Here is a 69,007-nt window from a genome sequence, read left to right as displayed (position 1 = left end):
CTTAGATTCTGCTAATCGGCCTTCTCTGGGCCCCAATTTCTCAGCTCCAAAGATAGCTGGTTTGGGGGCCTTCACCCAACTCCCCCACTTCTCCTTGAAGGGAGGCAAGTAAGAGCAATAACATTCAACTCTATCAACCGTGAATAGGAGGATGAGGGTAAGCAGAGAGCAGCGCGGTGGAAACTTTGTGGAGGGTGGAACACAGGAAAGGTCCAAGCCATTTCCACCCCAGACCCATCTGCCTTCACTCTGCCAGCTTTTCCAAGCAAACTTAATCGCAGCGTGGTAAATGGCCACTGCCGGCCCAAGACCCGGGCCAAGAGACGAGAGGAGAAAAATCTCAGAAAAGACAATAACTCCTGGTCATCAAGGGTCACCTGAGAAAAATTCCTACACGTTGGATGGAAATCCAAGACAAATCCCTGAACAGAGGGATCCCACTCTGAGCACTGAACATGAGCTCTGGGGTTAAGGCGTCCCTGAGCCACAGAGGCCCCAGGGCACCTGGCTGTGAAACGGCGCTAGCAGCTGGCCTGCCTTTGGATGAAAGGAAGAGCATTAACAGCCTCTGAAATGCAGGTGGAACGCTAGCTGGAGAGAGAGGATCATGCCTGGCTGTCACGCTCACGCGGGCCAGCAGCCGGAAACAGGACTGGACCAGCAGGTGGATCCCGGCGCAGAGGGCTTTAGAATTGAGGCTCAGGAGATGCACCCACATCAATGCAATCAGAGGAAACTGTGTGAGGGGAAACCTTAAAAGCAGTAGGTTATACAGGGCAGGACTGCCAGAGCACGTGTGGGAGGAAGAAGGGACAATTCCACCTTCATGCCTTTGTCCCTGTGACTCCCAAAGGCTGAGTGTCATTCTCTGGAAACACGCGTCAAGGGTTTTTACAGCCAGCTGACAGAGCCACCTCCCGCGCCCAGCGGCACACTTCCCAAGTCCCTCACTGCCCAGCGCCTGCTCTCCGCGTGGACTCAAAGCGTCTTCTCAGAGGCCGCCCGGTCCCCGTGGTCCTGAGGAGCCTCACCACCCTTCCCCTGACCAGCGTCCCACATCACACCCTTCCAGAAGTAAGGCCTCCTGCTGGGGCTGCCCAGCTGCCAACTGGGGCCAGCAGGGGGCCAGATGTCACTTTCCTGTGAAAACCAAGAAAACCAAGAGAGACTGGGAACCGACAAAGACTGCTTCTATTTTCCAAAAATCAGAGCTCGGCCTGTTTTATTCATTGAGCTTGAGAACTGACCTATGAGCATTGCTAACACCTACAGCTGCTCCTGAAGAAGACCCACACGCATCCCCCGACCTGGACTCAGGCACAGGACTTACCCTCAGCGTCCGTCGGCTCTCGGAAGTCAGCTACTGTCTAAAGTAAAAGAAAAAAGAAGTGTTATCCTCCTTTCTCCAGGTACTCCCCAGAGAACCTGTGGGCGGGAAGAACGTAGACCTAGAACCCAGAGAAGTGTTCCTTTGCTTTCATCTCCAGGGAATCTTGGAGGGGCGGTGAGCGGCTCAGGACAGCACAGGGCTGAGAGCGCCCTGGCTCTGCTGTCCGCTGCCTTGGCCCCACCCTTGCTGCTCTGCCACCGGCTCCCAGAACCACTCAAAGCCTGTTTCCTCATCTGTAAAATGGGAGTAATGACACCACCCATGTCGTAAGGTTCCCGATGAGGTGACACACACAAAGCACTGGCACTGCGCCTGGTACAGAGGACACACTCAGACGTTAGATGACGTGCTTAGTAAGAAGCATTTAAGTAAAACCCTTTCCTGGCACCTTCTACACAAGAACAAGAAGTTTTAGAAACTTTCACTGTTTTGCCTGAAGTGCTTTCTCTTCCAACCCACTTCCAGCCAGCCCCAGGCCCATCTTCTCTGCAGAGCCACCTCCCCTCCGGAGTCTCTGAGCCTGGTTCCTATCTCACTATGCAAATTGACGGTAATTAAGCACTGCCTTCTGTGAGCTGAGAGCTATTTCCCTCAGATCTTTTCCTGCAGGAACCCTCCACACACACACACACACACACACACACACACACACACACACACACACGCACACACGTAAGAGCACACCCCGTGATGAGACCCACAGGAGCCCACAGTTGCTGGCGCATAAGCACTTTTCAGAGTTTACAGATGACTTGTTTGTGAAAAGCCATGCCTGTCAGTCAGCTCTAGCCACTGGTCAATAAACAGCAAAATGGAGACACAGGCCAGGGAGCCATCAAATGAACCGAATCCACATTCTGAGAAAACCAGCTGCCTTGGTAGATTATGTCAAGGCTAAAAAGGAACGTTTGGGGCCTTCAAGTCAATGCAATATTCACTGAGCACATACCTTGCATAGGGCACCACGCCAGAAGGCAGAGGCTCTGCTCTCAGAGTGACAAAAAGCAAACTGTTGAGGGCCAGCTAACAGAGGGTAAAAACAGATGCTACATGAGAGGGACCCACACGGGGACACTGAGCTGGACAGCGTGGCACAGACCTGTAACTGAGGATGGAACTGTACCTTTGTGGTTGGGTTGCTGTGCTAATCAATGAGATAATACAGGTAAGGGATTTAGCGAAGTCCCTGCCACTACATACTAAGAGCTCAGTAAAGGTCAGCTTTTATTAATAACAATTAATCACTATTTATCATTATTAATATTAAAAAAGAGAACCCAGGTCCAACTGAATAGATTTGGCAAGACAACACCCGAAAGCCTGAGTCTTAAAGAATAATTTAATTTTGACAAGATGAGGAGAAGGCCTGCAGAGAACAAGGTCACCGGGACCAAGAGTGGCGGAGAGACACTAAGAAGCAAGTTGGGGGGCAACGGTGAACAGTCTCGTACGAGGGCTGAGGTACCAGAGAGCACCTGCAGGGTCAAACGGATGAAGAAGCCCAAGAGGTGGGATCATATCTTTTCGTTTAGTAGGTAAAAGGAAATGTTTTCGGGCCGGCCCGGTGGCACAGCAGTTAAGTTCCCACGTTCCGCTTCTCAGTAGCCTGGGGTTCGCCAATTCGGATCCCGGGTGTGGACTTGGCACCGCTTGGCACGCCATGCTGTGGTAGGCGTCCCAGGTATAAAGTAGAGGAAGATGGGCATGGACGTTAGCTCAGGGCCAGGCTTCCTCAGCAAAAAAAGAAGAGGACTGGCAGTAGTTAGCTCAGGGCTAATCTTCCTCAAAAAAAAAAAGGAAATGCTTTCTTCTTTTCCTCATTTTCCCATCCTCCACCACCAGGCCCTCCTCCTTCGGCAGTGTGCCAAAGGATCCACAGCTGAGACCAGAGGCAGCCATGACAAAGAGGTGAAGGAACGGGCCAGTCAGGCCCAGGTGAGGTTGCAGAGGGAGCAGGCAGATGCCCCACTTCTGCGAAGGAAGTCTCCAGATGAGAAACTAGCCCCCAAACAGGCACACTTTCTGGAAATGGGAAGCAGGGACCCGCTGAAAAGAGGGTAAGACGTTATTGGGAGGCAGCCAAAGAGAAGGCCCACAGTAATCCTCAAGGAAAATGTTTACCTGAGGGAGGCACCCAGCACATCCGGAAGGGTGCTAGAGAGGGAGCTGGGCAGTCTGGGGCCTGCCCAGGCGTCCCCTAGACTTGCTGACATACGACAATCAGCCCCACAGCTCCCAAACTCGACTCCTTTCCTGGTTCCCCACACCATTCCTTCCTCACTGACTTCCACTTTGAGCCATTTTCTACTAATTCATCCAAAAAGTGTCAAGCGCCTACTTGTCCTAGCACTGGGTTAGGGACCGTGAGGACACAGAGAACCTGGACTTGGAATGAGGGTCTACAGTGCAGCCCTGCCACGGTCCCAGAGTCTCCGAGAGCAGTACTAGGACGACAGGCACTTAGCCCAGCACCTGGGGTGGTGGAAGCAAGACAAGGAGAAAGCAAGGAGCAGGCAAGAAAAAGGGCAAGTCGCACGTATTGGCATGTCTAAGGCAGGACGGATCGAACGGGGCCACAGCCACCAGGGCAAACCTCCCTGAGTGGTGATCCCTGGAGGTGAGAACTGGCACAGAGAGGCGTCAATCAAGTTGGAGCAAGCTCTGGTAGAGAGAGAGAAGCAGATAAGGCCGAGAGCAGACTTCGGGGTAAACTGTGGAAACTGTCGATGGCAGCCTAATTCAGCTCAACAAATAGATATTGAGCAACTATCAGGAACCAAGCCCCTTCCGGCAGGGCAGAGGAAACACAGGATGCCGCTCTCAAGTTGCTTAAAAGAACACAAACAGATACAACCCGTAGCTCAGACCTGCTCCTAGGCCCTCAGAGCCCACCCAAGCACCCGGGCACCTCGGGACCCCATCTCACTCCGCCTTACCTGCACTCCGCAAGCGCCCTCGCCTTGTCCCAGCTCCTGAAGAGGCCTCCTGGCAAGTGACCCACCGAACTTCTCACACTCGGCTGGGAAGTGCTATTGCCCCCGCATTCTCCTCCGACCTTCCTCAGCCTTCCTCCTGCAGGTTCTAGTTGCTTAAAACTCACCTCTCCTCCACAACAAAACCTTGGCTGCTCAAATCCAATCACTGCTGCTTCACTGGGGGCTCCAGAGGAATCAAGAGACTCAGAGTCACCTGGTCCACAAAGCCTTCCCCATTCCATCCCTGTCCAGCCCCCAGCCATCCATTTCTCCCTCCCTGGTCTTCGTGTGTGTGCGGTTTTCCCTGATTTGCGGGCCTCTCCTTAATCTCCTCTTCCACGTCCTCCTCGGGGCCACGCTTCGCCCATGCGGGCTCTCTACAGACATCTGGGCATGCTGACCTGCTCCTTAAGTTCTGTTCCTTTTTCTCTCCCCAATCAGTCTGCTGGCTGTTCTAGGACAAGGACTAATCTCAGCGCCCAGGTCTTCTCTCAGGGCCCAGTCTAGGGCTCTGAACATGCTAGGTGTGCAAAGAATGCAATTAAGAGTTCAAGAATTAAGAGGAAGAGTGGGCAAACAGAAAAGCTGTAGCTGCGAGTAAACAGAAATGCTGCGCACATCTACCCCCAGCAGAAGTACCTGCATCACAGGCAGGGGACTGGGAACAAGGGGAAGCCAGGGCTGCTAGTAGCAGCGGGTAAGGGAGCAACAGGGAAGGCACATGGGAAAGACTGGGGAGCCTCTAGTTGTGACCTGGCAAACACGGGCAGCTCTCTGAGCCTCAGTTTTCTCAGCTGCAGAATGGGGACGATGAGCCTGGCCTGCTCTCTCACAAAAACAAGCAGACGTTTAAGAATTTCAAAGCTGCCAGGGACCTAGGGACCTGGCCTCTCCCTCACCATCGCGAGATGAAGAAAGAGCTCCGCAGACGGGAAACAACTCACTCAAAGTACAAAGCAAGTCACGGTGGGCGGAACCTGCACAGCAGGTCCTGGAAGCCGGGGCTCCGACTCTGTGCCCGGAGGGCCCTGCCCGCACCGCCCGCGGCTCCTCACCACCTCCGGGCTGAGCGCACTCTGCAAACTGCTGAAAGCTACAGAAATAACGGGCTGAGCCCAGCCCGCCTCCTCCGAGCGGAGCAGCCTTGGACTAATCGCTGCTTCTGGGAGCCTCCCCTGAAAGTAAGTGGAACCGAGATGCCCCACAATGTGACTAGGAGGATGCTCCGGGAGGCGGAGCGCAGGCACCTGGAATACGGAAAACCCTCGCCTTACACGCCGCGGCTTTCTTCAGAGCTGAGCAACTTCCACTACGTTGGAGAAAACTCGGGCTCCCGATTCTTGACACACTAGGGTTCGAACCCTCAGGGACCTGGCGCGACGCGTCTTAGGGCTCCGTGCATCAGTTTCTCTGTCTGCAAGATGGGCCCGAGAGCAGGAATCAGGCCGGCGGCGGCCCCCAGGGCCGCGGGACGGACGAGGCCCGGCCGCGCCCGCACGCGAAGGATGCTCCGGGGCTGCGGGGCGGGGGCCCCGGGCGAGGGGGCGGGCCCGCGCCGGCCGCCCCGCGGGAGGGGGAGGGGAGGGGAGGGGAGGCGCACGTCACGTCGCGCCGCACACCGCCCGCCGCCGTCTCCTCCAGCCGTCACTCGTGGAGTCCGCGCCGCCTAGGCGCGCGCGACCCTTACATAAGCGTCCCCTGCGGCGGTGCCGGCGCACGCCCACCCGCTCCGACCCGCCGCGGCAAGAGGAAGGTGCACGGCGCCGCCGGCACTCACCTCCTCGCCGCCGCCGCAAGTCGTCGCCACCGCCTCTACCGCCGCTGCCTCCACTGACAGGGAACAGCTGCGGTCTCCGCGCAACCGAACTTGCTGCAGTCTCGGCCCCGCCCTACGGACTTCTTATTGGCTCAGGCAGCCAAACCCCTCCTGTTATTGGGCAGTACCCTCCGTCACTCATCACTCCCCCGCTCAGGTCTCCTCCCTACGCCCGCCTGCCCGTCACGTTTAAGCCTTGGCGCCCCACGTCAGCCCCGCCCCTCGCGTCCCCGGCGGGCCCCCGGATTGGAGACGAGGCTGGCAGAGCCCGCCCCTGGCGCACCACCGCCTTACTCGTTTGTCTTAAGAGCCCCACGTGGGCCGCACGGCTGCAACCGCGGCCCGCAATAGGCGGAAGTGGTCGGGCTCCGGCACGCTGTGATTGGCTATCGGCGGGGGTGGGGCCCTGCGATTCATTCACTGAGCAGCACGTGTCTCCCAAAGCCGCAAGCATAACAGATCGCACCGGGCCTCAGAGATGCGGGCTAGACGGAGCTACACGCGAGCGGATGGAGAAGAGGTCGGAGGAAGAGCGTTTGGCGAAGGGCAGGAGGAAGGAGATGGCGCTTGTGCCACGCGATTTACGTGATTGTGTCCCTTCGCCGCTGTGGGGGTTGTGACGATGAGCAGGAGTCCGTTTCTGTGTGACCTTGGACAAGCATCCTCACCTCTCTGAGCCTCAGTTTCCTGATCGGCAGAGCGAGGCCACTCAGCATCTAGAAGGTTTGGTTGAGCGGAAAGCTTCAGAAGCGGGGCTCTATGCCAACTGGGGGATACGGGAGTGACCAAAACAAATCAAAAGCTCTGCCTTACACTGAGAGAAGACAGAAGATAAACCGGTAAAACGTACTGTACATCAGATGATAATCAGGGCATGGAGAAAAAATAACCTGCTTCCACACAGTTGGGAGGATCAAGGACTATAACAACATCTTGCTGACTAGAAATTGCTTATTGAGCATGGAGAGAGATTACATCTCCTTTCTCTTCTCTGACCCTGTTGTGTCTGTTGTGTTTGCCTCTCCAGCTTCTTTGACCTTCCTTGCATCTATCTGGCTGAACTCCACCCGACCGTCACCTCCCAGAGCTCACATTCTATTAGATGTCCAAGGACTCTTTCTACCTCACTACTTTCTTTATGCAGGAAAGAGTTAAAGTTGAGTGACCTTGGGCAGGTCTCCTCCCTCTCTGGACCGAATTTCCTCATAAAAAGGGTTGGACTTGGTGGAACTGAGTCTGTCGTTCGCTTGTTGTCCCTATTACTCTTCTAGTGCATGCCTAGTTTGTGACTTCTACACGTCCTGCCTGTATCTTGTCTCTCCTGCTGCATACGTGTAAGACATGAATCCCTGTGTCCCTCAGAAAAGGCAAGGCCCTACCCTAGGGCTGGCCATGCTACAGGGGCTGTGACATGTTGGCTCAGTCCTGGCTGGTCCCTGTGAACTCCTGGGTCTGGAGCCAAGGGCAAATGGCTCCACCCAGGTTCAGGTGACTCTTACATCAACATCCCCAGGTGCAGGTCTGAAACAAAAAAAAAATAATTGAGAACTAAGAAATGGTCACTTGCTGTGAACAAAAGAAGTATGGATTTTGAATAGTTAGCTCAAACAGGTAAATTATCTAGTTCATGTTAGATTAGGAAACAAGACACCTCTCCATCCAGGCTCTGTCCTACCTCCAGGATGAGGTCCCCAGGAGGACAAAGTCGGGAGGGGTATGCCACCCCAGACAGAGAAAACTGCTCAGGCAGAAGCCTAGGTGGGGAGTCCAATGTCGCTAGAAAAAGCATTTCTCAGCATGGGCTTCTGTACCGCTAGGGACGGAATCTCTTTGGGACAGGGTGCTAATGGGAAGCACAGATTCCTGAGTCCCACCCCACGGTTCTTATGCATATTAACCACCAACTCAGAGGTCTTGGAATCACCAGCAGAATACCACTGAAGTCCATTTCTGGGGAAAGGGATCCCTTGCATTGCCTTGCTAGTTTCAGAATGTCTCCAATTGTTTCTAATGTGGGTCAGTGCTGAGACCCACTGAGAGGCCTAGAGAAATTATTACCCAGACTTCCCTGGTAAGAACCGCTGGGGCTTTTTAAAAACCAAACAGATTCCTGAACTCCTGACCCCTATAGATGCTGATTCAGTCAGGATCAGTAAATCCGAGGTGTGGCCCAGGAATCTTTTTGTTTACTTATTCTTTTCAACAAGCCTCTACTGATTCTTATGGCCCGGGAGCTTGGGGAAATTTGGCTGAGTTCCTAGGAAGATCTAGCGGAAGATACTGCCGGATAGATAGGCTGAGACCAACCTGTGGAGGGCTGCCCGGGAGTCTAGCTCTGGTGCGTAGGGCGCAGGCAGCAAAGCTTTGTTGGCAGGGAGTGACCTAGGGTGGCTGCAGAGCAGCTCATGGGCCCCTGTATCTGCCTTCTTGCTTCTTAATATGGATCACTTTCTGGAAAGTTCTTGGTTTTGTTTATTTTCTATACCCCCCCATCCTTATATTTGAATATTATCTCTGCAAGAGTGGAATGTGGCACACAATTGATGCTTAATAAATAGCTGACAAACCAAAGAATGGGAATCATCAGCCCACACTTAGGGATTAAGACGACGGAGTGAATAGGACTGCCCCAGAGGCCAAGTGGAGTCCACGAACAGAGAGAGGAGTCCAGAGGCCCCCACACTTAAGGGAAAAGGGAAAGTTAAAGAGAGGGGGGCACTGACTGGTAGGAGGAGAAAATTCTGAGGAGGGAGGTATCAACAGTGCCCTGACCGGGAAGGAGGATGGATGGTGGGAGACAAGGAGACATGCTCACTCCACGGCCATTTCAGCAGCCGTCAATAGAGATGCAGTGAAAAGGAGCTGCTTTCCCGTCCCCAGGCTGCTCCCAAACCAGTGGGGGACGTAAACCTCAAAGTACTCGATTTCAAAACAGTATGGTGCTGTCTAGAGATAATGGCCAGAGCGCTATGGGAGCCCAAGGAGGAGTCCCTTACCCAATGAGAGGGGCCTTGGAGAGCTTCCTGGTGGGGCCAATAGATACATAGATAGATAGAGAGGTGATAGCCAGCTAGCTTATCAGGTGAACTTATTGGTAAAGGGGATTCCACTCCTGGCCCAAGCAAAGGCAAGGAGCATGCTGGTGTCAAGGCACAGAAGAGTGAGTGAGGACTCTTGCCAGCAGTTCAGGAAGCACAGCCTGAGAGGGGCTGTGGGGAAGGCCAGGAGCGGTTCGGACAAGGAGGCTTGGGTCAGCGGAAGCAGCCAGGTGGATGGCGACTCCCAAAGTTTGAGGGGTTTGGGGACCCCTTGAAACCCAGCAGAGAGTTAGCCGTTGATGATTAAGTAGCTAGGAACTAAACGTTTTTCCTTTTTTGAAATTACTGATTGTAGCTTTTAGCTGTTTAACTGGCCCATTGTTAAATGTGCTGTTCAGGCAAGGTGCTGTCTGACTCCACTAGGCTCCTATAGAGACCATCTCCCTGGAGCCTGGGTCACCATGGAAATGGCTGTGTGAGCTGTTCTTCATGAATTAGAACTCCTTGTCCACTTCATGCCGGCTAAGACCACCAACTCATCAACTGGGCCCAGGCAGATGTCAGATAGGCGACTTTCTGATGTCAAGAGGCTAAAAGCTCCATCGTCAGATCATGCTAACGCCGCCATTTTGTGAACATGGGTCCTATGAAGAGGGGTGAAGTCTGACTACGCTTGCGCAGATCATCAATGACTTCACCTCTCCTCACCTCCAGTCACCTCTCTTCACATTCCAGACCACCTTGCCCCCATCCTATAAATATCCTGAGTCCCTGTTTTCGGGGAAGTGAATTTGAGGCAATGCTCTCGCTTCCTCTCGTGGCTGCCTTGTGAGTAAACACCCTCTCTGCTGCAGTCTCGTCATCTCGGTGTTTGGCTTTCTGGGCGGCAGCCAAAAACTAACCTGGTTCAGCAACACCCTCAAACTGTAGCCGTCCCTATGAGCCCCGAAGCAGCTCATCCCTCTGTGTGCATGGTTCAGAAGGCCAGCTTTGCCCTGAGGATCTCACGAGGACAACCCAGATGCCCCAGATCCCCGTCCTGGGATGACAAAAGAAAGTCACCTTTTTTTTTTTTTTGTAATTAAACAAATTCTGGCAGCTGGAGCCTCAAATAGCCTGACCGCTGGTGAGACTCCAGGGTTAAACCCTTAATCATGGGCAGACGCCAGGGCACCTACGCCCACTCGCTGCCTGAAGAACTAACAGAGCCGTTCTTTTCCTGGGCTTGCAGGGTGTCTTCTATTCTGAGCGGCACAGAACCCTCAGGAGGGGGGTGTCAGGACTAGCTCCTCTGCTCCTTTTGAGCCGTGTCCTCCCCCTAGGTCCTCGAGGGGTGCGGTTCACTCCACCCATGCTCTAGGGGTAACTCCCATACCCAACTGCCGGTCACTCATGCCATGCCTTGTGACAATGAGGAAAAGGTGCTCTTCTGAGTGGCATCCTGACGCTAAGGCCCTTCTTGGGGCAGAGTCACACCTCGCAACTGAGCCGACAAAGCCAGGGCTGGATTGCAGTCTCAGCTTGCTCCTTCAGCCAAGATTGTTTGTGCAGTGTGGAAACTGTACAACAGTGTGGGGCCTCCCTGCGCCCTTGCCATGGCCACCCAAGGGCCATTTTTGAGTTGGAGGAAAACTAAATCCCATTGCTTCCCCCACTGTGGTCTCCAGGCTCCGTTAACTCCGTAGCCTCCCAGCCCCAGGGGCCCATCCTGTCTTTTTGGCCTCCTCCTACTCTGGTCATTCAGTCTGGAGAGTTCCACCGGGCCCGTGGAGCTCATCCCATCCTGGGATCTCTACAAGTCAATCAGAGCTTCCACCTGCTCAGGCGGGCCTTGGTCCAGCAGAACGCAGCCCCAGCCCTTCCCCAGATCCGTACCGAGGCCTTTGCCCACAGTTTGAGGCAGAGGAGGGATAAGATTCTCCTCCCCACTCTGAGCCGTAACTCCTCTGGTTCTCCCAGCATCCCTGGGCAGGGATGCTATACCTATTTTGCAGATGTGAACACTGAGGCTCGAAGAAAAGAAATGACTTCTCTCTGGATCACACAGCTGGAGCTGGGCCTCCAGTCTCTTCCCCCTACCCCTTCCACCCACTCCAAGGCTGTGCTCTTTCTGCTCCACTGGCTGCCTTGGGGAAAAAGAGAAGGCGAGAATTTGCAGAATTCAGGTTTCAAAAGAAGGGCTTTGATTTGAAATTTGAGTCCTAAGATTATAGACCTCAGAGGCGGAAGGGCCTGGAGCAATTATGTTTCCAAGATTTCCCACGAGACACAGACTACCTGCGACAGGATCCTACAGACAGCTTCTCAGGCCCCTGCCCAGACCTGTCTGCTCAGCCCCATTTTACAGATGAGGAAATAGGCTCAGACAGGAGAAGGGACAGGCCCGTCGTCAATAATCAGGTCCTGCATATTTGAAAAAAAAACACAAGCACACCTGTGTTACCAGATCCGGGACCCGCTACCTATTGATCTCAACTGCTCTGTCTGTAAACTGAGAATAACTCTCGCCTGAGTCCTCCATACGGGAAGGCCTGAGCACAACGCCTGGCACGGAGCGGGTGCGCAGAACCTGTGATCTTTCATAATCAATAGCGTCATTATTATTTATTGTTCTCTTTGATGTCTCCAAGCGATAAGGTGGCCACAGTCTGGCATCTAACCTGATGGCCTGGCATTCCAGCTTCCTGCAGGGAAATGAGAACCCACACAGTGGTCACATCTGGTGCCATTGTTTTGTAGTAAAAGAACTAGTACCCCAAAATTGTATTATAAGGGCTGCTCCAGCAAAGAGATACATTATCAGCTGAAACATGCACAGACAATTTTAAATCAAATACGTATATCTGCACAGCCCTTCATCTCACTTCTGGTGGGCATCCCATTTTCAAGGAAAATTCTAGCGGCATTAACTATTAAGCTTAGAGTTCTGTCTGATCATCCTCTCGGATGCGGGAAGACCCAGGCCCGACCCACAGGGGCTGGAACACACGTTTGCTGAGGACTCTGCTGGCCTGACTCTGCAGGGATGGATTCAAAGCCCACTACTGACTGTGTGTCTTTGGGCAAGTTGCTTCACCTCTCTGAGCTTCTGCTACTTGATCTGAATAATGGGGCTAAGCCCCAGAGTGGTGTGAGGGTGAAATGCGATCACAGAGGTAAGGCTCCTGGGGCAGAGGGTACAGTCCGTCCCTATTGCCTCCCAAAATCAGTCAGATTCCTCTTCCTGGCCCTGGAGAGTGGGCTCTCGTCTGTCTTTCCAGATTCTTCTCCCATCCTAGGGCAACTCTGTGTATTCCCAGGCTCTGGTCACCCACAGGATCCCGTTCCCGTCTCTACTGCACCAGTCCTCTTTGCCCTCAAGACTGAATTCCAACATTACCTCCTCCAGGGAGTCTGCCCGGCTTTTCCCCATCCCTAAGCCAGATGTGGTCTCCTGTTCTGTTCCGTGCACCCTCAGCACTTGGCGTCTGTTTTAAGGTACTTTCCTTTATGTACATGAGACTCCCTCCTTTTCCAGGGGCAGACATTCTACCATGCTCCCCTCGGCCTCACTCCTAGGCGTCAACAAAACAAGGTCTTGCCCGCTGCATGTAAATGTGGACTAATTTCATTGGCTCGCTAATAGGAAGGAACATCTGGGCAGCCGTCCGTGAATGTGAACCTCACAACAACCTTGAATGGCACCAGCCATTTAAGTCTCAGAACCACCTTAAGAAACAGATACGGCGTGTTTCATTCCAAGGCACATTTTTCCCCCTATTTTAACCTCTCTGAAATGGGGCACATCTTCCAATGAATGGGCAGTGGGTATTCTTTTTAGTGGTGTATAAAGTAGTGCTCTCTTCCCATCGGTTTCATCTTAGATGTGATGAAATAGGGTATTATCCCCGTTTTATAGCTGGGAAGCCAGGCACGTGAGCTTAGGTCACTCACTTAAACCACACAGCTGTCACGTGACAGGGCGTGGCTGAAAACTCAGGCAACGCAATGGGTTCAGACTCCAGGTCTCAAGGCTGAGCAGCCTCCGTGATGACCCCCAACCCTCCTGCCTCCTGGCTTTCATGTCCCGTGGGATCCCTCCCTTGAGTGCAGGCTGGGCCTGGTGATCGCCTTGAAGGAACGGAATATGACAAACCTGATGGGAGGTGGTTTCCAAGATTAAGTTCCCCAAAGACTCTGGCTTCTGCCCACCCACCATCTCTTGCTGTCTCACTTGCTGGCTCCGGCAGAAGCCAGCTGCCATGTGGGGAGCTGCCCTTGAGAGAGGCCCATGTGGCAAGAGCCAACAACCGACAAGAAACCAAGACCCTCAGTCCAACAACCCACAAGGAAGTGAGTCCTGCCAACAACGGTTTGAACGACCTTGAAAGCAGATCCACCCCAGTCAAACCTCAAGAGGACTGTAGCCGCCAACTGGAGCCTGCGAGGGACCCTCGGCCAGAGTCCCCAGCTCAGTGCTGCCTGGGTTCCTGACCTGCAGAAACTGTGAGGTCATACCCAAGTGTTACTTTAAACCCCTAACCTTGGGGATAATTCCTTACATGGCAATAGGCAATTAATAGTCTCCAATATTTAAGACCAAGAGTTTACTGTGCCATGTCCTGCAGATGGATGTGGACATGAAAAAGACGTTATCTTAGCTTCCAAGGGACCCCCCAGTGTGGTGGGGAAAGGCACACGTGTGTGATTGCTGCCACCGTGTATTGGGTGTGCCGGAGAGGGGAGCACCCCCCAACTGGACTGAAGGGTCCAGGCAGGCTTCCAGGGGAGGTGTCACCAAGCAGGGTCTGGAAAGGGAGTAAGAGCTTGCCGGGTGACAAGGCAGAGAGGCAGTGGGGAGGGGAGGAAGAGAACACATTTCCTCTTTGTCCTCCACGGACCTGGGAAATTGTTGTAAGATCTCACGCCTGGCAGGAGGGTATTCAGCAGCTGCGTGCTTGACGCAAGAGCGAGTCATTCACCCAACGGTCTCAGAAGCCTGTGAGTCAGCCAGCGCTTCCCCTGGCTCCGACGCTGGCGACAGTGCAGGTTGGAGCCGACCGTGCTGGGGTGAGGGCGCTGAAGAGCGTGTCACGGTCTTGTTGCGTTTTAACCAGGGTCAGGGTGGGCCTGTGGGTGAGGCATTAGGGTGTGGGCAGGGCTGGAATGAAGAGGCCTGGGTGCAGGTCACAGTCGACCTTTGGGACCAGCCAGCCTGAGGCCCAGGGCCCTTTGTCCCCGTTCTCCTCTTCACATTGGCTCTGCCTTAGCTCCTCTGGCTGGGAGCTGAGCCTGGTGGGTATGAAGAGACCCTTCACCCAAGGAAGGCCTAGCAACTCCCAGAGAGGAAAGAGAGCGAGGCCAGGCTGCAGGGGGGTGGGCGGGAGAAGTCGGGTGAGCCAGACGGGCGCCCTGTGCAGCCACCCAGACACAGAGGAGGCAGAATGGCTGGCTTCCTGTCCTGCCTCTGCCACCAGCCCCGGGGCAGGAGAGGAGAGTGGGTGAAGCAGGGCCGCTAAAGCCAGGCTCACCGGGGCGGGAGTCCCAGCTCTGCCACTTACTGGGCATGCTCTCTGACCAGGTGCTTAATCTCTCTGAGCCTCAGTTTCCTGATCTATAAAATGAGGATAACAATGCCCACCTCAAAGGACTATCATGAGATTTAAAGGAAATACACGGAGGGTTTAGCTCCAGAACCAGTAAAAATGCTCAGAAAACAGCGGTTAAAACAAAAAGGACTGTGGACCCAACGGCTGAGGTCCGTCTCAGCCCTCAAGGTCCACGATACTGCGGATCTGCTGGCCCCGCCCAGGACCTTTCTCTTTAGCCTGTCTTGGGAGAAAGAGCCGCTGCTGGTCGTCTGGCTTTTGAGATGCATCCACAGTCCTGATTTCATTTGGTTTTCACAACAGCTCATTTTACGGATGACAAGACTGACTGCGAGAGAAGGGAAATTGCCCAAGATATCGGACACCACCAACTCACTTTTAATGCTTGGCCCAGCATCGTCGAATTCACTCCTCACAATTACCTGAGCAATTTGTCCCCATTACAGATGAGGAAACCAGGGGGAGAGCCAGCCGGGGCCGCACAGCTGGGAGGGATGGAGCCTCGATTTCCCCAGAGGCAGCTGCTCCTTAGAACCTGAGCTCTTAACTCTATTCTGCGCTGGAAAATGAGAGGCAGAGCCAGGCCTGGAAAAACATCCTAGCCTCCTGACTCCCATCCTGGAGATGTTCTGTTTCTTTTTTTAAATTTCCAACTGTAGTAAAATATACAGAAACATACAATTTACCATCTTAGCCATTTTTGTGTCCAATTCGGTAGTGTTACATACGTTCCCATTGTCGTGCAACCAGTCTGCAGATTTTTTTTTATCTTGCGAAACGCAAGCTTTGTAGCCATTAAACAACTCACCATTCCCCCAGCCCCTGGCGACCGCTGTGCTGCTTTCTGTCTCTGTGAATTTGACTAAAATAAGGTTGGAGCTGTCCTGTTTCTTAAAAGCCCTTCTCTGTTTTGCTGTTGAGCCATCTGTGCTCATTGTCAGCGGAATGAATTTGGAAGCCAGGGCTGCAGGAGTTCAGGGGAGGCCAAGCTCCTCAGGGCTGGGGTGGTCAAGGAAGGCTGCCTGGAGGAGGAGGAGGAGCAAGAGGGCTGCACCCCTTTCCCTAGAAGGCGCCAAGGTGGCGGTGAGGGTGACTCTGGGATGCTCCTGGTGGCCTGCCCTTTGGTTTATGACAGCCACCTCAGCAACTCCAACCTTTGCCCCCAAGTGAGCTCCTGTCAGATGGGTGGAGGCTCCAGGCCATCTCAGAGGGCCAGTGGCTGGCCGGGGAGTTGGAGCAGTCCTGTGCCTGCAGCCTTCAGAACCATGGGGGTAGGGCTACGCAGCCAGTCCTGGCGAGGACCCTGGCCCTCCTATGGCAAGCTCCAGGAGTCCTGGGGGAGGCCCCTGGAGGGCCGACGTCGCCGGGCGCTGAGCCTCAGACGGGGGTGTGAGAAGACTAGGTCCTCAGAGAGAGGCCCAGAAGGGCTGGATGTCCCCGGTCAGGAGTGGCTGCCGGGGAGCCTGGGGGACACGGAGCAGCTGATCCAAGTTCAGCAAAGAGAAAACCAGCGATGCATGAGGCAGTATCAACAGGTTTGGCCAGGGGTTGATGATGAAGGAGACAGGGAGGAGGGGCTCTCCAAGGACGGGGACCAGGGCGGCAACGGCTCAGTGGTAGAAACATCCGGGGCCGTAGACCAAGAAGACAACAGAGCTGTCTGGAGACACAGCTGGAGAGAGAGATTCCAGGCAGCATATTTCAGAGGGCCCTGAAGGCGTCTGGGATTTATGCCATAGGTACTGGGGAGTCACAGATGGTTTTAGAACAGGCAGGTGACACGGTCAGAGCTGTTCTAAGATGATTAATCTGTCAGTGTGTTGCATGGATGGATTTTGCTGGAAGCAAGAAGATGAGCCAGTACAACGTCCCCAGGGTTGTGCTCCCCTCTCCCCTAGAAAAGCGGGGGTCGGGGCCCCCCTTGGTGGGAGCTGCTGGCCCTGGCCCTTCTCCTTCCTCTACTGAGTGGCGCTTCTGTCTCTGGGGTCTACCACCACCTTGTGGCTCCAGGTGGAACAACACCGATGCCCACTACTCCGCTGAGGGACCTGGGCCCTGATCTGCCCCTCTGTCTTCCAGCAGGTAAGGAGAAGGTGGCAGCGCTTTGTCGCCAGCTTCCCCAGCGTGACCCTGAGCTGGCCGGCCTCCCCATAGCCCCCGCTGGGCACCATCAACTAAGGATGCTGGAAGTGGTGGGGGCCCCTCCTGTGCCCAGGGGAGATGGGCATGTCTTCTGACTGATCTCTTTGCGGCCCTTCTGGACTGTGGATGGTGCGGCCTCCTACATGGACTGCTCCGGCCTGCCTACGTGGCCTGCCACCAGCTCACTTGAGGCCCCTGTGGTTGCACCTCGACTCTGGCCCTCTGCTCCAAGGCTCGCTCACAGCAAGGGCCCCAACAGGGCTGCGAAGGAGGGGGCTCAGCTCTGCCTGCTGGTGGTCTCTGCCCTCCAGGCGTGGGGGTCCCTCCTGACATGTATGAAGGTCTTAGAAACCTGCCCAGAAGTGGGAGTGTCAACGCCCCCGGCCCCACGCAAGACCAGTCATAAGCTTCCAGGCTGGAGCTCAGTGAAGCCAGACCTGTGGCTGAGAGGCTCTCACACATCACCCGGTGGCCAGGCCATGCCCCTCTGCCCTTCTGCCAGCAGCTAGTGGTGGGCGTGGCATGGGCCTCCCTCCCGGATGGAGAGCCCCCCTAGGCAAGGACCACGTCTGGGTCTGGGGGGACCTCACTGCTGGCGCTCTGTGGCTGAAAGGCCTGGGCCTGCGTATTGTCACTTCCATCCTCACAGTATCCCGGTGATGGGAGCAGAGGAAGCCTTCCCTCCCCGTGTGACAGAGGGGGAAACTGAGGCCCAGAGTAGGGAAGGGATTATTGTCTTCAGCGTCTCTGGCCCCACCCCCACCCAGTGCCCAACACTGGGGCTGAACACAGGAATAAAGGTTGCTGAGCTGAAGAAAATGATTTGCCTCCTGACTAACTGGCCTAGACACCTCTCCCAACCCCCGTGGGGGCAGGAAGGGCCCAGAGCTTCCCAGAATGGTGGGGCAGGAGCACCAGGAGGCTGGGCCCTTCCTGCCACTTCTCTTGACCTTACTCCCAAGCAGAATTACCCCCTCCTCCTGTGCTGACCTGCAGCCGGCTACTGAGGACCTGGCTCCCCCCAAGCTCTCTAGCCCTTGTGCTCCATCCGTGAGGCAGGGCTCACTCTGAGGCTCAGAGAGCGCAAAGGGTTCGCCCAGGGCCACACAGAGGGGAGGGTCTGACCCCAAAGAGCCTGAGCTCTTTGAGAGACACTGCACTTCATGTGGGGTCGCTGGGCTCTCCTGGCTCATGCAGACCCAAGGTCAAAGGTGAGGGTGCAGCAACAAGCATCCTGGTGCAGGGTCTATTCTGGGCTTGTGGGGCGACCTGGGGTCCAATGGACAGACAGGTCCAACAACTCTGTTTCGCCAGAGCCCAGAACCCTGGCAGGGCCACGGAGGAACAAGAGAGATCCTCAGAAAACTTTGTCCCAGACGGCCGCTGGGATCAGAGCCTGGGACGGCTGGCTTGGAACCTGGACTGTGGGAGCCAACCGGAAGCTTCTAGCCCAATTAGTCACAACCTTTAGATGCCCCCTGCTCAGCACCCTGCTGCAGCAGTCCCTGGGGTGCCTCTGGGGAACACGAGGACTCCAGTGGTTTGGGTCCACTGCTGACAAACCGTCTCGACATCCAGAGGAGGAAACTGAGGCCCAGAATGGGGCAGGACTTCTTGTCATCCCGCAGGTGTCTGCCCTCGCGGCTCATCCTGGCCTGTTTGTCCCCAGGGATTCTCCAGCCCAACTCCTTGCTGTTCTTCTCCTTGTCACGCTCTGTGATCAGATTATCCACTTATGAGCTTGTGACACACAAGATGGAAAGTTCCACAGGGACCTGGCTTGCTCACCACTGGGACCCCAGTCCCTGGCTTGAGGCCTGGCACACAGTTGGTACTCGATAGGATGTTGTTGAGTAAATGAGGGATTGGCTCAAGGTCACTTAGTGAGTTGATAGCTGAGCTGGGCTGTGGGCTCCCACTCAGGCAGAGCATTTCTACCTCAGCCTCATCAGCAACCCCATCCTCAGGGAGCCAGTTACCAGGGCCCTCTGCAGAGGCCTTCACCAAAACACACTCTGATTGGTTGTTTCCAACGATGGCTACAACCACCAGCCCATGGTGCACGCCCTATGGCACCTCCATCAAGAGGGGTATTCTGTCTTCCCTCCCCCTGAATCCGGGTGGGCCCTGTGACCTGCCTTGACCAACAGAATGCGGTGGAAGTAGTGTTCTGGAACGTCTGGGCCTGGGCTTTGAGAGGCTCTGCAGCTTCTGTTTCAGCCCTCCTGGAAGCCAGCTGCCATGTGAAGAAGTGCAAGCGATCCCGTTAGTGGGTTGAAAGGTGGTCCCCAAGCAGATCTGTTCAAGTTCCAATCCCCAGACCCTTGAATTCTACCTTATTTGGCAAAAAGCTCTGTTGGTGTCATCATTAAGGATCTTGGGCTGAGGCGATCATCTTGGAGTATCAGGGGTGCCCTAAATCCAATGACAGGTATCCTTATAAAGGAGACACACAAAGGAGAGGAAACAGGAGAAGGTCATGGGAAAATGGGGCCACCAGCCCCCCAAAGCTGGGAGAGGCAGGAAGGATCCCGCGCTGGAGCCTCCAGAGGGAGTGCGGCCCTACCTCGATTTCAGACTTCTGGCCTCCAGAACCGAAAGAGAACAAATTTCTGGTCACCAAGCCACCAAGTTTGGGAAATTGTTACAGCAGCCCCAGGACACTGGCACAGCATGTCTGCATGATTCTAACTGCAGGCAGAGTGTGGCCAGGTGTTCACCAAACCTGGACATCCCAGCTAGAGGACATTTCCCAGCCTTTCTTGCGGTCAAGTGCGGCTGGGTGGCCGAGCTGTCACCAGTACAATGCAGGCAGAAGTGGCATGTACACCCCTCCAGACCCAGCCATAAAACTTTCCTGCCCAACCCTGCATGCTCCCCTCTTCCCTCACTGACCGGTCTGATGGTCTGATGCAGACAGTTTAATGGGACCCCATCTGAGATGAGGGGATGGCAGCGACACTGAAGCAGAGCCCCCTGCCACCCATTTGGACTGTGACATGAGTGCAAAATAGATCACTGTGTTGAGCTGAATTGGGGGTTGCCCATAGCAGCCACGAGCCTATCCCCTCTCATTTGATGTCAGCAACATGTGGTTCCCTCAGGAGACTGGAAACTCCCAGAAGGCAGGACAATTCTCTTCGTGCTCCCTGGGAACAGCTCGCCTTGGACAGTGCCTGCCCCATTGTGACCGCTCAGGAAATAGTTACTGAGTCACTGAACGCACTGAAGCCAAGACCTGGAGGATGGGCTGAAGGTGACCAGGCTGAGGGAGGGGACAAGTGTTTCAGGTGGAGGGAATGGCCTAGGCAAAGGCCCGGAGGCCACAGAACGTGAAGCATCTGGGAAGTCCAGACCATTTGAATGGTCCAGGACACGCAGATGCCCCTGGTGCAGGCTCTGGGCATACTTGCTATAAATGATCCCCCTCCACACCTCCCTGCCTCTCCCAGGATGTGCCCTCTTCAGGCCTCACCCATCCTGGCTTCGTTAGCACATGAAGATTGCATTCTCATGGGGTGGGAGAGACACTGGGCCTCAGGCCAGGCTTTGTGGCTGCTGTCCACACACTCGCACACTTGAGACCTCAGTTTCCTCAACTGTCACAGAGAGAGGGTAACCTTGCCTTGCCAGCTTTTGGGGTGGGTGAGGTAATAGGCGGAGGCATGGGTACCAACTTCACGGAGCTGCGCCAGAGCCACCGCCCAAGCCGGGTTCCAAGAAGGTGAGAAGGAACAGGGGTCAGGCTGCTTCCAGGGGAGTCAGCTCCTGAGCCAACGAGCAAGCAGACCTCTGAGGACATTGCCAACATCGGGGACACACATGGGGCCATGTGGTCCCTACAGAGGCCTCCCCGATGTGGGTGGTCAGTGTGGCTCATGTAGAGAGAGGACCTGGCCAGGGCAAAAGCCCTGGGCTCTGAGTTTATCCACCCTCAGGCCAGCATCCACCCAAAGGTCACCTAGAGACATCCTTGCTGACTCAGTTTCATGCTTCTCTGCTCTATTTCAGCTTCCCACGAAGGACAGAGCCCCTGGTCCTCTGCCATGCATGGGGTCTCAGAGCCAGGAGCTGGAGGAGCCCGAGACCCTCCAACCACCCCCTACAGCTCCCTTCTCTCTCCTGCTCAACATCCCTGCCACACCCAACCTCTCTGTGCATGTCTCCAGAATGGGGAGCTCACTACTTATCAAGCTCTTATCTTTTGATGCGACCTCTGCCCTCAAGGAGCTCACAGTCCTGCCAGAGAGGGAGACAGACAGACAGACAGACAGACAGATGGCTGGCTGCTCTGCTGTGAAACAGAATGGAGTAAGTGCTCACTGAGGCCGCATGTGAGGCAGATTAAATGGAGGCCCCGATTGCTGAAGCAGTGTGATGCTCTGGGCTTGGCCCAACGTCTTCCCAGCTTCCTGCGGCCACACCAGACGGGAGGAGGCTGTGAGCAGGTGGGAAAAAAATGTCCTGCAGGGGAAATGGGGTCATTCAGCTGCACTAATGGGGCAAGTAAAGAGGCGAGCAGGACATACTGCGTCCCCAAGCACCTCTCAGCACAGGGGGCTGAGAATTCAGGCTGGAAGTGCTCTCAGGTCTGACAGATCCAGGCCGTTTCTGTCACAGATCAGGACACTGAGGCTCCCATGGCAAGCCAGAGGCAAAGCTGGGACTCTGCCCCACAGCTCCTGCCTCCCAGCCCAGAGCTCTCCGCCCACCTGGGTGCCCCAAACTTCTTCCCTCAGGGGGCACCAAACTCATTGCGTTAGCCAGACAGGTGGGCCAGGGTGGGCCCGAGCCTGGGTGGCAAACCTGAGGCCCAGGCTTCTGCCCTGCAACTAACTTTCTGAGTGACCTTGGGTAAGTCATTACCCTCCTCTGGTCTTAATTTTCTCCTCTGCAAAATGGGAATTGTGATCTCTGTCTCCCCCCTGGGCTGAAGTGCAGATGAGGTGGCACGTGTGCACAAGCTTTGCAAACTGTGATGTGCTGTGTCCTGCGAGGGAACACCATCATCGCCCCCTCCTGGTCACCCTCATCATCATGCTGAGAGGAAAGTGCGTAAAAGCTCTGCGGCCACATGCCTGAGTCAGAACCCTGGTTCTGCCCCTCCCTAGCTGGCTGACCTCGGGCAAGTCACTTAACCTCTCTGTGCCTTCGTTTCCTCCTCTGTTCAATAAAAGAATAATGGTCCCTCCTCACAGGGTGTTGCATTACCCGAGTTCACACACATAAAGAACTTAGGGCAGCTAGCCCTCGGTTCTTAGTAGCCAGTTCCAGGATGTTCTCCCTGTGTGACCCTGGGCAGGCCTCCTCTCTGGGCCTTGGCAGCCTCCTCAGGGAAATGGGAGACTAATAATAGCACCTGGTGCGAGGCGTCTCGGGGACGAGCTGAGCCAAGGCGCACACGAGCTGAGCCCAGGGCCAGCCCACGGAAGCGCCCACTCGGTGAGAGCCCCGGGAAGCCTGGCCCTTGGAGCCAGTGTGTCCTCAGCTCACCTAGCCCGGCTGGGCCTTTGCCGGGCGTGGGCATCAGCATCCAGAAAAGTGGGCCCAGCCGCAGACAGATGGCCGCCCTGGGGCCTCCCAGGAGTGGTCTCTCCGTTAGTGCCAGTACAGAAGGGCGTGGGAGGAAGGCCTCTCTCCTCACTGCCGCCCCCCCGCCCCCCACCGTGGCTGTTCCTGAACCCTTCCTGTCCCCTCCCTCCCGCCAGGCCACATTTCCCTTCTCTGAGCTCCAGGCACGAGCAGTCAATCAACCAACACCCAGCAAGGCTGGCTCAGAGACCTGCTTAGGCGAGGACTTCAGGGACCACATGCACAGCCCCTCCAAAGTCTGCCATGGAAATGGACCAGCGCTCTGGGGTCCGGCTCAGGGAGCAGAGGTGCCCGAAGAAGGGCCACCTGAGCTCTTGGAGAGTGGGCAGCAGGAAGGCCTCCCGGGGAGAAGACAGAAGAGCTGCCCATGGTTCACCCCAATGGAAAAGCTGGGGAGGGGGTGCCAGGCGGAGGGAACAGCACATGCAAAGGCATGGAGATGATGAGTACATAGTTGTATATTCTAGTTGTGAGCACCTCTGGTTGTGGCATGTGGGATGTCGCCTCAGCATGGCCTGATGAGCGGTGCCATGTCCATGCCCAGGATCCGAACTGGCAAAACCCTGGGCCGCCGAAGCAAGGCGCAAGAACTCAACCACTCAGCTACAGGACTGGCCCCCCAGCCCCCGTATTTTCTTATTCTCTCCTCTACTAGCATGTCAGCTCCATGAAGTGGAAACTTGGTAAGTTTTGTGTCCTACTGTATCCGCAAGTCCTGGCACATAGCAGGTGCTTAATTCATATGTGTTGAATGAATGAATGAATGAATGAAAGATCCATTGAATTAAGTGTCAGGCTCCGAAAGGTTTGGGGAACTTCATGGAGGGAGACTAACTTGGGTCAGGTAGGGGAATTTGAGAATTTGGGATTCCCTCCCTAATCTTTTGAATTTATTGAAATGTACCTGCCCTGACCCTGATTTCTTAAATGAGCATCATTCATTCACTCAGCAAACCTACACTGACTTCTACTCTGGGTGGGGCCCTGGGAGCCCTGAGCAATCAAGCCCCAATCCTGTGCTCACGAAAAGAAAAGAAAACAAAAATGTACAAGAAAGGAAATGAACGCATAGAACACTAGGTGGCCAGCCGTGAACAGTATTTACATAGTCAAAATACTGTAACAAATGAATATTTATCTAACCAAAAATCACGATGTAACTCCATTAGGAGGGCGAGGAAAGGAGATGGGAGGGCCAGGGATGATAAAGGAAAGCTAAATCCTCATCTTCCATAGCAGGAAGTCAATAGATGATGTTTACATATGAAAAACCAGGAAGTTGCCCTAAAGCATATTATCCAGAAATATGGAGGTAAATCTCAGAGTAAACACTGAACAGAGCTGAAGCTGGCAGCCGCTGGGGGTTGCTGTGGGGGTGGGGTGGGAAAAGGCAAAGGACCACTAGTTTCTAAGTTTAGACGATTTGATTTTTAAAGCTAGGTACATATATTGCTTTTGTGAAAGACGACGCGAGTGGAGCCATATTAAAATAGAGCCATTTCAGAGGAAATGACTTGCAGGTCTTGTTTTCTTTATCTTCCAAATTGGACCAAACCAACATTCCAAAAAGTTAGTAAGGACAAGAATATCCTGTCTGTAAGGACTGACGAAATTGGACTTGGCTGATGACCGAATTGCTAACCAATCTATGAAGTACAAGTCTGGCCTTTTGCCTGATAATCAACTCTCAAGCCAATCTATGAAGCATAAACCTAGCCTCACCTTCTCCGGCACCACTGAGCTCTCCCTTAATACAACTCGCCTCATCTTCCTCCCTTTTATCCATTAAAAACCCTGAGCCCCTCTCCTGTAAACGGGACACTGTTTGGGTTTCTACCTGAATCCGTGCCCCCTAATTTGCAACTCTTTGATCCCAAATAAACGCTTGGCCTCTTAAACTGGTTTCTGTAGGTTGACGATAAAATGAAATGAAAAATAAATTTAATACAGATTTATGAATTATTTATGAGTCGATGACCTCATGGCTGTAAGGATTAGATGTTTTGGAAATTAGTCTTTGAAAGGTCAGCTCAAAAAGCTACACAGGATCGTTGGCAAAGCTGGGGTGTGATCTAGGTGTTAGACAGTGGCATGGTATCACTGTCTCATTTCCTGAATTTGATGGTGTGACACAATAAGAAATGTAGATTTGGTCTCTGTCCCTGGTTCCTGGCACAGAGCTCCTAAAACCCTGGAAATTTCCTGGGTGATGGGGATGGTGGAGCGTCTTTTCTTATTCCTAGTAAGCCCCTTTCAACCAGTCCTGGGTTTTGCTAATGAGCTGATACTTGGAGGATGGGGGGGGCTGGTCACCAGAGGAACCAACCGTGAGATTAGAGGGCTGGAACTTTCTGCCCCATCTCCCAACCTCTGGGCGGTGGGGGGGTGGAGAAAGGCTGGAGATTGAGTTCAATCACCAATGGCCAACACTTTAATCAATCATGCCTATATAATGAAATCACCGTAAAAACCCTAAACAATGGGTTTCAGAGAGCTTCCAGGTTGGTGAACACATCAAGGTGCTGGGAGGGTGGCGCTCATGGAGCGGGCATGGGAGCACCACGCCCCTGACGCCTACTTTGCCCTCTGCATCTCTTCCATTTGGGTGTTCATCTGTATCCTTTATTACATCCTTTACAATAAATCGATAAACGTAAATGTTTCCCTGAGTTCTGTCAGCCTTTCTGGCAAATTAGTGAACTTGAGGAGAGCGTCTGAGAGCCCCCGATTTATAGCTGGTCGGTCACAAGCTGGTGACAACCTGCAACTAATGGTTGGCATCTGAAGAGGGGGCGGTCTTGTGGGACTGAGACCTTAACCTGGGCGGTCTGCACTAACTCTGGGTAGTTGATGTCAGAATTGAATTGTCACACACCTAGCTGGTGTCTGGAGAGTTGAAGAATGGTTTAATGTAAGGGAAAACCCCACACATTTGGTGTCAGAAGTGGTGTGAAAATAGAAACTGTCTCTCCTTTAGATGGTTATAGAAGAGAGTTCTTAGGAGATGCGTGCTGAAGTGTTTAAAGGTGAAGGAGTTGAATGTTTGCAACCTATTCTCAAATGATTTAAATAAATAAATACATGTAAAAGAGTGTGAATGATCAAGTAAACGTGGCAAAAGTTGGTAATTGAAGTGAAGGGTATATGGGAGTTCATTGTACTATCCTTGCAAATTTCCATAGGTTTGAAGTTTTTTCAAAATAAGAATTAAAAAAAATAAAACAACATGATAATATCACAAAAGGAGAGGAAACCAGACAGTATATGAAGCAGTACCACCCATGAAATATTCTTTTTTTTTTTAAAGCTTTTATTTTTTTTCCTTTTTCTCCCCGAAGCCCCCAGGCACATAGTTGTATATTCTTCGTTGTGGGTCCTTCTAGTTGTGGCATGTGGGACGCTGCCTCAGCGTGGTTTGATGAGCAGTGCCATGTCCGCGCCCAGGATTCGAACCAACGAAACACTGGGCCGCCTGCAGCGGAGAGCGCGAACTTAACCACTCGGCCACGGGGCCAGCCTCCATGAAATATTCTTGCCCAAAAAAGTGGAGCCTGCATCTTATCAAGCTTCCAGATCCAAGTGGCAATGTACACAAGCCCTGGGGCACAGAGAAATGTGTTTGACTACCCCGTGGGACTGCAAAATCAGCAAACTTCAGATGGTGGCAATCCCTACAGGACAAACAGCCCAGCTTTTTTTCAACAAATAAATTGCAAAGAAAAAGGCAGAGATGAAGGGGGAAATTCTGGAGTCAAAGAAACCCGACATCTTAACCAATTGCACTGTATTACTCTTATTTGGATGCTAATTCAAACTATATGAAAAAAAGAAGGGGGCCAGCCCATGGCCGAGTGGTTAAGTTCGCACCCTCCACTTTGGCAGTCCAGGGTCTCGCCGGTTCAGACATGGCACCGCTCATCAGGCCACGCTGAGGCAGCGTCCCACATGCCTAGAAGGACCCACAATATACAACTATGTACCGGGGGGCTTTGGAGAGAAGAAGGAAAAATAAAAATAAAATATTTATGGAGTATCTGGAACATTGACCAGATATTTGATGGTATTATGGAATGATTCCTTTTTTAGGAGTGAAAAAGATATTATAGTTACATTAATAAAGGACTCCTTGTCTTTTAGATTATTTTTACCTTTTGTGAATGAAATGATACAATATCTGGGATTTGCGCTGATGGTGACAGAAATGGATGGGAATATGGCCGAGCAAGACCAGCCCTGAGCGGATTGAAAACCGCTGAAGCTGGGTGAGGGAAAGTCGGTGAGGGAGATGTTCTGCCTAATTTTGTGTGTGTTCGAAATTCTCCACAATCAAGAGTCTTTTCTTCCGCAAGTGGTGACTGTGTGGAGACGGGTAACATACCCAAAAAGCTCTGTACCCTGATTCACCTCCCTGGATGTGAGGCTGGGATGCGGGATGCTGGGGACGGCCCTCTTAGATGGCTCACAAAGGGGTTCTGTCTGATGACAAAGACACTGTTGCCCAAGATGTTTGGGAAGACTTTGTTCACAATTGTTTCATCAAACGTGAATAGTGGAGAATGTACCCACATCTGGGATGTGGCTATTAGCTACTCTTGCTGCTGCTACTACTGTTGATGGATGGCGATGCGACCCTGTGGTGCAGGCTTCCCCTCCACCACACAGCGGAGGACGCATGCTGTTCCAATGAAGACTGAGGACCCAGAACCTGACACCAGGAGGAGCAGAAGCCAGGAGGGATGTTTGGAGTTCCAGCCAGCCCTGGCTGAGGTTGGAGGCGACACTTATCTTTGTATATTTGGAAATCTGTGGGCGGTGTTTATTTACTGGGAAGTCTGGGTCCCTTCCCCTGGGGGTGCTAGAAACCACAATGGCCAAAGGACACCAACTGGAGGAGGCTCAGGAGAGGGCAGCTGGGGGTGGGGCTGAGGCCAGGGCAGGACACAGCGGGTGAGGAACAGCTGCAGATTCAGTGGGGTCCGAGGTGGCCTGGCCATGGGAGGGGAGGGCCTGGGCAGAGCCACCGACTTGTTGGGTGGACTCAGACCAACCAGCGTCCCTTTCTGGACCGTGGTTTCTACATCTAAGGGGTTACATTCAGGGTCGGAAAGACCCAGGTGGGAATCTTGACTTTGCCACTTGCCAGCTCTGGCGTGGCTGATCGCGGCAAGATTCTGCTTTCTCGTCTATGAAATAGAGACAAAAAGAGGACCCACGTTATGGGTCGTCCTGAGGAGTCAGTGAGGTGAGTTCAGAAGCTCTTAGTAAGGGGCTTGGTGCATCGGGAGCGCTCGTTACATCGAAGCTGCCAGTGCCACCGCTGTTGTCCTTTAGCTGAAGGTCTTTCCAGATTTAAAGAGACTGAACATGTCAAACTTCCGTATGAAAAGGCACCATGAACACAGTTAACAGACAAGAGATGGGGGAATAAACGAGTCACTTGACAATGGAGAGCCTCAGCCTGCCAAATACTACCTCCCCCACGTGATCACAGTGAACATGAACAGTGACAAATAATAGGACGAAAATGGCACTTTGTGCGGTCTTCCCCTCAAAACCCATGATCCATGTCTAATCAAGAGAAAAACAGACAAATCCCAATTGAGGGACATTCTACAAACTCCTGACCAGTCCCCCTCAAAGCTGCCAAGGGCAGAGAAAGACAAGAAAAGTCTGAAAAGCTGTCACAACGGAAGAAACCTGGGAAGACATGATGACGAGATAAAATGGGGCATCCTGGAGAGGCTCCCGGCACAGAAGAAGGACTTTTGGTAAAAACTAAGGAAATCTGAAAAAGTTTGGACTTTAATTAACAATAATGTGTCAACACTGGTTAATTAATTGTGACAGCTGTACCGTACTAATGGAAGGTGTTAATAATAGAGAAACTTGGCTGTGGTGTACACGGGAACTCTCTGTTTTACCTTTGCAATTTTTCTGTAAATCTAAAACTATCCTAAATTAAAGAATGTATTAAAAAAAGAAATAAAGATGAGACAGCCTGGAGAGAAACTATGCCACAATAAAGAAAAAGTATGAAGGAGCCTCGCAGTACGAATAGTGCCATGATCACAGCCAACTCCGCACAGCACTCCTCATGTGCCGGCCTCTCCCTAAATGTAATTTTCGCAGCTCTGTGAGTTAATTAATTAATGGGAGTTAATTGTTACTCCCATTTTCCAGAGGAGAAAGTTGAGTCACAGAGAGGATAACTCATCTTCCCAAGGTCGCACACTTAGTAAATAGCAGAGCAGGCATGTGAACGCAGGCAAGCTGGCTCTAAACAGCAAAAGTAACAGCAAAATAGGGGCTGGCCTGGTGGCATAGTGGTTAAGTTCACGCACTCCACTTCGGTAACCTGGGGTTCACAGGCCAGGTTCCCGGGTGCAGACCTAGCATTGCTCGTCAAGCCACACTGAGGCGGCATCTCACGTAAAAATAGAGGAAGAGGGCCGGTCCCACAGCACTGGCCGCTGGCCGGGCTTCCCCAGCACTGGCCCCAGGAGGGTGGATTCAGGGGAACAAAGAAGTCTTGCTCAGCTTCGGGTTTCAAATTGGAGTTTTCAAAGCCCACAACAGAAACAACAGCCTCGAGAACAAGCTTCTCCTGGCAGGAGCTTGCTATCGTGGGGCTTTCTCAGGGAGAAGAGGTTTGTTGAGCAATGAAGGGCTGCAGGCCTTGGAGGTCTCATAGCAAAAAGTTTTTCACAACTGCCCGGGAGTGGAAGGGGGTAGCCGCCGTCCCCCGTGTCCGGCAGGTCGGAAGAGAAACTCTAGGGGCCTCAGATGTGCCCCAGCCCCGCATATCCCCCACCGCCCCAGGCCCTAGCCTCCGGGGACAGCTGGGAGGCCTCCAGGCCTCAGGGATAGCTACTTAGCCACGCCTGAGGTCAAACCAGACAGGTGAGAGACCGGCCTCGGCCCTCAGCTGCCACTCCTGCACCCCAGTGAGATAGAAGAGCTTCTGAATGTTTCCTGAGCCCCCTAGGAACCCTAGCTCAGGCCCCGAGGGCCTGGACCTGCGAAGGGAGGACACCACACGCATGTGACCTGTCGCCATGTTGACAGAGGCCTGGTCAGGCCCTGGTCAGCAACAGCCAATGTTGTGCAGAGGCCACCATCCAGGAGCTGAGGGTGATCCTCCTCAGGGGGAGGGCGGAGAAGGTTGTGGGGACCCGGGGCCCCTTTCCTGGTGCTGGAGCCACGCCTAAACGCTCGGATGTGCCCTGGGAGAAGAGGAGGGGCGGGGAGAGAAGCTGGCTTATGACCCACCAGTGGTTGGTGAAATTCAGTGGGTCGACAAAACAGAATAGAATCAAATAAAACAGCATAGGTTAGAACAGAAACTAGGAATAGAATAGAAAATATCAGTGTATCACATCAAGTATTATTTTATGAGACTTTGGCTACATGATTATTGATTAAATATTGCACTGGGTTTCAAAGTGCAGTGAATTTCCTACTGTTAGCCAAAGTCAAAAATATGGGGCAAACTTTCTCAAAGGCTACAAAGTCTAAGTGTAAAGGCTGTAAAGGGTGCCCAGTGCCAAGTTGGCGATATGTGTTACGGATTTTGCTGCCGTTGAGCAGAATTGCGGGCTAGCGAGCTGAGTCCAGTTCTTACAGAGTTAGAGTTACAGTTTTTCATACCAATTTTTATGTTTTAAATCTTAAACTACAGCCATTTGTTTGATTTATGGTACATTGAGGATATAACTGCATAGCTTCTAGAACTTAAAAAAATTTAATGAATATATTTCTTAAAGACGATTGTGACTGCAAATAACAAGCAAAAGGGACCAGCTGAGGGTATCCGGGGTCATTGTTTCTTAAAAGCCATATGATTAAGAACCAAAAAAATGGTTCCCTCGTTTGGTCTAGAAGGAAACAACCCCCTCTCTGTCCCAGCAGATGGTCCTCACTGCACACCTTCTGGGTACGATCAGAAAGGGACCCGGGAGAAGGGGCTCAGAGGTAACAAGCCTAAGCCACACCTTCAAAGAGCATCATATCATTTATTGTGTCCACTCTGTGGCCACCATATGTGAGGCACCAGAGTGAAGATGGTGACAAGAGTCCCTGTCATCATAAAGGGACCAGTGGGCCCAACAGGCACGAAATTGGCCATTGTGGGACTGGATGGGGGAGTTCTAACGGGGTGAGCTATGACATAGGAGGGAACTATGACCCCTCCATGGGAGCAGTGGGAGAAGGGCAGAAATGGCAGGCAGGACGAGCAGGGAGTTCCACGAGCCCTGAAGGTTGCATATGAGTTAGGCAGGAGGGAAAAGCACCCTCCAGGAGGCCGACAAAGTCCCTGAAGGGCATGACTGCTCCCTACCCAGTGAAGACTGGCTGGCCTCACCTCCTCCAGGCCTGGGGGACCGGGGCCCTGGAGGGCTGTGTCCAACAAGGTCAAGGGAAGACTGGGTTGAGCCAAGTTCGGCCCAGGGCGGGCACCCAAGACAAGGAGAGTCATCAATGAGGAAAACCAGAGGTCAACCCCAAGGGACAGTGCCACCTGGCAGATCCAAGGTGTGAGTCTGTGCATAGGATCAAGCAAAGGGGCCAGGATCTGAGGTCCATGCCACAGACTGGATTACGTCTCCCCCAAAATTCATATGTTGAAGCCTTAACCCCCAATGTGACAGTATTTGGAGATAGGGCCTTTGGGGAGTTGATTAAGGTTAAATGAGGTCATAACGGTTGAACCCTAATCCGATAGGACTGGTGTTCTTATAGGAAGAGGAAGAGACACCAGAGAGCTCTCTCCCTCCAGGACACACAGAGGAAAAAGGTGATGTGAGGGCACGGCCAGAAGGCAGCCCTCTACAAGCCAGAAACCGACCCTGCCAGCACCTAGATCTTGGACTTCTCACCTCCATAATTATGAGAAAATCGATGATTGCTGTTTAAGCCACTCAGTCTGTGGGATGTAGTTATGGCAGCCCAAGGAGACGAAGACAGTCAGGTTGGGAAGAAGAGCTCAAGGTGGGGCAAGGAGAGAGGCAGCACTGGCTGCCTGATTTGCAGGGCCCTGTGCAAAATGAAAATGCTGGACTCTTTCTTCAAAAATTACTGAGAATTTCAAGACGGCAATAGCAGAGCATTAAACCACACACGGGCTGTACACCCATGAAGCCGGCCTTGAAGAGAGGTTCAGGATGGAGGCCTTGATCTAAGACAGGGGTCAGGGGTCTGTCTGTCCCGCGTGCTGGGTTCCTCAAGAGGGCTTGTGCACAGAGATAGGCACACACACAACCAATTCAAGCAGCAAGCAGAAGAACGCAACTGAGTTTAAATGGAGTTTCAAAGGAAGTGCAGTAAACACAAGCAAAGAGAGAGAATTCCACAGGAGGAGTGAGCATGAGGAATGAGCACCATTTGGGGGCCATCGGCATCCCTTACTCCTCCCCTCATCCTGGAGGGCAGGCCTGGCAGCCATATTTGTACCACATGACGGCCTCCTGGAGACATGCGACGGGAGCAGGGCTGATCACCTGGTCCAAGCCACCCAATCAGAGCTCTCCTGATAATGTGGCGGAGGTTGGAATTAGAGAAGATGATGTTAACTGGAGAGCAGTGGGTGGCCGATCTCCCCAATCAGGGGCTGCAGAGAAGGAAGAAGGAATCTGAGCCCCAGAGGGGAGCCATTTGGGCTCCTAGCTGCCTCTCCATCATTGAGCCTTGTCCTTTATAGACATCTGGCTATATTGCTGTCCCCAGGGTGTCTTGAAATGCTAAATCTGTTTGGTAAATCCCACTCTTTTATTTCAGCTGGCTTGAGTGGGTTTCCATTACTTGTTGGCAGTTGGAAAAGGCTTCACAGAGGAGGCGGGGAAATGAACTGGGTGGGCCCTGAAGGATGAGCAAGAAAAAGGGAGTGGATGACGTGGGGGGAGAGTGGAGTTTCTGGCGGGGTAGAGGAAGCATGAACACCTGGGGAGGCAGAGTGGGGCCAGGACCTGGCGTGACAGAGAAGCAGGCAAGGCCGAGTAGGAGACGGGAGGGACCACAGCAGGGTTTTAGAACTGCTGCTCTGGCGGCTGGCAGCGTGGAGGGGACAGCCCGGAGGAGTCGGGACAGGAGGCGTGGGAGACAGTGCACCTCATCCCCAAGGGGAGACTGGGGAAGTCCATCCCTGTGTTGAGCCTGTGGGCAGAGGGCCTTTCCAGGGACTGCTCCATGGCCCGTCCCTGGGTTCTGCAGGACCCCAGCAGCCACCCACCCTCAGGGGTCACAGCTGTGTGGGGTGCTATGCTGAGCACTTCCTTCACACTCCTTCAGGTCTGCTAATTTTACACGGAGAGTTCTGGGCTCCCGAGTAGGAGGCAGTAACAAGAAGAAGTGGGAGAAGAAAGCAGATACTGCTTTCTTAAAAGGCTGGATTTGAGCTGGAGGATTTTTCTTCATTTCTGAGGAGGAGCACTTCCTCCCTAATCCTGAGGAAGTCCCCTTCATCTGCTTTTCTCCTCCTTTTAGTCCTTTTACGCATCTGTTCATTCATCAACTCATTACCTATTATTATTACTTGTTACTCATTTGTTTGAGTCCCACCTCTGCCACCTGCTAGTGTTTGTTCTTGGCCCCATTTCTTTTTTTTCGAGTGGAAAATCATTTGATTTATTCTCTCACCAGATAAAAGTAGACACCACACTTAAACACAGTCAAACTGTGAGCATCAAGTAGATGAACTCCCTTATGCGGTCTCATTTATAATTTGTCAGAAACCACTCTTTCTTTAAAAATAACTCTTTTTTTTTTTTTTTGAGGAAGATTAGCCCTGAGCTAACTACTGCCAGTCCTCCTCTTTTTGCTGAGGAAGCCTGGCCCTGAGCTAACATCGTGCCCATCTTCCTCTACTTTATATGTGGGATGCCTACCACAGCATGGTGTGCCAAGTGGTGCCATGTCTGCACCCGGGATCCGAACCGGCGAACCCCAGGCCGCCGAGAAGCGGAACAAGCGAACTTAACTGCTGCGCCACCAGGCCGGCCCCAAAAATAATTCTTTTTTTATCCCAGCTTTTTTGAGATATAACTGACATCTAACATTGTGTAACTTTAAAGTGTACAACGTGTTGTTTCAATATACTGTATGTTGCAAAATGATTACATAGCGTCAGCTGACACCTTCATCATGTCACAGAATTATAGTTCTTTTTTACTGTGAGAATATTTAAGATTGATTCTGGTAGCAGCTTTCAAGTATATAATACAGTATTATTGACTATAATCACCATGTTGTACATTAGATCCCCAGAACTTATTCATTTTATAACTAGAATTTTGTATCCTTTGACCAATAGCTCCCTGTCTCCCCAACACCCCCAGCCACTGAGTGACAACTACCCCTCACTCCCTCTTTCTCTGAGTTTGCCTATCTTAATTCCACATATAAGTAACATCATGCAGTATTTGTCTTTCTCTACCTGACTGATTTCACTTAGGATTGAGTCCTCACGTTTCACCCATGTTATCACAAATGGCAGGATTTCCTTCTTTCCAATGGCTGAATGCTGTTCCACTGTATTGCTTTCCTTATCCTCCAAATTGGACCAAACCACCCACATTCCAAGAGTCAGTAAGGACAAGAATAGCACATTTGTAAGGACGCATAAAACTGGACTTTGCTGATGACCGAATCTTAAGCCAACCTAGGGAGTTCGAACCTAGCCTTACCTCGCCTGGCACCGATGAACTCTTCCTTAATACAACTCACCTCCTCTTCCTTCCTTTTCCCCGTAAAAACCCTGAGTCTCTCTCCTGTAATTGAAGCACATTTGAGTTTCTACTGGAATCTGTGTCTCCTCAATTGCAATTCTTGAGACCCCCCAAGTCAACTTTTTGCTTCAGATATCTACCACATCTTCTTTATCCATTCATCTGTTGACGGACACTTAGATTGTTTCCATATCTTCTTGGCCACAGTTCTTAACCTCTCTATGCCTCAGTTTCTGAATGTGTAAAGTAGGGGCCGATAAAGGAACCTTCACTGCAGGGGTGTCGGGAGGGTTAAACGAGTCAATATATGTAACACATTGAGAACTATGCCTGGCACTCAAGGCCTTCATAAATGTGGGTTCTTGATGTTTTTTTCTTTTTCTTTTCTTTTCTTTTTTTTGGTGTGGAAGATTGGCCCTGAGCTAACATCTATGCCAGTCTTCCTCTATTTTGTATGTGGGTTGCTGCCACAGCATGGCTTGATGAGTAGTGTAGGTCCACACCTGGGATCTGAACCCGTGAACCTTGGGTGGCCGAAGCATAGGGCACCAAACTTTAACCACTACACCAGCAGGCCAGCCCCAGCAGACTTGATTTTTAAATATTGACAAAGCACCTGCTGTATGCTGGCCTGAAGCATCGAGAGATGACTAAGAAATGGCATCTACTCCTCAACCGGCCAGCATCCAGGAGGGACAGGCACAGAAACAAACACCTCCAGGACAGACACTGTACGTGATGTGCTAGCAGAAGGGTCCAGGTACTGTGGGAGAGGAGACTGGTAGTTATGAAGAGCTCACAGGAAAGGGTTTTGAAGGATGAAGAGGAGTTTACATGGAGAGAAGCAGACAGAAGGCCTTCCAGACAAAGGAATTACATTGAGCAAAAGCTTGGAGGCAAGGAAGGGCTTAGTGTGTTGGGGGGATAGTCAGCAGGGCATCGTGGCTGAAGCTTAAAGTGTATGGCCCGAGGGATGATGAGGGCTAGATGAGAGGCTGACGTGATGGTGAGAAAACACAACGAAAATATCTGACCTGTGATTTCTGGCTTGCCCAGACACTTAGAGAAAATATTTTGCCACCTCCCAGGCTAGAAAAAGAAAGAACGGAGTCTTAAGAATTACTCTGAAGAAGGATCTTTACTTAGTCGTTCCTCCCCCGTGGAAGCATCCATGCCAACCCTATCGCGGGCTCCCTCGAGGGGGAGGGTATGGCGTGATTTCTGACATGCTAGGCCCTGAGGGGTGGCCAGGACGGCCTACAGCCAAGAGGGGGTCAGTGTCCAGATAGGAGGCATTGTGATGTAGCTGGAGGTGGGCAGTGCCAAGCCCTACCAGCCCAAGGGTCCCCCGACCCCTTCCTGGGCTCTGTGCCCAACCCTGAGCTCATGCCCCTCCGTCTCGCCAGGACTGTTCCGGCTCTGTGTGAGCTGGCTGCCCAGCATCCTGCTGATGACACCTGCCACCACCGCCAAATGCTCTGTGGCTGCCTCGCATCCTGACACTCTCCCCGGGCATCCTGGGGGAGGGCAGCCCCCCGCCCCTGAGGCTCAGGGCCTGGGGAGGGGTCAGGAGATGCATTCCTGTGGTTCTTTTGTCCTATTTTAATAGGGCCCTGTTGGCAACAGTGCCTACACTTTTTTTGGTCTCACCCCCTGGAACAGACTGAGCCAAGAGAATTCCAGGCCTGGGGAAGTGGGGAAAGAATTGTGGGGCCAGGGCCACTGAAGACTTTCCTAGGACGCAGCTCCTCTCTCTCCTGAAAGCCCCAACCCACAATGTGTCACACAAACTGGGTCCACATTTCACAGTAAAGAGAATTCTTTATCACGCTATGTTGAGGTGCAGCTTATGAGTCGTGCATGATCAAATATTAACTTGGATTTTCTTTTCTTTTCGTATTTTGAAGGCAATAATTTTTTCCAGGTGTCGGATGTGGTAGGCCTTTGCCAAACTGGGTCAGAGGCACTGGGCTGTCTTTGAAGAGCCTCTCGCAGAGGCTGCCACCCCTCACCCTCCGGAGCCTCTTGCTCTCAAACCTCCTGTGAAATCAACATGCTCGTTACATGTGAGGGTCTCTGCCCGCTCTGACCCCTCCTCAGCTCCTTCTTATACATCTCCACATTCCCCAACAGCCTGCTACCATCCCTTGCAGCACCAGCCCAGCCCCAGGGGCCACGGGGGCTGAGTGGTTAAGAGGTCCCAGTCCCAGGCGCGGAGCTGAGCAGCTCTCCCTGCTCCCTGCCAGGCTCCAGGTGCTTGGGGTCCCCGCTGGTCTCCCCTGATCATCCTTGTGCCTCAAACCCACACTGTAGTTCATCACGATGAAGATGAGGTCAAGGTTGGAGATGCCAACGAAGGAGCAGAGAGTGGCCAAGGGGGTGCCAGGGGCAGATAGCCTGGGAAAAGGCAGGGGAGGTGCTGGGCAGCCTAGGGAGCTGGGTGTGGGGGTGGGGTGGGGAGAGAGGGTGCCACATCCCCACCTGCTAACTCATGGCCTGACTCCTGCTCCTGCTCTCTCAGCCTCCGTTTCCCCATCTGCCTTGGAGTACGGCAGAGAGTAAATGAGGTAATGGGGGGCATGAATCCAGCCAGCCAGTTTGGGGTCTGGCAGGGAGCTCAGCCCCTCCCCCACCCCCTTTGCCAGGCTTCATGCTTCTGGGAGGGAGCCCGGAGAAAGGCCAGCTCCCTTCTTCAACTCATTCTTCTTGCTCGCCTCCCACGTCAGCTTGGGGGCCAGGTGACTCCCCCCTTCCTACCCCATACACACTCTGTGCTATAGGAGGTAGTTCTGGAATCATGGGTCCCCACTGTGGACGTCTTGGAAGCCACATTCACTCCCATTCAGCCATTCACAAGAGTCCCACAGCTCCTCCCACCAGCCAGAAGCCAGGACTGCCCCAGAGGAATCTTCCAGTTCTGCCTGCGAGTTCTGGAAAGTTCTCTGTGCTCTGCCTCGGTTATCCATTCCCTTCCATAAACAGGGACCGTGTGCCCCAATATCACCAACTGTTGTGAGGTTACATGGGGTAACGGGCAAGAAGGCACTTTGCACAATGTCAAGTATAAATTCTGTTTCTGTTTTATTACTTAAAAGAAAATCTGCAAGGGGGGGTAATAGCAGCAGCTCGTGTGTGCCGAGGGCTTGCTGTACGCCAGGCACGATAACACTTCTCCAACTTGTGAGGTGAGAATGGCTTCATCCCCATCCTACAGATGAGGGTATTGAGCTCGGGGAAGTGAAGTCACTTTTCTGAAATGGGAATTCAGGTTCACATCTGCCTGACCTCAGGGGTCATGCCCAAGGAGCATCAGGCTGGGTCTCTCCAAAAATGAAAGAGTTGGGCCCACGGTGGGCACAGGCTTCAAGATGCAGGGCAGATAAGCAGCAGCCCGGGGCCTGGACGATGCAGAGCTGCTCACCAGAGCACTGGCCTTGGGGCCCACGTTCCAGTCCTGTCTCCAAAGCCCCCAGCTGTGCAGCCTTGGCTGGCCTTTCCTTCCTCTGGGCCTTAGTTTCTTGATCTGTAAATGGAACTGACTCCGCACACAGTATCCCCATGGGGTGGGGACGGAGCATTCTTTGGGCCAGACCTCAGGCCAGTGCCTCACCTGAGGTGCCCTGGCTCTTCGGGAACTGGTTGCAATTGTCCCGAGGCTGATGAAGAATGAGCAGGTGCCCCGCTGGGAGATGGTGCCAGCAGCCAAGGCCCACAGCCAAGGATGTCCCCACCAGGACAGGCTGGTGAAGAAGATGGTAGGAACTGGTGACGCAGCTGACTCCAGCTACTGGAGCTTGGGGAGTTCACGACAGGCTCAAGAGAGGTAATGATGCAGGGCCTTCACCGACCTGCAGCCACAACCTGGACTCCAAGTTGCACGGGATCTCTTATCTTGGGGAAGGTTCAAGGGTCCAGAGAGCCTCTAGCCAGAGGCAGGTGATTCATATCATCCTCTCTGGGGCCACCACAGCATCACCTGATGGGTGCATCACCTGCCAGGGTGCTCACATCCTGCTAGGGATCCCAGATAGAGTGTGGACCCTCAAAGCAGAGCTCCCTCTGGGAATGGTTTCTCTGCCTTGCAGGGTCTGTAGAGGAGGCTGAAAGTGGGCCGTATCAAGGCCCAGGTAAGGCCTTGGCCCTGACCACGGCCTGTAGTGAATTCCAGCTATCTCAGACCCTCCATCTGCTCTCGGTTCCCTGGTTTCCTCGTTATTGGGACTCCGGATACCATTACACATCGCCTGTCCTCAACACGCGCCCTAGGACCCAAGCACCACCCCCACCTCCCACTAGCACTTCATTCAGTCATTCATTCATTTATTCACAGAACAAACATTTACTGAGTACCTATGGTGTGCCAGGCACTGTCCCAGATGTACCACAAGGAAGAAGACAGGCAAGATCTGTCAAAGTGCAGAGTTAGCAGAGACTCCGGAGCCAGGCTACCTGGCTTCAAATCCTGGTTATGCTGCTTTTCAGCTTTGTGACCATGAGCAAGTTACATGACCTCTCTGAGCCCCAATTACCTCGACTGTAAAACAGCGCTAAGATTAGTATCTCCCCATGGGGTTGGGGTGAGGCCTCAACGCCTTAACACAATGTTAGTAGAGTGCTTGGCACGTAGTAAGTGTGCCATGTGTTTGCAGTTATTAGCCTAGCAGGGGATGCAGAAAATGAAACAAACAAATAAAATAATTGCAGGTTATGGTTGGTGTTTTGAAGGAAATAAACAGCATGCTGTGGGGTAGTCAGGAAGACCTCTCTGTCGAGGTGACTTCTTAAGGGCGAAGTATAGAGGATGGAGGAAACCGTCTCGACCAGACCAGGGAAAGTGCTTTCCAGGCAGAGGAACCAGCAAGTGAGAATCCCTGAGGCGGAAAATGGCTTGGCAGGTGTCAGGAACACCAGAAGGCCCGGAGGCGGGAGATCGGTGAGCGAGGAGGAGGACGGCAGGCCAGGCCAGCGAGGCCAGCAGGGCCTTGTGCACCACAGCACGGAGTTTGGCTTTTCTTCCAGAGCGCTGGGCACGTGTTTTTGTTTTTGTAAGTTGTGTTGCAGTGTATCAAACATGCAGAAATTACACAAATCATAAGTGTGCAATGCCACAAATTTTCACAACGTGAACATACCCCGAGGAACCAGCACAGAGATCAAAACCCGAACATGAGTAGCCCCCCGAAGCCCCCAGAGGCCTCTTCCAGTCACCACCCCCACGGGAACCACCATCCCGACTGCTAACGGCAGAGAGTAGTTTCGCCTGTTTTTTGAACTTTCTATAAACGGAATCACACAGCCTGCGCTCTTTTCTGTCTGGCTGCTTTCCCTCAGCATTATAAGCAAAATCCATGCATCTTGTTGCAGGTGCTGGAAGTTTTGTTTCCTCTCTGCAGCTCTGTAGCTTTGGTACATGCGCTCCGGCTCTCATGTGCTCCGGCTCCTCGCGCCACTGAAGGGTCTGGAACATGAAATTGACAAGATCTCTTTCCAGCTCACTCCAGTTCCTGCATCTACTGGGGTTGACACCAGAACCAGGCTGGCCTCAGCTGCGCCTGTCTGCTGCTGCCAGAGCAGCCGTATCAGACAGCGCAAGTGGGCTGTCCAACCCACCACTCCCTCCCAAACCAGGAACCCTGTCCTTCCTCAGGCCCCGGTGTCCTCACCTGGAAAATGGGCTCAGTCCTACCAAAGCTGTAGTTGTGAAGATTAAGTTAAATGAGAAATGGCAGTGAAAGCCCTGGCCCAGTGCCCATTCCCTCCCCCGCCAAGGGGCGTAATTAATACCCTTTCTCCTTTCTCCTCCAGGTCCAGAAAATCAACGGGAAAACAAGGGCGCTCCCTGTGGATGGGAGTGAAACTGCAGCCCTGGCTCCCCAGGGTCCTGCCTTCTAGGTGAAGGAACCCCGTGGCCACAAGGCCAGCAAAGACCCAGCTCCTACTGAGAGGGCAGTGCCCACAGGTTGATCTCAGCCCCAAAAGCCCAGGGAGTAGATGATCCAGGAACCACTGCTGCCTTTGCACACTCGTTCCCCACCCCTCTTCCCAACCTCAATCCAGATCCTCCAGGAGGCCTCCCCAGGTGCCCACTAAGCCTGCTCTCCTGGTTGCTGTGCCCACAGCACGTGGCACCATCCCCTACACACCCCAGCCCCTCCTAATGCCTGCGTGCCTCCCCGCCAGACTGCGCGGGCAGGGTGGGACCTTTAGCCCTGTTCCCGGAAGACGGAAGATCGCCCACACCTGGCACAGTGCCTACCCTCCAGCCAGGGGCGTCATAAATATCTCCTGAATGATTCATTCATTCTTTTGGGAGAGAAGGCGTGACCTCTAAGTGGTTAAGAATATTGGCTTCGAAGACAGACTTGGGTTCAAGGCTTCTCTCTGACCTTTGGCTCTGTGACCTTGGGAAGCTCATTCACCTGTCTAAGCCTGTTTCCTCATTTAAAAAATGGAGTGACCACGACCCCATTAGGTCATTGTGAGGATTTAGTGAAGTGATGTTGGCCTACAGTACCAGCCCAGTCATGGTGGGAGGGGGTAATCATCCATTCAGAGAAGGGGAACCCTCCCCCTGCTCCGCCTGTTTTCTCAGCGGTTCCTTGAAGTGCGCAGTACCGGGCTCGTTTTACAGAAAAAGAAACTGAGGCCCAGAAAGGAAACAGAATAACCCGGGGTACGGCAGACTGGGGCTAGAACCCGGGCCTTCCGACTCTGCGTCCAGTGCTCTGCCTGCGTCTCGGAGCCTCTGGTGAGCACATCCCCACCCCACCCTCGTCCCCCGGCCTGGGAGTGAGGGGCTGGGGGCGCGGCCTCAGGGAGACCCCCGGACTCCAGGGCGCGCTTGGGGATCCTCGACTCAGACCACGGAAGCGCCGCGCGGCTCCCGGAGCGGAGAGAGCGCTCGGGGTTGTCACTTTAAATTAAAGAGGGAGCGGGCGGGCGGGCGGGCGAGCGCGAGGGAGCGCGCGGCGGGCTCCTGGGAGCGTGCCCGGACTGCGGCGCAGCTCCCGTCGGCCGCCCCGGCCCGGCCGAGCCCCCGGCCCGCGCCGCGCTCCTCCGAGGCGGGTGCTGGGCGACACTGCAGCGGTGGCGCCGCCGGCGACCTCCGGGCTTGACGCCGGTGCGTGCGCGCTGCGGGAGGCCGGCCGGGAACCCGGAGCCGGGAGCCGGAGCCCAAGCCGGAGCCCGAGCGGGAGCGGCGGCCCCTCGGCGGAGCCGGGGTGAGTACGCACCTGGCCGCCCCCCGCACAGCGCCGGGATGGGCGTCCGGCGCGCGGGCGCACGCAGTGCCCTCTCCCCGTGCCGCGGACCCCCGGGCTCCCCGCGCTCTGCGCGTCTGCACACCCGCGCGGAGCGCACACCCGCGCCGCGCTTGCACACGCACGCCCGGCACAGCGCACGCCGGGCGCCCTTCCCCGGCCCGGCCACTCCGCGCACTGCGCATCGCATCGCGTCCCGCACGCCCGCCCCGCGTGTGCACACACGCGGCTCACTCGGCCATTTACACACCTCCCCAGGCGAGTGTGCACGCCCCTCACGTTCACACTCAGCACCCTGACTATCCCAACTCCCCCTGCCCCGCCTCACACCCCCTCGCGGCTTCGGGGTCAGCCCCCTACACTCTGATCCTCATATACCCTGGGGGTTCCCACGGTAGGGGTGCTGGGTCTTCAGGAAATGCCCCGGTCCTGAGAGGCATGTCGCACCCCAGCTCCAGGAGGCTCTGCGATCCCGGGAGAAGATCCTCAGCCTCTGTCCGGCGTCACCGGCCTGGGTCGGGGGCTTTCCAGGGGCCCCTGGGAACCTTTGACGCGCTGCTTTTTGGGAGAGGAAGCTTGCCCCCTCGGGCTCTAGATTTGGGCTGAAGAGGGTGTGGGGCCGAATGTGAGCGCCTGGAGCCAGGCCTGTGGGTGGAGGAGCCCTGAGTCAGCCATCCTGGTGACCCCTCTTCTGGGGGCTGCAGAGGGACTGTGTGCCCCACTCCTCAGTCAGTGAGGCACCCCTACCCCAAAGTGCCTGGAAACCCTGCTCCCTGAAATGTCATCCCCTTCCGAGGCAGGGGTTGACAGGTTTGGAGAGCAACAGCAGTGTGCTTCCTTCTAGAAATGGGGAAACTGAGGCTCAGAGCAGGCACCTAAGTTAACCCTGCCAGTCTGGAGAAGGGTCACGCGAGCGCCCAAGCCCCCGCCTCCCCTCTCTGAACTCTGAAACCTTCCCCAAGCAGTTTGGGCCAGGGGGAGCTCCCAGCCTGGGGTTCACGTTTGGACTGAGCCTCTTGTCAGCTCTGGTGACATGGGCAAGTCATTGCCTGTACCTCAGTTTTCTTTCTAGTCCAATGGGCAGAGCAGCAGCCCCCTGAGAGTGCGGCAAGGAGGACTTGCTGAAATAACACAGCAAGTCCTTGGTACAGTGCCTGGAACACAGGTGCCCAATGAATGCCAGCCACCACCACCCCAGCCCATCTGTACTGTGGTTTCTGTGGGCTTGGGGGTGGGGGATGGTAGCAGGATGTGGTTATCTCAGAAATGGGAGGAGCACTTGAAAACGATTTCAAACCCAGAGAGCCCATAGAGGCCCGCACCCTGGGATCTCGAGGGCTGCCCTGTACCCGCCCCCCCCCCCATCCTTCCCATTACCTGCTGGCCTCAGCGTGAGGGCAGGAGGAGCCAGCACCTTGCCGGCCAGAGATGTGATGTGGGGACAGAGTGAGCAAGGAAATGGGGTCGGGGGGAGCAGAGACACGAGGCCTCTGTCCCCTACAAAATTCCTGGAAGGCCCTTTGTCTGACAAGCCCAGGAGGGGGCCTCGGCTGTGGTCGGATTCCAGTAAGCCCAGTGGCAGTTCATCCCACCTGCCTCCACTCCGAAACGCCTGGTCAGGAGGTGGCATGGCTGCCAAGAGCCCAGGCCCAGATCCATTGCACTTTGGCGCCAATCCCAGTGTGGCTGCTCGTATGCTGAGTGACCCAGGGCCCCAGCTTCCCCATCTGGAAAGTGGGGATCCATTTGTCCATCCAATCATCAGCCCTAGATTGTGCGCCTGCTATGGGCCAGGCGCCGTTCTGAGCATTTAGCATATGTTGGGTCTCATTCTTACAGCAATGGGCGGGGATTACCAGGTAGGTATGATTGAGCCGGGATTGGAACCTAGAGCTGTTTGCAGTGAGCAAGCTCCATGCAGTTTAGGGTTTGGCTGGGGAGGGGGACCAAGGAAGGGACATGGATCTAGGAGCTCAGACGAGGGTTGGGGCAAGTCTGGCTCACCCCTGCTGTGACCCATTTCCTGTGTGTCAGAAGCTCGGGGAAGCTCTGGTCACAGGCCGCCCTGGCCTCAGATGTGCCTTGTCAGCATCCTGTTCCCAGCTGAAGCCACAACCCCTCTGCCTGGCAGACCTCCAGGCTGCCCGCGGGAGCCCGTGGTCGGTGAGGTAGAGCCGGGGTCTCGGGAATAGCGGGTAAAGGCATTAAGAAGGGCACTCGCTTTGCAGCCAGATCTGGCTCGGTCTCAGCTTTCTGCTTCCTGGTTGGGTGACCTTGGGCAAACCCACTGCCCTTCTCTGAGCCTCACTTTCCTCCTCTGTGAAGTGGGGCTAATTATAGGATGTGCCCCATAGGGAGTCTTGGGAGAGGTGATAGGGAAGCGATGCATGAAGTCCTTGGCACAGGGGCTGTGACTACTAATAGAAGAGGCACTGGACTGGGCAGCAGCCACGGCTGGCTGTGTGGCTTTGAGCAAGCCATTTAACTTTTCTGATCCCCCCTCAGCTCATCTGAAGGCCTGCTTACCAGGCTCATGAACAGAGATGCTTCCAGGGGCCAGCAGGTTCCGGAAGAGGTGGGGGGAGCGGTTCCAGGCCTGAAGAGCAAATGCCCCATGTGGAGGGGCAGAGCCTGCTCAGCTCCAGCTCTGGCTGTTAGAGGGGGTGGATACGGAGGATATAGACCCACTGTCCCCAGAGCTTCTATCGTTTAAAGGGAAACTGGAAATCCATCGGGTTTTTTTTTTAGAAATCCATTTTTAATAGGAAATTTTCCAATTTTTAAACGTTGGCAACTCACTGTAACACGCACAAAAAAGGTACAGGCTGGTAGTGCTGCCCACGTGATCCCACTGTTCAAACTAGGGCCTAGGGGGCCTTTTGGACCATTGCGAGGCCAATAACCACAGCAGCTAGTATTTGCCAGGCCGGCCAGGCTTCTCCTTCCACCCTGAAGGGCAGTTGTGAGCCCCAATTAACTGATGAGACAAGCGACGCTCAGAGCTAGGCAGGGGACAGATCCGGGATTCAGACAGAATCTGGGATTCTGGGGTCAGAAGCTGACCTCAAACCCTGTGCTCTGGCTGCCCCCGCCCCCCCACCAGCCCCAAGCCTGTGCATCTCCCTTCCCAGTTCTCTCCTCCCTCCTGTCCCGCTTCTGCCCCTTCACAGGGGACCCCTGCAGGAGCTTCTGGCTGGGGGTGTACCTAGAGCCATTCACACCTTCACTGAAATCACAGCTCCCAGGCAGGGGTGTAGTGATGAGGAGAGGGGAAATGTGGGCAGTGTGGGAGTCTGGGGTCTGCGCTGGAACAGCCTTGGAGGGATGGGGGCCCTTGGACGGCCAGAGGTCTGATAGAGCAGATCTGGGCTCTGTCTTGTACCATGTGTACTTACTGCAGGGGTGTCCCCAGCGCCTGCTAGCATGCTGCTGGCATTGGGTGTCCCAGCGTGGCCCCACTCTCATGAAATCGGCTTGTGCCAGGTGAGCAGGAGAGAAATTGGATTCCTAGCGAGGCAGAGGCAGGCTGGGGCGTGTGGATTCCGTGTATTTCGGTGTGTCCAGATCCCCTTCTGCCAGGAACGAGGGCCACCTGGGGCTTGTATACAGTGCCCAATTTGGCCTGCAGGTCCTTAGGAAACTTTTGAAGCCATATGCCAGCCTGCAGTAAGGCACAGGGGTTAGGAACGTGGAGCCGGATGGCCTGGGTTGAACAGTTTCTTAGCTGTGTGGCCTGGGGCAATGGCTTTACCTAAATGACTTTACCTTCATGCCTCAGGACTCTCCTCTGCAAATCAGAGATAATAATAGTATCTACCTCAGGGGCTGTTAGGGGATTAAATGAGGTCATATATATGCAAAGGCTTAGAGCCTGCTTGGGTGTGAGGAGTGCAGCAAGGCTAGCTATCATTATCCTGATTCCAGCCCAGGGCCCAGGAAGGAGCCTCCACTCAAGTCAGCATGGGTGGAGCCCTTCCTGGGTAGCGCCTACCTACCATCACCATGACAACCCGCATCTCACCATGGAGTGGGGCATCATCACGGGAGCTGGGAGCAAGGAGCTGTCTGGGCCCCTGGCAGAGGTTCGCCCCAGAACCCTGGTCCGCCCTGCTCCTCGAGGCCTCCCGCCCTGGGACTTATGGCACTCCCAAATGTGCTGGCTAACACTGTCTGGATCAAGGCATCCCAACTTGGCTCCAAAGCCGCACACTGGGGAGAACCTTAGGATTCCTGAACATGCTCACCCCCTGATTTGACCCCAGTCCCAAAGGGAGTCAATAGAACGCTTCGAGGGGTTGCAGACGGGCTAGCCACAGCCCGGGGTCTTTTTACGTTGTGCCTGAACGGCGTTTACATTTTTTGTGAATTGCTTGCAACATTTAAAAACCAAGAACCTGCACATAAAAAATCCAGGTATCTAGCTTTTCTTTCAAGAGCCAGCTGTGCTGGGCTGGCATTCCCACGGGAAGAGAAAAGCAGCTGCCCTTGGGTAGGCAAGCACCCTGCGGTTCTTACGCCCCGTGGGCCGCCCCCGTATCGCTCACCTTGTCGGTTCTTAGGCACCTCTCTGCACTACGAGGGATCGTGGAGGCTGGGCTGGGAGGTCTCCTGTCCTTGCTTGTCCCTTGAGCTGAGACCAATACAGCTCATTCCAGCCTTCCTTTTTCAACACCCGCCCTCCTACATTTTGAACATCTCTGTGAGCCAGATTTACCTCTTAGCAACAACAATAATAAACCTACGCGTAGTCACCGGGGTTCGGGTAATGGCTTGTATGAGCCCCCGGACCTTTCTAGAACAACCTAGACCTTTAGTGGTTCATAAAACTTGGGAGTGGAGAATAAAGTGGGGAGGAAACCATCCCAAGCAGTGAAAGGACTGATAATAAAATTTGCAGAAAGGCAGGCTGTCCTTTCCAATTTAGATGAAAGCGTTTGAAGTCAGGCTCGGCGAGCACCCTGAGGGGCTGCTTCACTGAGTGCCGGAGTCGCTGCTGGTCAGCCTGTTGTTCCTAGGATGGAAATGAGGTGGGGGGTGCCAGATTTAGCAAATACAAATACAGGAAGTCCAGAAACTTTTGAGTTACAGAGAAACAACGTGTCATTTTTTGGTGTAAGTATGTCCCTCACAGTATTTGGACATACTAAAAACGAGTCTGAAATTCGCATATCACTGGCAAGGCCTCAGCCAGACAGACGGGGAAGTTCTCAAGGCAAATTCAAATGTCACTTGTGTTTTAGCAACCCTGAAATGCAGTCTGGAGGGCTCAAAATGAGCTTTAAACACCATTTTTTAAAATGCTACTTTAAAAAACCACCTACTTTTGCACAGGGCCCCCCTCACGGCTGAGTGTGCACTCCGGATGATGGGTGCACAGGCGCCAGGGAGGCCAGGGCCCAGGGTCGGGCTTGGTGACCCTCTGAAGCCCCCTCCACTGACACTCCTCTCCTTTCCAGTCTCAGCCACCGCAGCAGGCGTCATGGCCGTGGACGTGGCAGAATACCACCTGAGCGGTGAGTCTCAGTGGCCAGCATGTCATCTCACAGGACCCGCCCACCAGGCCTGGGGTGGGGGGTGTCCCCAGGACACTAATAACGGCCCCGTTTTACTGGTAAGGACACTCAATGACTTGCCCAAGGCCACACAGCCTTGGGGACACCAGGCTGGGACCAGTCTGAGGTCTCTTCCTCTTTCTGCGTCAGTGGCTCCTTCCCCTCTGTTTGACTTGAGGGGATCCCCCAGGAGAGCCCGTGTCCCGCTGCTTCCTCACAGTGAGCCTGTGACGTGGAATCTGCCCACCCGGGGCCGTTCCTGGATGCTGTCAAGTGGCCAAGTGAGAGGAAACCCAGGAAGGTTGACATTAGATCCATGGGCCATTGAACTCAGAGATGGCCCAGTCCAGGGATGGCAAATACCTGGGACGCAGCTCCCGCCTTCCCGTGTGTGCCCCGGCAGGCACTGAACTTGGGAATGGCCTCAAGACACCAGACACGCTCCAACTGATGGTGGATGATGTCAGAGCTGAAACAGATCCCATCTTTTCTCCTTATGTTCCCCTCCCCGTTTACAGATGGGAGAAAGGAGGCTCAGCGAGGGAAAGGGACCGTGAGTAAGTAACAGGGTCAGGACATGAACCCAGCTCTGCTGACTACCTGGCCAGTGCTCCCATCGCTCCAGCTCCTCCCCTGGCACAGCCCCCCACCAGCCCCGGGCGGAGCTGAAGGGAGCATCAGGGACCACCTTTCCCAACCCCCAGCCAGGGTTTCTCACTTTTCACCCGCAGGCCCACAGGTCTTGGCCCAGGCCCTGGCATGGCCTTGGGCAGGTGAGGAAACCTCTCTGAGCCTCCACTGACTCATCTGTAAAATGGGGGCAACCAGGCCCGGCCTCAAGGATGCTGGGAAGGTTCAAAGAGCACCCCACACTGTGCGAACACCGCTGTCTCCCAACTCCAGGCCTTTGCCTGGAGCAGTTCCCTGCATCGGCCTGGCTAAGTCCCCACAACCCAGGTGGAGGTTGCAGGCGCAGATCCCGAGCCAGATTTTCCAGCAGCGAGTATCTCCTCTCTCCCTCAGCTTCCTCCCCTGTAAGATGGGGATAGTAACAGAGCCTTCCTCCCAGGGTTGTTCTGAGGACTCAGGGGTTAATGTACAAGGAGTGCTTGGAACAGGGCCTGGCGCATAGTAAATAGTAAGAGAAGCTATTATCACTAGATTCCTCCACCTCCTCCTCATTTCTAGTCTCGGCTTAGACCTCACTTCCCTGGGGATTCTTCCCATACCGTCCCAAGGCTGGTATTCAATAAAATGAATAAATAAATGAGCATTAATTGTCGTCATTTCCTATCACCTTCCTGAGGCTTTTCCTTTTGCCTGCCCGGCCCTGCGCCCCTTTTCTGCCAACCAGGGTGCCGGCTTCAGTCCCTCAGCCCCCTGGGATCCTCATTCTCAGGGGAGCCCTGCTCTGCCTTGTCACCTTGCCGTGCCCGTGGTCTGCTGGGACCTCAGGCCTCTGTGCCCGCCCCCTGCTAGGACCCGGGCCCTGCTGTGAGCCAGCTGGGGCAGCGTGCACGTCTCAGCAGGAGCCGCTCGCGTGTGCACCTCACTCTGCACTTTACCAGATCCCCTGGTATCCCAGACCCTCCCCTCTTCACCAGACTCCCAGGACCTCCCGAGCCTCGAGCCTCGTCAGGTCTGGCCCTGGGGCCTCTGCAGGTCTTCACTGTGGTCTTATTTAGCCCACAAATTACCTTCTAGCAACAGGAGTCAGGAGTGAATAGGGTCTGCTCACGGACCCCCATCCTTACTTCCTGCTCTTCTCACGTCTCCCTGGGCCACCCAGCCCTTGTGCACACACTGTATGACTTTTACATCAAAATCATGTGTTTCTACCATGAGATTGACTTTTTTTTTCTCTTAACAATGCCCAGAACATTTCCGTGCATCGCCACAGTGACATGCTAATGACCTCAATTGTCATTCTTTAAGGCCAGTGACATTCCCTCCCAAGACAGCACCACCGGCCCCCTCGGTCGGACCCTCAGGCTGTTTCCAGATTTCTGCTGTTATAAATACAGCCCCGATGACTCACCAGACATAAAACTTGTCGGGATTTTTCCCTTAGAGTAAATTCCCCCCGTGGAACCACTGGATACGGGATGTTGTTGTCGTCACCTCCTTTTTTTGGGCGAGGAGACTGAAGCCCAGAGACGTTAGCTGGCTTGCCGAGAGCCGAGGAACTGGCACCCAGACTCTGTGTGTCTCCCCACTGTGGCCTTGAGCCGATAAATCGCTGTGTCCTTTAGCCTCTCAGCTCAGTTCTCCTCAAGAAAGTGGAGGTGGGCATCTCGCGGGTGCTGAGTGCTGGATGAAGGCCAGGGCAAGCGTCGTGGATTCTGGCTGGAGTTTGCCAGGCTCAGGAGAACAGGGCAAGGGGAGGCCTCCCACTGTCAGGGGGCCACCACTGCTGCATGAGCCCTCCCTGTGCGGCTGGGCTTCAGGAGCAGCGATGAGGACCCCCTCCAGCCCCAAATGCCCCACCCCCTCCCTCCCCCGGGGTCCTCTGAGACCTCTGGGCTTTGTACACCTGTTCTTTTTCCTACCCTGAACTCCCAATCCCTGGTACCTTGCACACTTCTTGCTCCTGCTTCATATTTCAGGTTAGATGTCCCTCCTCCAGGAAGCCCTCTTGGGCTTTTCCCATCATGATGCCCATCACTCTGTTTTGTCTATTTATTTGCCCGGCAGTGGTTACGCTGCTTGTTCTGGAGTCTGGCTGCCAGAGTTGGAATCCCAGCACCACCCCTTTCTGGCTCTGTGACCTTGGGCAAGGTCTTTGTGTGCCTCAGTTTCCCCATTTGAATTGAGTATAAAGGCAACACAGAGAATGGTTTAGAGAATTGTATATGCTACCAGTGTGACCTCCTGCAAAATGAATCCCACTGTCTCACGGGCTTCTTTTGGGAATCAGAGCCATGTCTTCTGGTAGGAGGATGACCTCCCCACATGTCTGGTCCTGCCATGTGCCAAGCACCGTGCTGGGTGAGGACACTCCCACAGTGCAACCATCAGTACGTTCCATTTTTAGAATCTATTCATCACCCCAAAAGAAACCCCGTACTCCACATTTCCCCCTACTCTCGCAGCCCCTGACAATAACTCATCTGCTTTCTCTCTGTATAGATTCGCCTATCTTGGACTTTTCATATAAGTAGAATCATACAACATGTGGTCTTTTGTGACTGACTTCTTTCACTTAGCATGATGCTTTCAAGGTTCATTTATGCTGTAACCTGTATCAGGATTTCCCTCCTGTTTATTGCTGACTAATATTCCATTGTATGGATAGACCACGTTTTATTTATCTATTCATCAATTGGTTGACATTGGGTTGTTCTAGAGGAGGTTAGAGGCAAAAATGAGGTCGTTTCTTTTTCTCCCCCAAATCCGCTTCCTCTTCCCCCAGACCCCAAAAGGCTGCTTTGATGGTCTGGAAGCAAGAGATCTTCTGAAGGCTATGAGGTCAGAGAACTCAAGGAGGCAAGAACAACCCTATTTACCTAAAGCCTAATGAATGTTTAGCCATTGTTCACAGCTCTTCATCTCCTCTAGCCACATAGCGCTTCTGATAGAAACGTATGCTTTTGTGGAAAAGGGGATAGAAGCAGAAGTCATAGAGAGTGTATGTCTTGTTCAACACTGGATCCCCAGGACCTAGCACTGAGCCTGGCACACAGTAGGCACTTAATAAATATTTGTTCAATGAATAAGTAAGTCAGTGCTGAATTACCCCCTCCCTGGGTGGGGATCTGTCACCACTGAGAGGCCCCATGGTCCACTAATGAGAGGCTGCTCTTGCCTTATAGTCATCAAGAGCCCCCCTGACTGGGAGGTTGGTGTCTACGCTGCGGGGGCCCTGGCACTGCTGGGAATCGCAGCTGTGAGCCTGTGGAAGCTCTGGACGTCGGGGAGCTTCCCCAGCCCCTCCCCATTCCCAAACTACGACTACCGGTACCTTCAGCAGAAGTATGGCGAGACCTACGCAGAGGCCAGGCAGAAGGTGAGCCTTCGCTCCTGCTCTCATAGGGCGCACCCCGAACTGTGTGCCCCACGCCCCACTGTCCACTCTTGGGATCAGCCTCCACTCCCTCCCCACCTCGCTCCCTCCTGGGTAATTTCCTCCTGTGAACGGGGACCCTCGTCCTCCTCCGTGTCACCCACGTAGCCCCATGCTCGGTAATCAGTGAATACTTGTTGAATGAATGAATGCTTTCAATTTTCACAAAACTGTCCTGTGAAAAGTACAGGAAAATATAAATAAGGAGAAAAACCTCTCCCAAAATGCAACGGCTGTTAACTGTTTTTCAACTATGGACATTTTGATTGATTTCTTTCTAATATTTTTAATCTACCCCCTGCGTCTTCTTTCCATGCATAGTCTTTACACAATGGGTGTCATTTCTGCATAGAATGTTGTACTCTGCTCTTTTTATCTCACTTATAGCTGAAGCGTTTTCCCGTATTGTTGAACACTATCATAAAACATCATTTTAATGGCTGGGTAAGGTTCCTTTTTATGTGTGCCATGATTTACTAAATGCCATTATAAATATGCAGTGAATGTTTGATATGTAAAACTTTGTCTTCATTTGTGATTATGTGCTTTGAGTGGATGCCCAGATGTGGAGTTACTGTATCGGGGAGTACAAACGTTTTTAGGGCTCTCAGTATACATTGCTGGGTGTTTGGTCGTTTGATACTTGGCAGAGAATTTTTCTAACATCATGTAGAGTTCCAGAGAGCACAGCCAGAATGTGTTACCACATAAGGGTCCCACATGCTCACTCCCTGGGGGTTTCAGAGGGGACTATCTCTCATTCTCTTGGGGGGGGACTATAAATTGGCAACATGTGTCAAAAGCTTTCAAAAGGACTGTGTCCTCTAAGCCAGGATTTTAAGAAAGCTATTTGATGCTCCGATATTTATATTTGGGAAAAACTAGAAACGACATAAATGTCTGACAGCAGGGGATGGTAAAATAAATGATGGCTACCTGCCCAATGGCAAATTGGGGGGAGGTGTTAAAAATTATGGTAATAAAGACTATGCAGGAACATGAGAGATGCTTAGGCTTTTGTTTTCTCACATGCCAAGGTCAATTTGGAGAAAAGGAAAATTTTAATAATAGGGTGAGTGTTACCCAACATGAAAGCTTTCTTGTGTTGTAGACATTTTTGTAAACTTCCTTTGAGGCCGCTTGATCATCTGTTGAGTAGCTATATTCTAGTATTCTTACCTGTTCCCCTTCTGCTGGACACTTAGGTTACTAACTGTTTTGTTTTGTTTTTTTATAAACATCACTGCAATGAACATCTTTACGTATGGAACTCAGTCCATATAAATAAACAGTTTTGTGAAAAAGCTCTCTTCCATCCTGGTTAGAGAGAAAACTGAGTGAAGTGAAATAACATTAAACAAGGACCTTCCTACCCAAGGCATGACCTGTTTTGGCAGAAGGGGGAACTTGGAGGTGCCTTGAACGCACAGGGTTTAGCGCATTTCTTTGCCGTGTTCCCAAGACCGTGTGTATGCCCTTGCGAGGCTCCATGTCCCTTTTTCTCACCCTCAGAGAGTGCCTGCCTGGAATGCCCAGCGGGCCACCACTCGAGGACCACCCAGTCGCAAAGGCAGCCTCAGCATCGAGGACACCTTTGAGAGCATCAGCGAGCTGGGGCCCCTGGAGCTGATGGGCCGTGAGCTGGACCTGGCCCCCTACGGGCCCCTCCGGAAGTCCCAGTCGGCTGACTCCCTGAACTCCATCTCCTCCGTGAGCAACACCTTTGGGCAGGACTTCACGCTGGGCCAGGTGGAGGTGAGCATGGACTACGATGCCGCCTCCCACACTCTCCACGTGGCCGTGCTGCAGGGCAAGGACCTCCTGGAGCGGGAGGAAGGCAGCTTCGAGTCCTGCTTCATGCGTGTCAGCCTGCTGCCCGACGAGCAGATCGTGGGCATTTCCCGGGTAAGTGGGGGCTGGGGGGCCACACGAATCCAGTGTGTGGTAATTGTCCATTTGCACACCTGTCCCCTGAGTGAGCTTAGGGTCCTGGCAGGGAAGGGATGACATACTCAAGTTGGCTAATTTGGGGAGAGCTTAATAAGGACTGTTAACAATGGTGTGGGTGGGGTGTGGGGCCACCTCAGGGATGGCGTGTTCACCTGGTCTGAAGGGATGAGGGGAAGGGGAGGTTACTGGACTGAAAAGGAGACAGGTATGTGGAGAAGGCCACCTTGATAGGCACTGTGCCCTTTGGTCAAGGGACACAGTCAGACTGTAGCAATACGACAGAGAAGGACCTGGGGAATAAGCCCCCCAACCTCCAGTTTCCCTCCAGTGACCCCACTGGCTGACCCCACCGGAAGCCAGAGGCCAAGGAAGCCTGTTGATGCAGCCCGTGGAGGTCCACTCCTTGGCAGGAAAGCAGGGTGGGGAAGGGTGGAGAGAAAACAGGGAGGGCCACGGAGAGGCCCCGGCACACCCCCGCCAGGCCTCCCTCCACGGTCGCTCCGCAAGGGAGCAAAGCCTGCAGGAAGCACCCCTCGCTGCCCAGCACCGGCGGCCAGTAGCTCCAGGCTGGATGGGGGTCCAGACGCGGCTGCCGGGAGTCCTCGAGGTGGGCGAGGTCAACGTACCATGACCTCTGACCAGTTCAGGAGGAGCCTGGGGACCTGCAGGACCAAGTGCCCCTGACTCATTGGAGAGCCACCTGTGCCCCATCACTTTTATGATGCTGAGAACTGGCTGTTCCTCAGTGGTGGACACTGTCATCCCTCCCCCACCCCACCCTGCCCCCCGCACTCTAGGAGGATCTAGAACTGACCATTAGCCAAGTGCATGTGGGCCCCAAGAGGGGGAGGCCCAGCTTCCGGGAGGCAGTCCAGTGGGTGGTTAGGAGCAGGACCCTGAAGCCTGACTGCCTGGGTTCAAATCCCGGTGCCCTACTTCCTAGCAGAGTGACCTTGGGTAAGTCACCTAAGCTCTCTGTGACTCAATTTCTCTGTGTGTCAAATGGGCGTCATAATTCTTGAGGAGCGGATGCATTAATATATGCAAAGCCCTTAGCCCAGTCCTTGGTAAACACTCAATAGATTCTCTCTCAGGACCGTCAAGGGTTCCTGTTGAGCCTGGATCCACGCTGCCTATGGGCTGGGCTGCCTGGAGGGCCTTGGGTGCTTTTGGACATGTCCCTTGAGGGGGGACGTTGACAGACGGCAGCCACCACAGCCTGCTGTGTGCGGAGAACCTGGTTCACAGAGCCCAACACATCTGTGATTCTCTCGTTAGCACCAACGAGACGGACTAAGGGCATCTTGCAGATGGGGAAACTGAGGCTCAGGAAAGTGTTTTGCCCAAGACAACCCCGGCACGTGAGCAGGAGATCGAGGACCCACCCCTGGGGTTCCCATTTTCCTCCACCCGTGTGCTCAGAGAACAGATGGTCAGGGAGCCCGAGCTCCTGTGGGCAGGGGCCAGCGGAGAGGCTAGTTTGGCCAGAGGAAGGAGCGTCTGGCCGAGGATGATGAAGGGCCTGAATGCCGAGGTCAGGATCAGGAGGTGGGCTTTATGCCATGGGGGAGGAGCCCTTGAATCTCAAGCAGGCAACTGGGTGAGGAGCGTAGTTCCGGGGGAGCAGCATGAGAGGAGCCCTCCGGCAGCCCGGGCAGCCACCAAAGAGTGTGTTTCAGGGCTCCTGGAGGGGCCGGCGGATTTCTTCCCAACAAGGCAGGCTTCTTAGCACCACAGCCCAGCCAATCCCAGCAAGTGCGTGGCTGCCTCCGGACTGGGCAACCCCCCAGCTTCAGGCGAGGTGCCAGGAATGAGAGCTCCTCTCTTTAAATATCGCCAGGCAGTGACTAAGGCAGCCCTCCACAGAAGGGGGAGCAGCGACCTCGAGAGCCCCTTCTCAGGGGCCTGCCCACGGCTTCCTGGGAGGAGGCCAGTGGCGCCCACCAGGCAGGACCGGGCTTGGAAACTGAGTCTGGCCAGCCTCCCATAGTCACTCCACCCACTCCTCCATCCCACAGCATTCAGGCAGTCCTGGCCGGGCTCTGCGGGGGCTGGACGTCCATGGTCTTGACTCCACAGACAGTTATCCACAGCACTGCCCGCCTGGCCCAGGGCTGGACTTGAATGCACACAAGAAAGATGGAGACCAGCTCAGCGAGCGCTTTGCTGTGGGGCTGTGGGAACTAGTTGGAATCTGACTGTGGAAGCTTTGAATGCCAGGCCACTAGTTTGGCCACCATTGAGAGGAAGACGGGGGAGCTTTTAAATCACCAAGGCTGAGCCACCGAAGGAAGCATTGACATTTAGGTTGTGGGGGCAACAGAGTCAGGACTCCAGCCTGGGTCTCCAGACTCCCTATCCAGTGCTCTCTCTCTACCATGGCCTCACAGGCCCCTGGCTGCCTCCTCCCCCCCAGCTTCGGAACTCCTTCCAAGGCCCTTTCTCTCTGCAGATCCAGAGGAACGCCTACTCCATCTTCTTCGACGAGAAATTCTCCATCCCCCTGGACCCTGCAGCCCTGGAGGAGAAAAGCCTGAGGTTTTCTGTGTTCGGTATCGATGAGGACGAGCGGAATGTCAGCACGGGGGTGGTGGAGCTGAAGCTCTCTGTACTTGACCTCCCACTGCAGCCCTTCAGTGGCTGGCTTTACTTACAGGACCAGAACAAGGTGAGTCTACCCACTTGTCCACCCATGAAGACAGCGTCACACGCATACACTCAGAGGAGGGACTCCACAGCAGCAGTCCGAACACCAACAACTTTAGGAAATTAGAGAAAGAGACCTGAGCCAAATTCAAGGAAACTCAGTTTACTGCATGCCAATGAAAAACACTCTGACCACTGTTTACAGCTCTTCTACTGCTCTTACCACCAAACCTTGGGAAGCTCTGCTCCTCTAGTACAGTAGTACTCCTCTGGCCATAAACTGAGTTATTTCAGACAGAGGCCAAGCTGAAGTTTACCTTTATAGGTGTAGAAATGCTGGGGGAGCATAATTGTTATTTTAGCAAATGATCTAGTAATTCTAGTCTACTTGGGCCTCTATATGCTATGGCCACAGAATGTTTTCCTTGGTCTGGAATGAGGAAAAATAACTGCATTTGATTGCTACATTTGACAGGCAACCTCTGGCGCTCCTTCCAAGGCAGGACCCATACCCCATGGGAGTAGGGGATGGCGCATGCTTCATGGAGTGGGGGAGGGGGTCCCTTTCTCAGTCCTACCAGCCTGGTGCCCTGCTGTAAGGGACCCCGAGAACAGCAACTTCTCAATGGAGAAGGAAGCTTCTGCCTTTCCCTGGAGCCCTCAAGTTCAGGGGGCAGGAGCCCTCTGAGCCAGCCACCTGTTCCCCAGGCCGCTGACGCTGTGGGCGAGATCCTGCTCTCCCTTAGCTACCTCCCTACGGCCGAGCGCCTCACCGTGGTCGTGGTGAAAGCCAAGAATCTCATCTGGACCAACGAGAAGACCACTGCGGGTAAGGCCCTGCTGGCTGCCTGGCTCCTCCATGTGGCTGCTGGGAGCTGTGGCCCAGCTGCCAAGCCCTGGGCACCTGGAGGCACCAGCAGGTGTGGGGCACGCTGCCAGGCCTCCCCACCCCCGGCTTTGGCTGAGCTCAGGAGCTGCGCACGGTGGGCGGATTAATCTGGCTGGGGAAACATGGGAACCGCTGAGGGTAGCAGGGAGCCCCTGGTGGGGACAGACAGGAGCCTGAGAGCAGGAGGCAGCGCTCGAGGTGGGGGCACTGGGAAGAAACCAAGGTGGGCACCTGCTTCCCAGAACTGGAATTCATGGTGGAGGCTCCATTCCCAGAGGTCGAAGTGCATCCCAGATCCCAAATAGGGACCAGGGCCACCGGGATGGTGTGGGTGCCACGCAGGACCTGATGCCCTAGGCCTGCAGGAGCCTCAGCCCTGGGTAACTGAAGACAGAGGGCTGAGGGAGCCCGACTTCCTGGGAGCCTGAGGGGACTCGGGGTCCAGGCAGGCGCAGAAGGATACCAGTGGGCGGTAGGTGACGAGCAGTGACTTGTTATTTCAGGTCTGCACATCACTGAGTCAGGCTCCGCTGAGCGGGCGCCCAGTGACTCAGGGCTGACGTCTGCACTCAGGCCATTTATAGAATGAAAAGCGGTGGGTCTGCCGAGCTCCCCAGAGCGTCATGTGAGGGGAGCACATGCGTGGGCTGGGACGAGGGCTGCCACAGCCCAGCTCCTCTCCTGACTCCAGTGTGAGCCTCAGCTTGCTCATCTGTAAAATCGGAAAGAAATAAAGGACCAATGGCAGACTGCAGGAGATAATGGCGATAGGGAAGCTTTGGGGAGTTGGAGCCAGCGGGCCGCTGGGACCGGGCAGGGCTGTGCCAAGTGAGTGTGGCGCTGGCCTTCACCCCACCCCCCCGGCCCTCCCACAGACCCCTTCGTCAAGGTGTACCTGCTGCAGGATGGGAGGAAGATGAGCAAAAAGAAGACAGCTGTGAAGAGGGATGACCCCAACCCAGTGTTCAACGAAGCCATGATCTTCTCGGTGCCAGCCATTGTGCTCCAGGTGAGGGGGAATGGCGCAGGGGTAGGGGCCAGGCCAGGTCACCCCCAGGGCTCTGGGCCACTCTATCCCCTCCGGCCTAGCTTCTCAGGGCTCCTGCGGGTGCTGATGGTTTGTTTCAAGCTGTCACCTTTCTAGTCCAGAAGCATTTACTGAGCACCCTCTAGGTACCTGCCCTAGGTGGGTGCTGAGAACACAGGCACTGCTTCCTTGGTGCCCACAAGGGAAAGGCAGGAATGTCCCCAGATGGTCCTAACCCACTAAGAGCATGCCAGACTTTGGCAGTCGGAAGGGGCTTCTGCAGGGAGCATTAGCTAAGCTGAGATCTGGGGGAAGTCAGTTCCCGGGGGAGGGAAATGCAGAGACCTAGAGATGAGCCAGGGCTCACTCAAGGGCCCTAAATCTCCCGAAGTTCTACCTGCAGAAGCCCTGCTAAGGTCCCCATACCCCCATGGCCTTTGGAAGGTGATGTGTCCCAGGGAGACCCACTCCCAGCACAGATATCACAGACCAAGGGTGAGGGAACTGCAGAGGATAGGGCCTGGGCCACACCAGTGCCCTGCTTGCATGCCTCAGAGGATGGGGAGCTCACCACCTCCACTCACTAGCTCCTTCCATCCTTGGGCATTCCTGACAGTGAGAAAGTCCTTTTGTGCCTTGAGCCAAAAGCTGCCCCTTGGCCTTGGGGCTGGACAGAGCCCACCTCCTCTCCCTTCCCGGGACAGCCTGTCTGAGTTTGAAAGCCCAGAACTCTGCCTCTGTCAGGATGTTCCTAATCCAGGCGGACATACCAGCATCTCTGGTTGGTCCTGAGGGTCATTGCCTTGTCCTGCCGCCCTCATAGTGCCACTATTCCACTGCCTCCTGACGTCTTGGGACCAGGGAAGGAGGGAGAGGAGAGAGGTCAGGCTGGGTTCCCACTTTGATCTCAAGCAAGTTCTTTCCCTTCTGCAGTAATGAACCCAGCCTATAGGAAGATAGTAGAGGAGCGTATTTTAGGAATAACAGGAGACGCTCTGACTATGTGCAGGCACCATTCTCAGTGCTTTATGCATTTTAACTTATTTTGTTCCCAGAACAGCTAGGAACTATTATTATCACCATTTTACACATGGGGAAACTGAGGTAGGAAGAGCCCAAGTCACTGGCCAAGGTCACACAGCAAGGAAGTGGGGAGGCTGACGCTTGAACCTGGGCAACCTACTGCTGCCAGGGTGTAGGGAGAAGCAACAGAGGGCTGGGGGTGAGCCAATCAGAGGTGAGGATTCAGTGAGCTGCAGGGGCCTGGCATTTGTAGACTGATGCCTGGGAGCCATGGAAGACCTCTGGCACTGCCCTTGGTCCCCAGCCCCCATGTCACTTCCTCCCCAGGACCTGTCTCTCCGTGTGACAGTGGCTGAGAGCAGCAGCGATGGCCGTGGGGACAACGTTGGCCATGTCATCATCGGGCCGTCAGCCAGCGGCATGGGTACTACGCATTGGAACCAGATGTTGGCCACGCTGCGCAGGCCCGTGTCTATGTGGCACCCCGTCCGGCGAAACTAGCAGCCGGGACAGGGCCAGGGCGGGCGCTGGTGCCGCCTGGAGCCTGGTACAAGCTCAGCTCTGACGCTCTTCTCCATAGTCCAGCTGGAGCCATGAACGCTGGGGTCCCCCAGTGGAGTCCCCATGAGCCATCTTGGTCCCTCTGTCCAGACTGCAGTGGAGGAGTAGGCCTGGCTAGATGTCCAGGGAGCCAGGGTTTTCTCTCACTGAGGACCAGCTGTGGCTGGGCCGGGACCTGGGGAAGGCAGCTGGGTCCTGGCCCCTTGTGCTCCCATCTCGAGATCCCCAACAGGTGTGTCCCTTGGCCTGGGAGGGGGCCTTGGCCTCTCCGCATACCCCACCCTTGCTGGGAGGCCAGCGCCAGGCTGGGCCACATATAGGAACCGTGCAAGTCTTGGGGGCCAGGTGCTGTGCTAGGCACTGGCAGGGGTGACACGAATAAGACTCAGCCCCTTGGATGTCAGGAAGACAAGATCTGCCTGCCCTGGTGATCTGCTCAGGGCAGCCCAGCCGTGTGGACTCGGGGAGGGCTCTGGGGGCTGGGAGGACGAGATGGGAGCTGTGCTTTGAGGGGCAGGGAAAGAACTGAGAGTGTCCCGGGCAGCAGCCACCTGAGATGGCAGGGACGTGAATTCCCTGTCACAAACACAGTCCCCAGCCCACCACAGTGGACATAAGGGCCTCTCTCTGGGCGGGAGAAGAAACCAAGAGACCAGGCCAAGCAGAGGCCCGCAGGCCCCCTGGGACCCTGGCTCCAGAGTCATTCTCTATGAAACCTACTCCCTTGAACCAAAACCCTTACAAAGCCCAGAGGTCCGAAGAGGCCCAGACCCGGGTCCTTGTGTTCAGTCCCACTCACATCAGGCATTGGCTCCACAGGTGTTTGTTGAGCCCCTCCAGGCTAGGCCCTGCTGGGAAGAGAGATGCTTCAGCCTGTGGGGCTGGTGGGCGGTGGGGCGGCCGGAATACAGACTGCAGGGGACCAGCGGTGGGAGAGGGCTCCGTGGGCGGCACTGAGGACGTGGTGAGCAGGCGGGCCGGGCCTTGGAGGAAGGGGCAGCCGAAGCAGTGGCAGTGAGGGGAAGGCGAGGGGGGCCAGAATGGAAGTGGATAGGCAGGTCTGAATGCCAGACTGGGAAGCAGGCGGCTCTGGAGCACGGTTTGAGCCCCCAGGACACCGGGGGTCGTAGGTCGAGTTCCAGAAGCAGACCTGAGATTCTCAGGCAAGGGGGTTATTGAGGGAGAACCTACGGGAACAACCTGTAAGGGAGAGGGAGGCCCTGGACGGTGCAGCCGAGCAAGCGGTGGCTTCCAGAGAGTGGAGCTTCAGCCTGGTGGCGGACGGGAGCTCTGATGTGTGAATGGCACCCCAGAGGGGTCCTGCCCAGACACCTTCCAGGTGTCACTGGCTGAGGCAGTTCCCATCCACCAAAGGCAGCCCCAGAGAAGCAGCCAGCTGTGTGCCCTTCGCAGCTGAGGGGTGGGTGCCCCTGCCGGGTCAAAGGGATGGGGCTGGGGGATGTGTGGCAGCAGCATCTGCTGTACGGGGCCACCCACAGGGGACAGCATGGGCTCTCAGGCTGGCTGCCTCTGATCCTCCACCCTGGTGAGCTCTGGAGATGCAGGCCCAACCAGTTATCCCCAGTGATGTTGGGGGGCCTGCGGTGGTCATGGGACTGGAGCCATCTGACACAGCGGTGGCCCAGCCCCGAGGTCTGCATGGGCCAAGCCAGCACAAGGCCCGGGGACACACAGCTGGTGCGCCTCCTCAGCCTGGGAGACCCCGACTCTCGCTACCCCAGCGGCCACGTGGGGCAGGCCGACGACCCTCACCTTGTCTTCCCCTTGCTCCTCCCTCTAAATGCATGACATGTTGACTGTGCCCCTGGGATGGGCGTGGTGGGGACTGAATATGCTGACTGGAATGATTCTAGAACCAAAATAAAGCTGGGGCAGGAAGGAAGGGGCTTCCAGGGAGCCCTGCTCAGCCCCGAATCACCTCCGTCTCTTCTCTAGGAATCAGGGACTCAGGCCTCCGTGCGGGTTACTGTGAGCACTCCTCCCCCTGCTGCGGGGTGCCCAGAGTGGAGGGAGGCCCCAGTCTGGTCAGGAGACCATCACAAGGACCGATGCCATTGGGCTGCCTGGGAAGCTCAGAGAAGGGGCCCTGAAGCAGGCCAGGCAGAGGGGGATGGTGGCAGGGAATATCAAGGAAGGCTTCCTGGTGGTGTCGCTGAGCTGAGTCTTCAGCGCTCCTTCTTGGAGCATATCAGGTGGACAGGCCGAAAAAGCATTCCTGGCAGAGGGAGCAGCATATAGAAAAGGGCAAGAGTGGGCAAAAATGTGGGCAATTTATGGATCTTGCTAGAGCAAAGTTGGGGGAAGACGAGAGAAGGGAGCCAAAGGAGAGGCTTGGAGGTGAGAAGGGCTGTCTGAGCTCAGGGAGTGCTGGGTCTCAGCCTGCAACCCTGCAACCCTTGGAGGTAGGTGCTGTTGTCGTCCTCTTTTTTGCCCAGATGGAAACTGAAGCTCAGAAAGTTTAGGTAGGGGCCGGCCCCGTGGCCGAGTGGTTAAGTTCTCGCACTCCGCTTTGGCAGCCCAGGGTTTCGTCGGTTTGGATCCTGGGCGAGAAAATGGCACTGCTCATTAGGCCACGTTGAGGCAGCGTCCCACATCCCACAACGAGAAGGACCCACAACTAAAATATACAACTATGTACTTGGGGGATTTGGGGAGAAAAAGCAGGAAAAAAAAAAAGAAAGAAAGAAAGGTTAGGTAACTAGCCCAAGACCACACAGCCAGAAGCTCTCGGAGCTGGGATTCAAGCTCAGGCTGTCTGGCTCCAGATCTCACGCTCTTAACCACTAAGCCACGCCGCCCCCTTGCCCAGCTCTTTGAGGGTGGAGCTAAGAGGCAGCAGAGAAGCAAAGCTCTTCTGGATCCCAGGCTACTCTGGCTTTCCCCCCTCTCCCCTGCCCTGCCCTGGGAGATGACAGCAAGTGTGGGAGGAGGAGGAGGATCTGGGTGGGAATTCCCCACAGGCCCCGGGAGGCCTGCCCACCACAGGGCCTGACTAGGAAGAGCTTGTGTGGAAGCCCCCCGCCCACACCAGGCAGACAGGGGTAACCAGTCAGGCCGCTGCAGGAGCCCATGATGGGTGGACACCAGGGAAGGCTTCCCAGAGATGGAAGCAGGAGTGCTGGCCTTGCGGGGCAGGGAGGACGGTGCACCTGGAGGAGGGAGAGGGGCCTCCAGGCATGAACTGCCTGCACAAAGGTGTCACGTGTGTCTGGGGAGCCACAGCTGGCTGAGGCTGGAGGCCAGGTGGGGCTAAGCTGTGGAGGATTCATGTCCAGGGTAAGGCCTAAGGTCCTGGTCCTGCAGGCAGTGGGGAGCCACAGAGGGGTGCTGAGCAGGAGCAGGCCAGAGGGATGAGGAGGGAAGTCAGCAAGCGCCACTCTTGATCAGTGAGGGGCAGTCAAGCTGCCTGTAGGTTTCAGGTTCATCCAGCAGGGCCCAGACGGAGAGCCCCCCATTTCGTCTTGCCCCTTCCTCCTCCCCACTCTTGCCCCCTCCTCTAGCCCCAGGCGCATGGGCCTGCCTCGAGGGTCCCAGGCCCCCTGTGTTTGGGAGCCTTCAGGGATAGGCCGAGACCCGCCCAAGAGCGCAGGTGTGAAGGTCACTGACCTGACCAGCGGCATTGGCTGGGCCAGGCCTGAGTGTGGGAGGAGCAGGATGAGTCACTTTAGAATCCAAATTGACAGCAACTCCAAACTTCACTTCCTCTCTGCTGCCTGCGGTCGTCTGTGCCTGCAGACACCGGAAGGGACAAACCGAGAGGCTAAATAAACACTAAGACTGGGCCACAGGGCTCCATCGCTCTCCGCCCAGTCCCACCACATTATCAACCTTCCCAGCCCATCCAGAAGGATCAATTATGGCAAGGCGGGGGCGGGAGGCCTGCGTCCCCAGCCCTGGGCTCCATCAAATGGCAGCTGGGGTTGAGTTGGCCTCAAGGAGGCTGGACAGAAAGAAACTTGGAAGAAAGGGCCCCTCTGGGTTCCGCCTGCCATAGACTGGTCTGCTGCTTATTTGCTGTGTGACAGCTCCCTTCCCTTGGAGAGCCTCAGCTGCCCCATCTGAAGAATGAGCGTATTGGACAAGAAGGCCTGTAAAATCCCCCTGCACCTCTGACGTTCGGGGATTCTGTGTGTAGGGCTCTAGAGCCCAAATGCCCGGCTTAGAATCCCAGCTCCTCCATTTATCAGCTGTGGGAACTTGGGCAAATTATCTGTCCCCTTTGGACCTCAGTTTCCCCATTTGTCAATGGAAGATAAGAATTATACATAGTTCATAGGCTGGAATGAAATGACACATGCCAAGTGTATGGCATACAGTAAGTGCTCTGTAAACTCGAGGTCAAGGCTTTGGGTGGAGGTGTTCTGGCCAAGGACAAGGGCTCTTGGGATCTGGTCTTTGGAATGAAAGGGAGCGGAGGGTACATAGGGAGGCCTGCCAAGGCATCCCAAGGGGCAGGACCACACCTCTAAAGTTCCACCCCCTGGCACCCATTCTCCCCCACCTTCAGCCATCCATAAACACCACACATGCCAAGCCAGGAACCCCAAGCAGAGCAGGCAGCCCTGGATGATGATGGTGCAGGGAGCAGAGCGGCCACACGGGGGCAGCAGAGACTCGGCCGGGACCGCAGGAGACTTCAGGGAGGATGGGAGTGAGGTACCAGAAAATGGAGCAGAGGGGCCAAGGCCGTGGGGTCCTTGGAGCAGATGGAGGCTGGAGGATGGTCACCTGTCTGCTCGTCCCCCATTCAGGTCACATGCTGTATTCAGTGATCCATGCAACCAAATGTGCCTTTAGTCATTTCTTCAGTTTGTTTATTCTGAGTCAGCCCATCTTCCTTCTTTCCTTTCTTTCTCTCTTGCTTCCTCATTTTTCTTCCTTTCCCCTGTTTGTCCAGCCAGGTAGTCAACTGGTCACAACATCCTGAGCCACAGTGGGGTGCCAGCCTGGGACAGGCACTCCTGTCTGGGGCTACAGAGATGGGTCAACCTTGGTCCCTGCTCTTGAGGTGCTGAAGGCTTGGTTGGGGGCTAGAAGAGCCTGCCTGGCCACCTGCATCCCTAGGAAAAGATTCCACGTCAGACCAAGGGCTGGCCTGGCCACCTCTGCTGGGCTGGGGTCTGCGGGACAGGGACCCACTGTGTGGGGTGCCCAAAGGACTCTGGGCTTGGGACTGGTGGGGCCTCAAGGAGCTGAGTTGCCCACAGGCTGGTGGTAAACAGCAGCCACAAAAAAACAGTGAAACAGTAAACAGTACCCTGGCGAGGCAGCCTGTGACCCGGGCCACCTCCCCACTCCAAAATAAACTCCAAGAAAACAGTGCCGTCCAGGGCTCAGCGATGTCTGAAATTTGGGGAAATTCCCTGCCAACCAGGACTGATTTCCCTGGCCCGGTGGCTAATCCTCCTCCTGCAGAAGCACGAGCATAGAGCAGGGTGAGGCTGGGGTTTAACACCAGGAGATCTGGGTTCAAATCCTGCCTCTGCGTCTTGCTAGCCTGAGACAAGCCGCTGCCTTTCTCTGAGCCTCGGTTTCCAAATCTGTAGCATGGGGGAGGCAGGTCGCCCATTCAGTCTGAGAGCTGAATGGAATAATGCACAGGAGGTGCGATTTCAGAGAGAGCCCGGCTTCATGGGCAGACCTGGGTTCAAATCCGGATTCTGCCGCTTGCTAGCTGTGGATCTTAGACAAGAACTTAAACTCTCTGCGTCTCAGGTTCCTCATCTGTGAAATGGGGTAACAATTCCCACCTGTTGGAGGACAGTGCCTGCACATGGTGAGCAATCCATTAATGGGCGCTGTTATTATTAGGAAATGTCCAGTGAAACTGAAGTGTGACACATGTCAAGGGTGTCATTAGAGTGATTATCTCTATAGCGACCAAGGCCAAACATGTCTGCCTGCCTCTTAGCTCCCTCCACCCCTGGCCCAGCCCCACCTGCCTCCCAGCCTGGCCACCCAAAGCCTGATGACAGAGCAGCAGGAGGATAGGGGATGACGAAGCTGACAGCTGATCACAGGTGGACGGGGCCCCTCCCCACCACTCCTAGGGGCAGGGCGCCCTGCTCAGTGGCAACACACCCAGCCCAGCCAACTCACTGCCCAGCCCTGTGGCAGTTTCGGGGAGGAAGGAGCGCCTGAAGGGTGGGGAAGTCCTCCGATGCCCCCAACATTCAGCCTGCTGACCGTGGCCCGGGACGAGCTTGGCACAGGAGTCAGGGTCTGGGCCCTGCCTCTCTGCAGGGGGCCCTGACTCCCGCTCCGGCTGCCTCTTGGGGCCACAGTGAGGTTCCAAGGGGGCTGACAGTGCTATCTCCCGTCATGGGATGACGTCACGACCTGCTTTGGCGAGGGCGTGAAACTCAAAGACTTCTGCCCTCTGTTCCTTTGAGCTTTGACGAAAACACTCAGTCTAGGATCTGGGGAGGCCCTTGTGCCCATTTTTAAAAGATTTCAATTCTGGCTGCTAACAAGGGTGGGAAATCAGGTGACAGTGAGTTTCCAAGTCAGTTCTCTATTTATTCCTCCACTATCCAGGTCTGTTTAACCCTCAGCCTCACCCCCAGCACCAGCTCCCTAACCCAACCTTGCCCTCCATGCCAGGAAGGACTGTGGGACCCCTAAAGCACCCCCCTCTCTCTTGCCTCCATACCTTGCATATGCTATTCCTTCGGTTTGGAACACCCTTCCCTTCCTCCATCTGACAGGGTCTCACTTCTTCCTCAAGACTGGCCTCTCTTCTCAGAAGGGTTTCCTGACCCCCTAACCCGGGGAAGGAGCCTTCTGTCCTACGCCCATCCCACTGCCGGTCCCTCCCTCCACTGTAGCTCTCGTCACACCGTGGTCCTGCCTGTCTCCCATTTGAGGCCAAGGGCTTCTCAAGGTAGGGACTTTGTCTTGAACGGTTCAGGGTCCCCAGGCCCTTGGGCACAGAGGGGCCATCAGTGTTGGTTAAAGAATAGGAACCACTCACACATGGCACCAGCCAGACCCTGCTCCAAGCACTTCATAGATGGAAGTTTCCATTACTTTCCCCAGATTATGCCCCAGCCAGAGGGGAGGCAGGCAGTGACCCACCTGCAGCGAAACTTCCTGGTGCTGGCTAGGGGCAGGCGGGCCAGGCCTGGCAGTGCCACCACTGACCCATAAGGGCGTGCCCGGGTCACTCCCTTCCCACCTGGCCTGAAACACCTGGAGGGAGGACTGTGGTATGCTCTGTCTCCAGAGCCCTGGGGGAAATGCACTTTCATTCATTCATTCATTCACCAATGCTCAGTGCCCCACCTATACTGGGTCCCCAGGACCCAGTCCCTGTCCCCACCAAGCCCGTAGGTGAGCATGGCAGACCCCCACCTCTCTCCTCCCAGGGGAAGTGAGCCAGGTGCCTCCTCTTTCCCTGTCCACCGCCCCCCCCCCACCCCCACACACTGTCACTGTCCAGCTACTTGTCTTCTCCCCATCAGATCACGGTGCCCTCCTGAGGACAGAGGCTGAGTCTGGGTGCCCCCTCCTGTGGCCTCGGCGCCTGCACCCAGGAGGTGCTCAATAAATGTTTCTTTAGCGGCTGAATGGCACGGGAGGGGAAGGGTCCGAGCCCGGCCGCCCCGCCCGGCCGCCGGAATCCCGGCTCGCCTCTCACCTGGGCCCGGCCGCCCGCCCCGGCGCGCCCTCCCGGCTCGACTTCCTCCCGCCGCCCCGCCCCTTCCACATTCCTGCCCCGCCGGGCCTCCCCGGCCCCGCTCCGGCCCCGCGCCCGCCGCCCGCCGACCCCGCTCCGGCCCCGCTGCGGCCCCGCGATGAGGGCGGCCCAGGCGGCGGCCGAGGAGGCGCCGCCAGGAGTGCGGTCGGTCAAGGTGGTCCTGGTGGGCGACGGCGGCTGCGGGAAGACGTCGCTGTTGATGGTCTTCGCCGAAGGGGCCTTCCCCGAGGTGAGTGCCAGCGCTCCAGCACGGCGCCCAGGGCCTGCGCGCATCCCCGCCGGGGCGCCCCGTGCGCCCCGTGCGCCCCGTCCGTCCCGTCCGTGCCAGAGCTGCCGAGGCTGTGCGCCCGCCCCGGCCTCCCCAGGGGTCTCCCAGCAGGACACGAGCTCAAAGAGAGTTCTCCCTCTGCCAGCGGGGTGGGGGGAGGTGAAGGCCTCAATATCATCTGTGAAGTGGCAAGAATGGCACCTACCTGGGAGAGGTGTCACAGGGGCTGACTTAGGCCACCTGGTACGAGGCAGGTCCTAAGGGAGGACTTGGTGGCCCAGCGTGGCTAAGAGGGACTGACGACTCTGGAGCCAGACTGCCTGTGTTCGATTCATGGCTTTGCCACTTCCAGCTGTGTGCCCTTGGGCAAGTCCCCTACCTTCTCTGTGCCTGTTTCCTTACCTGTGTAATAGGAATAATGATGGCGCCCACCTCCCAGGGTCACTGTGAGGAGTGAGTTAGTACAGGTCAAGGGCTCAGCTTCGAGCCTGCAATAGGAAGGACTGGTGGCACACGTCTTTCTTGGGAAACATCGTCTCCCAGATCTTGCCCCTATAGTGGACATCCCGTGGGCTCTGCTTTGGAGGGCAGGAGCACACCAGACCCCAGTCAGACAGCTGGGTGGCATCTTGGCTCTCGTCTAATGGACTGTGTGGCCCTCGGTACATTGCTTAGCCTCTCTGAGCCCCCGTTTCCTCACACAACCTCATGGGGAGGAGGGACCCTAGGGTGGTGGTGAGATGGAATTAGGGTAAGGCTGAGAGACGAGCCCAAGTGGTACCTGGCACGTCCTTGATGCTTTGGGCACATTGACTGTCAGTCCTTCACTAGATGCGCCCTGACTGTCCACGCGGACTCCCCAAGCGCCAGGCAGGGGCTGGCCCACCCACCGTGCCACCTCTCAGCCCCGTTCTCCTGGGAGTCCGTGGGGTTGCTTCCAGCATCTCTTCTCCCTCCTGCCTATCCCCGCATCCTCCAAACCCCTGGGGTTGCGCAGGCCCTGGGGAGTCTGATGGGAGAGGCAGGAGGGGCTGGCCTAGGAACAGTGTCGGGCCTTTCTTTCCACTGTGGCAGCACTGAGCTGACTCTTGTGTGGTTTATGGTGCTGACATCACCTCCTCTGGCTGGTCACATTTTTTTTAAGTTGGAGGGGGATGTGTTTCTGGGCCCCTGGATGCTGCCCGTGGGAACCCAACAATTAGGGCACAGTGAGGAGAGCACCACAGAGGGTCCAGGCCGGCTGGGGCCCAGGAGAGGGGCTGGCAGGGGTGGCGCCTCATCACCCCTGTCCTGGGCTCTGAGACATCCTTGATGGTGAAACCCATCCGATTTCAGAGAGGTTACAATGTGGAAAGGGGCATCTTGCAGTTGACGAAATGCGTGTGTTGAAGGGCACACAGGCTGGCCAGGGGAAGGAGGGCGTGCTTGTCACCAGGCGAATAGACCCGGCCTTGTCTAGGTGCCTCCCCCGTTTGGGGACCGTGATTCTCCGAGATCCCTCTGCCTCTCTTTGTTTAAAAGAAACACAAGGTCCAAGAGCGGGAAAGGCCTTTATTTTACAGTTGGGAAAACTGAGGCCAGAGACACAGAGCCTTACCTTGCGGAACTGGGCCCAGCAGTGGCAGACCAGGTGTAGAACCCAGGTCTCCCCACCCCGGACCAGGGCACTCTCCACAGGCCTCAGTTCTCTGCTGTTGGACCAGCCTGCGCCTGTTCCTGCCCCTGGACTCCTCCTCCTGGCAGCCCTCCACACCCGGGAGCCAGCAGCTAGAAGACTTGGGGTCCTGT

General features: G+C 54.9%; 4 protein-coding genes across 9 annotated transcripts in view; 3 read left to right on the top strand and 1 right to left on the bottom strand.

The window, feature by feature from the left end:
- The window catches only part of PC (pyruvate carboxylase), a 90,145-nt gene extending 83,895 nt beyond the window's left edge, over positions 1–6,250 (bottom strand). For 2 of the 4 annotated variants that reach the window (XM_046643838.1, XM_046643836.1), the window contains exons 1-2: positions 5,640–5,837; positions 1,331–1,367 (exon numbers count right to left, since the gene is read on the bottom strand). The gene's annotated coding sequence lies outside the window, so the exon portion shown is untranslated. The other 2 variants (XM_046643834.1, XM_046643837.1) reach the window with 2 other exon arrangements.
- A 9,818-nt stretch (positions 6,251–16,068) lies between these two features.
- C17H11orf86 (chromosome 17 C11orf86 homolog) lies at positions 16,069–17,671 on the top strand. Of its 2 annotated transcripts, none has more exons than XM_046644799.1 (2): positions 16,069–16,342; positions 16,890–17,671. In XM_046644799.1, the coding sequence occupies exons 1-2, from the start codon at positions 16,073–16,075 to the stop codon at positions 16,959–16,961; spliced, it is 342 nt and encodes a 113-aa protein (XP_046500755.1). In that variant the 5' UTR covers positions 16,069–16,072; the 3' UTR covers positions 16,962–17,671. The 2 variants fall into 2 exon arrangements, with proteins under 2 accessions (XP_046500755.1, XP_046500754.1); XM_046644798.1 differs by having other exon boundaries at positions 16,887–17,671.
- Positions 17,672–40,771: 23,100 nt separating this feature from the next.
- Positions 40,772–61,353, top strand: SYT12 (synaptotagmin 12). 2 transcript variants are annotated; one of them, XM_046642815.1, is made up of 8 exons: positions 40,772–41,009; positions 46,977–47,033; positions 50,885–51,078; positions 52,648–53,040; positions 55,538–55,753; positions 56,440–56,560; positions 57,496–57,629; positions 58,998–61,353. In XM_046642815.1, the coding sequence occupies exons 2-8, from the start codon at positions 47,000–47,002 to the stop codon at positions 59,169–59,171; spliced, it is 1,266 nt and encodes a 421-aa protein (XP_046498771.1). In that variant the 5' UTR covers positions 40,772–41,009; positions 46,977–46,999; the 3' UTR covers positions 59,172–61,353. The 2 variants fall into 2 exon arrangements, with proteins under 2 accessions (XP_046498771.1, XP_046498772.1); XM_046642816.1 differs by lacking the exon at positions 40,772–41,009 and adding an exon at positions 41,435–41,481.
- Positions 61,354–66,962: 5,609 nt separating this feature from the next.
- RHOD (ras homolog family member D) overlaps positions 66,963–69,007 on the top strand; it is a 9,634-nt gene continuing 7,589 nt past the window's right edge. Inside the window, exon 1 of the mRNA XM_046644852.1 lies at positions 66,963–67,180. Within this exon, the coding sequence (XP_046500808.1) occupies positions 67,049–67,180 (132 nt within the window). The 5' untranslated portion in view covers positions 66,963–67,048. The remainder of the gene's footprint in view (positions 67,181–69,007) is intronic.

Source organism: Equus quagga, chromosome 17 (genome assembly GCF_021613505.1).
Source record: "Equus quagga isolate Etosha38 chromosome 17, UCLA_HA_Equagga_1.0, whole genome shotgun sequence".
NCBI classification, from domain to species: domain Eukaryota; kingdom Metazoa; phylum Chordata; class Mammalia; order Perissodactyla; family Equidae; genus Equus; species Equus quagga.
The sequence above is the reverse complement of the archived record's forward strand: the minus strand, read 5'-3'. Positions and strand labels throughout refer to the sequence as shown.

Coding starts and splice junctions, on each gene's coding strand:
- SYT12 (XM_046642815.1), top strand. CDS start 47,000: ATGGCCGTGGACGTGGCAGAATACCACCTGAGCG. Junction 53,041..55,537: donor AGATCGTGGGCATTTCCCGG/GTAAGTGGGGGC, acceptor TTCTCTCTGCAG/ATCCAGAGGAACGCCTACTC. Junction 55,754..56,439: donor ACTTACAGGACCAGAACAAG/GTGAGTCTACCC, acceptor CCTGTTCCCCAG/GCCGCTGACGCTGTGGGCGA.
- C17H11orf86 (XM_046644798.1), top strand. CDS start 16,073: ATGGGGGTAGGGCTACGCAGCCAGTCCTGGCGAGGACCCTGGCCCTCC. Junction 16,343..16,886: donor GCATGAGGCAGTATCAACAG/GTTTGGCCAGGG, acceptor TCTGTCTTCCAG/CAGGTAAGGAGAAGGTGGCA.